This window comes from Scyliorhinus canicula, chromosome 18 (assembly GCF_902713615.1).
Source record: "Scyliorhinus canicula chromosome 18, sScyCan1.1, whole genome shotgun sequence".
NCBI classification, from domain to species: Eukaryota; Metazoa; Chordata; class Chondrichthyes; order Carcharhiniformes; family Scyliorhinidae; genus Scyliorhinus; species Scyliorhinus canicula.
In genome coordinates, this window is record NC_052163.1 from 24,072,330 (window position 1) to 24,135,835 (window position 63,506).

The 63,506-nt window shown below is 45.5% G+C and overlaps 1 protein-coding gene across 1 annotated transcript; it reads left to right on the forward strand.

Moving 5' to 3' along the window:
* Nucleotides 1–1,394: 1,394 nt before the first annotated feature.
* LOC119953690 (cAMP-dependent protein kinase type I-alpha regulatory subunit) lies at nucleotides 1,395–60,529 on the forward strand. The gene is made up of 10 exons (XM_038778233.1): nucleotides 1,395–1,844; nucleotides 28,606–28,779; nucleotides 31,824–31,915; nucleotides 37,049–37,110; nucleotides 39,629–39,675; nucleotides 40,752–40,910; nucleotides 44,193–44,253; nucleotides 44,948–45,069; nucleotides 55,775–55,856; nucleotides 56,239–60,529. The coding sequence occupies exons 1-10, from the start codon at nucleotides 1,671–1,673 to the stop codon at nucleotides 56,409–56,411; spliced, it is 1,146 nt and encodes a 381-aa protein (XP_038634161.1). The 5' UTR covers nucleotides 1,395–1,670; the 3' UTR covers nucleotides 56,412–60,529.
* The last annotated feature ends 2,977 nt before the right edge of the window (nucleotides 60,530–63,506 follow it).

The following is a 63,506-nucleotide window of genomic DNA, read 5'->3' on the forward strand; positions in this document are numbered from 1 at the left end:
GCCTCATGCACTCAGCCTGTGTGTGTGTGTAGTGCCCATGTGCTGCATGCACTCAGCCTGTTTGTGTGTAGCGCCCATGTGCTGCATGTACTCAGCCTGTTTGTGTGTGTAGTGCCCATGTGCTGCATGCACTCAGCCTGTGTCTGTGTGTGAGTGGAGTGTCCATGTGCTGCATGCACTCAGCCTGTGTGTAGTGCTCATGTGCTGCATGCACTCAGCCTGTGTCTGTGTGTGAGTGCAGTGCCCATGTGCTGCATGCACTCAGCCTGTGTGTGTGTAGTGCCCATGTGCTGCATGCACTCAGCCTGTTTGTGTGTGTGTAGTGTCCATGTGTTGCATGCACTCAGCCTGTGTGTGTGTAGTGTCCATGTGCTGCATGCACTAAGCCTGTGTGTGTGTGTAGTGCCCATGTGCTGCATGCACTCAGCCTGTGTATGTGTGTAGTGCCCATGTGCTGCATGCACTCAGCCTGTGTGTAGTGCCCATGTGCTGCATGCACTCAGCCTGTGTATGTGTGTAGTGCTCATGTGCTGCATGCACTCAACCTGTGTCTGTGTGTGAGTGCAGTGCCCATGTGCTGCATGCACTCAGCCTGTGTGTGTGTAGTGCCCATGTGCTGCATGCACTCAGCCTGTTTGTGTGTGTAGTGTCCATGTGTTGCATGCACTAAGCCTGTTTGTGCGTGTAGTGCCCATGTGCTGCATGCACTCAGCCTGTGTGTGTAGTGCCCATGTGCTGCATGCACTAAGCCTGTTTGTGCGTGTAGTGCCCATGTGCTGCATGCACTCAGCCTGTGTGTGTGTAGTGCCCATGTGCTGCATGCACTAAGCCTGTGTGTGTGTAGTGCCCATGTGCTGCATGCACTAAGCCTTTTTGTGCGTGTAGTGCCCATGTGCTGCATGCACTCAGCCTGTGTGTAGTGCCCATGTGCTGCATGCACTCAGCCTGCGTGTAGTGCCCATGTGCTGCATGCACTCAGCCTGTGTGTGTAGTGCTCATGTGCTGCATGCACTCAGCCTGTGTGTGTGTGTAGTGTCCATGTGCTGCATGCACTCAGCCTGTGTGTGTAGTGCTCATGTGCTGCATGCACTCAGCCTGTGTGTGTGTGTAGTGTCCATGTGCTGCATGCACTCAGTCTGTGTGTGTGTGTAAGTGAGTGAGTGTAGTGCCCATGTGCTGCCTGCACTCAGCCTGTTTGTGTGTGTAGTGCCCATGTGCTGCATGCACTCAGCCTGTGTGTGTGTGTGTAAGTGAGTGAGTGTAGTGCCCATGTGCTGCCTGCACTCAGCCTGTATGTGTGCTGCCAGCGGCTGAGGAGCCTTGTGGCTCGTGGCTCGTGGCTCCCGCCCCTCCCCCACCCGCCCGCTGCCCAGAGCGAGGCGGATTGACGTCAGCGGCGCGGCTGCCTTCCGGTGGAGGTGACAGTGACTGAGGGAAGCCGTCCTGTTGCTGCTGCTTCCAGCAGGCCCCTCGTTCCAGCCCACCCCGTCAGCTCGAAAAGCCTCGCCTCGCGGAGAGAGCCGCCCCGGCCGGGCCACCCCGTTGCGTTATTTATCTGTCGGGGGAGGTGGAGAGGGGCGGGGGGGAAGAGTAGAGGCGCCGAGTGAGCTTCGCTGCCGATTATTCCTCCGGCTGTTTTTTTTTTGTGAAGCGTTCGCTGGGCGGTTAAGATGGCGGCCGCGGGGAGCAGCGGGGAAGAAGAGCGCAGCCTGCGAGAGTGCGAGCAGTATGTCCACAAACACAACATCCAGCAGGTCCTCAAGGACTGCATCGTGCAGCTCTGCATCGCCAGGCCCGAGAAGCCCATCACTTACCTCAGGGAATACTTCGAGAGGCTGGAGAAAGTGAGTTGAGAGTGCGGTGGGCTCTCCCCCCCCCCCCCCCCAAAATCCACGGAGCGGCCTTGTTTGTGTTGGGGTAGAGGGTAAGACGCCAATTTAACCTCGGGTGTGTACAGGAGCATCGCAGTCAGGTCGTGGGGTGGTCGATGGAGAACGCGGCGAGCAATTTTAATGCAAACGTAAAAAAAAGTGTTGTTTACTTTGGTGCGTACATTGCTGGGCCAGTTTATGAAGTAGAGCCAACGGCAAACTAAAACAGGATGTAAGCAGTCGTTAAATCATTATCATTGTCTTAAATCATTGATTGTCACAACATTGTAGGCCCGCATCCTGAACGAAATTTGAGACGGTGAGCATCTTGCTCACTCGAAAAAGGTTAGTACTCCAGAGTCCTCGCCCCCCCCCCCCCCCCCCCCCCCCCAATTTTGGGGAGCCAAAATCGCCTGCAATCTACAGGAGCTAAGTGCAGAAGTATGCATTCAGTATAACCCATTCCCCTTTCCTGAATTGCTAGTTGATCTTTCATAGTGATCACGGCTTTGCTTCAAATATCAATGGAACATTTCATTTGAGGGTCATTGGTGAATGACACATTGAAGTCAGGACTATTTACATAACTCATGAACTGTAGAAGTATAGTTAAACCACTTTGTCGTCTTGTGATTTGATTGAAGTAATTGTAGTTATTAGTTTCTATCCAGTCATCAGAATTTTCGGCGGTGACCTCTTGTCCTGCCTTCCCGCAGCGGTGTACCTTTGGAATTCCCCAAGAATCTACTTATGACCCATCTTATTTCAGATTTACACATCTTTCCCTTGTTGACATCATCCATGACACAACTCTATCTTTTGACGCCTCTTTTGTCAGATGGCTTGTCTAGCATCCAGTTCTGGGTGAGATGAATTTTTTTCTGATCATGCATTGGGGAGACCATATTTATCAGCCATACAAGTCCTAGCCATCAATTCTACTCTCCTCCCAGACCATTGTCTAAAGCTGAACCAAATTGATTGTAATCATGGTGTCCTATTTGACCCTTTGGTTGAGCTAGTTGACTTCTTGAAGCTACATAAGTAGTGTGGCTACGAGAGCAGGTCATAGGGCTGGATATTATATGACGAGTGCACATGAATAGATCCGTGTGAAATCCAGAGGTACATTGTGAGGGAAGAAAAGGCATAGGAGGAAATTCTGTCTATGATTCAATAATGATTACATGAATAACTCCATTCATTACATTTTGTTCAAATCCTGTTAAATCACAAGACAATGATTTAATTATACTTCTACGATTTATGAGCTACGTAAACAGTCCTGAGATTCAATGCCTCTTTCAGAAAGGCCCTTGAGTGCAATATTTAATTATTCTCTGGAATCTTTTCACCATCTACAAGGCACAAATCATGAGTATTATGGAATACTCCCCACTTGACTAAATGAGTGCATCTTTAAAGAAACACAAAAAACTCAACATAATTTAGGACAAAACAGTCCATCAGCACTGTAAGCATTCACCCCACTGTCACAAGTGTAGTTGCCCCTACAAGATGCCATGGCTTCTTTCACAGCACCAACCAAACCTGTGACCTCTACCATCTGAAAGAAGGACAAAGACAGCAGCACGCACATGGGAACACCACCAACTGCGAGTTCTGCTCTAAGTCATGCACCATATTGACTTGAAAATATATCTCCGCTCTTTCAGTGTGGCTGGGGGAAATGCTTGGAACTTGGTGCTCAACAGCACTGGGAGTATTTTCATATGGACTGCAGTGGTATGCGTTTTCTTAAAGGCGGCTTACACCAGTTGTCAAGTATTTTAGTTAATTGAATGTCAGTAGTTCACAAAAAGATTTGTATACTTGGTAGAACAAAAGACATTTTTACTTACTAACAGTAAAACGGAAATATAAGTGAGGGTCCTTTGACTTTGCTTGTTCTGTACTGTCATGTTTCTGCAAGAATTAAACCATAGACAACAAACCTCTGAAGCTTTAGAAAAGTGACAGTAAAATATTGCTTGCAAATAAAATTTGACTGATCAACATTTAAGATATCGTTGTTTCCTTTCGTAGGTAAATATTTAGTATGGTAGCGCAGAATTGTTGCTTCACAGTGCCAGGGTCCCAGGTTCGATTCCCAGCTTGCGTCACTGTCTGTGTGGAGTCGGCACATTCTCCCTGTGTCTGCGTGGGCCTCCTCCGGGTGCTCCTCCTTCCACAAGTCCCGAAAGACATGCTTGTTAGGTGAATTGGACATTTTTAATTCTCATACTGTGTATCCGAACAGGTGCAGGAGTGTGGGGACTTGGGCCTTTTCACAATAATTTCATTGCAGTGTTAATGTGTTAACAATAAAGATTATTATTATACTTTTTGTTTTATAGTTTCTTTTGGTTTTAATCTAGACTGTCCCCATCAAAATTCAACGCTTGATGACAAAATTCATAAGTGATTTGTAATCTGTATGACCGTGTTATTAATTTATAGTGGTAGAAATTGCCTAATGAGCTGCTCTTGGAAGTTACATTTACAATTGTACCCGTCTTAAGTTTGTTGTGCCAGATGCCACTTGGTGGATTGACAGAGGTTGACTATATTGATGCCAATGATGTGTTTATTGATATGTTTAACAGAATTAGTGCCAATTTTAACTGGGCATTCTATATTTGCTGTTACGACATAGCATTTATTCTGCAAACAAGTTGACTATATACATATAAAATTTGCAAACAAATTGGACATCACCTCATAATCATAATCTTTATTGTCACAAGTAGGCTTACATTAACACTGCAATGAAGTTACCGTGAAAAGCCCCTAGTCGCCACATTCCGGTGCCTTTTCGGGTACACAGGGAGAATTCAGAATGTCCAAATTGCCTAACAGCACGTCTTTCGTGACTTGTGGGAGGAAACCGGAAGAAACCCATGCAGACACGGGGAGAACGTGCAGACTCTGCACAGACAGTTTCTCAAGTCGGGAATCGAACCGGAGACCCTGGCATTGTGAAACCACTGTGCTACCGTGCTGCCCTGGAATGATTTGTAGGAAGTTAGCATTAGAAAATAATTTTGAAACTATTTAAAATCAAGTATAATTTTAGGTCTTTCTCTAGGAATTAACAATTATTTAACAAAATCATTTGGTAATGTCCAGAAATTCCCATTTGAATATGTTCTTCGCAGTACGAAGAGAAAACAATGAAGTGGTATGGGCATATCACTGAAATTATATTGGAATACCTTAACCAATCGTGGTCATAGCTCCAAAAGGCATGTAACTATGAACAGCAATAAAGCCAATTTCTCAAAGTTTGAATGAGTCACGAGGGGAAGCTTTTCAGATTGTTTACTTGTACCAGCAAAGGAATATTGATTTTGGAATATTCTTTTTAAAAAAATAAACTTTTGCAACAAACCTAAGTTTTTTCAGGGACCGGGCAAACATGTCATGGGAGAATATTAAGAGACTGTTACTGCAGTATGTCTTTACACTGAGTTGGAAGCAGAATAAATTGTCACCGGGGAGTGCCTGCTGAACCCGAGGCCAAAGGCTATATACTGATTATATCCAGTCTCACAAATCTTCGTTGTGGATCATCTTCTGTTGTTAAGAGAACTTCTAAGTTTTAAACTTAGTTGGAGCAGATTGTAAATAAAGTGCTGTATAATTTATCCTGTTGTGCCTGTGTTGAATCTTAAATCTAAAAGTAATGCATATGTGTTGTTTACTGTCAGCTAGCAACCAAAGGTTTATGGTGATGTCCTGTGCTATTTCCTGCTGTTTGTTCTGGCAACAAAGGCTTTATTGTTCACCTAGAAGTCATATTGTCCTGGTTACTTTGAGCACATGGCCACGTTTTCATGCATGGGAAGACCATGCTTCCTTTTTGAGAGCTGACTTTTGACTTGTCCTGGATACTTTTGAGCACATGGTCAAGTTTTCATTCATAGGTGAGTTGTAACAAAAACACTAAATCTAAGTATAATTTGGCTGCAATATAATAGGACTTTATGCTAAATTCAAATTGATGTTAAAATTCTTGCACAATTCATGAATGAAAGATTTGGATGAGTGAACAATGTTGATTTAGAGCAGGGTGAGGCAGAGATGATGTGAGTTGGAAAACCAATCCCAGGTGTTCATTCAAACTGAACCACCCTTTTATTTGCTGTTTGCTAGTTCATGTTCTTTTAAATGTCCAAAGACTCCTGGGCATCTCCTGCAGAATGTTGACTAGAATCTTTGTCCCAGTTGTGTACTATTGCTTAAAAATGGATGGCCTTAAAAATAACTGAATATTGTAAATAATTTCTACTAATGTCATAAGTAGGCTTACGTTACACTGCAATGAAGTTACTGTGAAAAGCCCCTAGTTGCCACATTCTGGCGCCTGTTTGGGTACACTGAGGGAGAATTCAGAATGTCCAATTCACCTAACAAGCACGTCTTTTGAGACGTGTGGGAGGAAACCGGAGGAAACCCATGCAGACACGGGAAGAAAGTGCAGACTACGCACAGTGACCCAAGCTGGGAGGCAAACCTGGGTCCCTGCCTCTGTTACGCAACAGTGCTAACCACTTTGCTACCGTGAAGTGCTACCTGTGGCATGATTCTGGAAATTTTAAACCAAGCTCAGGTGAGATTACCCCAGTCTTACTGAGAAGCAAGGGAAGAAATAGCAGAAGCTAACCATCATTTTCCAATCCCTCCTGGCTATTGACGTAGTGTTGGAAAACTGCTAATGTTTCATTGTTTAAAAGGTAGAAAAGGAAAGACCTCGTAGCTACAGGCTATTCAACCAGATCTCTCTGATAAGAAAAGTATTGGAAAAGATTCTGAGGGGTAGCGTAAATCATCACTTAAGCAAACTTTAATCAAGGACAATCAACATGGATTTGCTGAAGGAAGCTTGTGTCCGACTACTTTTTGAGGAGGTAACAAGAAGGATCAGTGAGGGTTGTGCAATTGATGTAGTCTCTGTGGATTTTGGCAAAGCCGTGGCAAGCTGGTCAGAAAAATAAAAGTCATGGGATCCAAGGGGAAGTTGGATCCAAAATTGGTGTAGTGGCAGGACAGTGACTGGCCTGGGTTGCCATTTACATTGGGATTTAGCAGAGTTCAGTATTTTTTTGTGGGACGGATCAATAGTTTAGATTTGAATGATTAGGAAGTTTGCAGGTGATTTTAAAAATTGACTGTATCCAAGTCAATAAGTGTCCAATGACTGGGTGGGGTTGCGGGGGATTGAGCCCAGGCAGGATGCTCTTTCAAAGGGTTGGTGCAGACTCGATGGGCGGAAAAGTCTCCTGCAGTATAGGGATTCTATGATGGAACCATAATTGAGTAACAATATTCTTGGAAGATTTTGGTGAAACCCATTAACTTCAATCTTGCTCTACTTAATCCTTCCCAATTCTGTAGGCTGAAGCTTTTCCTGCGTGAAAATAAGAGATTCCAGCGTCACAATTGATGAGGTCCTGCCTCTTTTTTAATCATTCATGGGACGTGGGCTCAAGAGGTACTGTCAATATTTATTACCCATCCCTATTTGTCCTTGAGAAACCATCACCTAGAATTGCAGCAGTCTATGTGGTGATGATACTCCCATCATGTTGTTAGGGAGGGAGTTCCAGGATTTTGATCTAACTACAATGAAGGAACACACCCTGTAATTCCAAATCAAGTTGATCTTTGACTTGGTGTTCCTATCTGCCTACTGTCACTGCCCTTCAAGGTGGTAGAGGCGATGTCAGAGGTCTCTTGGCAAGTTTCTGTCTTGTCAATAGTGGAAGGGGAGTAAATGTTAAGTTGTTGTAGCTGAGGGTGAGAACAACTGCACTGCCCAATTGATGTCCAGTTTTTTGCCACGGGATCTGTTCTGTATCTATCCCAATTAGCATGGGTCGTAGTGCCACACAGCATGATGGAAGGTTACTTTATAGTGAGTGAATGACTTGACTCCACAAGTCTGCGTGATAGACACACCTATGAATACTGTAATGGAAGATCCATTGGTGACGAGCAGGTTGATGAGGGTGAGAACAAATCAATTTTTCCCTAAATGGTTTTCTTTCCACTTGTTGCAGAACCACCAGTCTGGCAGCTATATTCTTCAGATCTTGGCTAGTGGGTAGTGCTGCCAAGTAAATGTTGGTAATAGGCACCAAATCCTTTACCCAGAGTGTGTTTTGTGCCATTGTTATCCTCAGTGCTACGTTCAAATGGTGTTCTCCATGGAGGAGTATTGCTTCATCAGCAGGAGGTTTCCTTGCCCATGTTTGACCTGATGTTACACAACTTCAGAAGGTCTGGAGTCTATGGTTACTCCTGGACGACTTCCTTTTTTGACTGTGAAGCATTGTGTCACCTTTGGGTGAATTGAGCTGATGCATGAGGACATACCCAGGGATGGTGATGGAAACTACGATGTTGACTGAAAGATATAATTCTGAATATGATTGACAGACAGTTGTTTTGACAAGTCTGTGTGACGGGTCTCCCAATTTTGGCACAAGTACCCAGATGTTGGTGAGGAGAACTCCAGGGTTATTTTTTTCTGGACCTGTCCCCTGCTCCTCCACCTTCGACTGCAGCAACTTGCATAGATTCCCCAGGATCTTCACCTCCAAGCATACAATATGATCACTCTGGTCGGACACCACCTTTTCCACCTTCTGAATCCTTGCCCCATGTTCTTTGAGGTACTTTTCCACCCGATCCAGAGACCCACGAAGAGGTGCCTCTGCTCCCTCAATCGCTTTCGACCAGTCACTGTGCATCTCCTTCCTCTGCTGTTGAAATTCCTCCATGATGAAGCTCATCCAACTGTTCCATCTGAGGCTTTCCTGCTGCTGCCAATCCTTCCCCCTCCGCCATTTTCACAATTGCTGTGCCACAAATCGTCTCCAACTCCTTAGTCAGGTCTTTCGCTGGGTCTGATAGCCAGTAAACATGCTAATCTAGGGGAGAACTTCTCTTCAACTTTCCGCTCCACTTTTCTGCCGAATCTACCCAATACGTGGGTGAAAATAGCCAAAATCAACACCTTTGAGCTGGAGCTGCCTTGTGTGCGACCATTCACTCCATGGCTGCCATTGGAAGTCCCTTGCAGGATCATTTTGACAAATTCCAATATCTAGGTTTTGCTGGTTTACCTCTGGTTTTATTCTTATATTTTGTTGTCGTGTTTTAGTACTTTTGTGTAGCTTGCTAGCCCATTAGAAAGGGTAGTTAAGAATTAACCACATTGCTGTCAATCTGGAATCCCAGGCCAGATTGGGTAAGAATGGCCGATTTCTCCCCTAAAGGGCATTACTGAACTGGATAGGTTTTTATGATAGTCTGCAAGTTACTTGGTCACCATTACTGACACTAGCCTTTTATTCCAGTTTGATTTAATTACTAAATTTAAATTCCCTAGCTGCTGTGTTGGAATTTGAATATCTGTCTCTGAATCATTAGTTCCTGGATTGCATGTCTAGTAATATAACCATTATGCTACCCTACCTGTAATTCATACTGTCTGGTGTGAATTACAGAAAGCCTGCTTACAACCCACATATTGGGTTGCTGAAGTGATAGCCATCATGCTAACGTGATGCTGAATTTGGATGGCTATCAAAATAGAGGACCTGTCTTTATACATATGTAAAAGATCCCATGACACTATTTGAAGAAAGCAGAGTTCACCAAATTGAGTGTTGGTTCTTCTCTTGGGCTGTGAGCCAATACAGACACGAGCTCCATGTAATACTCATTGCCTTTAAAAGTTATTTATTTTTTACTGTGTGCTTTTCGTTTGTAAAATGCAAGATAAATGTACATATTGAATATGAATTCAACTGCAGCACTGTGTGGGGTCAGGAAGAATGCTAAAACTATCAGTTAGAGATGGTCAAAGATGATCTGTTGTGCACGTCACCAAAGTGATGGCTACAGGGAAGGATGATATGGCAGTCCCCCAACTGACTTCCTTCCTGTTAAAAATATTTCAAATTGCTGCTCCTGTGTGCAAAGGTTTTTATAGTTAAGAGACATATTTTACAATTGAAATTCGACCTTGTATTTATCTGTAGTTTGACTAAAGTGCGTTCCCCTCTAACATGCATGGATTGCTTTCCCTTTCCCCTATTTTAACATGCACTTTGTGTGAGTTATTCAATTTGCATGACAACTGAATACACATATAGTCCTCCGGAATTATTACTGTATTTTTAACATTAAATGTCTCATTTTAGAAGGTAAAGCTGAGCGTTGACTAAATTTCGAGGAGAGATTACACAAACTAGAATTGAATTGTATTCCTTGAAAGTTTGTGGGGTGATTTATTGAAGCCTGCAAGATATTAATGGGAACCGTTGGTGGATAGAGAAAAATTATTTCTTTTTTAAAAAAAAAATAATTTTTATTGAAATTTTTACAAACTATAAACATCTTAACTCTATTAACAAACAACCGCGGTAACACCCTAAGAACAATACCCCCCCCAACTTCAAGAGCAACTTCAAACAAAAGGGAAAAGAAAAAAAACAAAAGAGTACCCAAACAACAAAAGGGAAAGAGATAGCACCCGCCACATCCCACAGACCCATGTACACAGTTCTCCCTCCCCCCAATCCAAACCCCCCCGGGTTGCTGCTGCTGTCGGCCTATTTCCCTACCGTTCCGCCAGGAAGTCCAGGAAAGGCTGCCACCACCTGAAAAACCCTTGTACTGATCCTCTCAGGGCAAATTTCACCCTCTCCAATTTAATGAACCCCACCATATCATTGATCCAGGCCTCCACGCTTGGGGGCCTCGCATCCTTCCATTGGAGCAAGATCCTCCGCCGGGCTACTAGGGACGCAAAGGCCAGAACACCGGCCTCTATCGCCTCCTGCACTCCCGGCTCCACTGCAACCCCAAAAATTGCGAGTCCCCAGCCTGGCTCGACCCTGGATCCCACCACCCTCGACACCGTCCTTGCTACCCCCTTCCAAAACTCCCCCAACGCTGGGCACGCCCAAAACATATGGGCGTGGTTCGCTGGGCTCCCCGAACACCTAGCACACCTGTCCTCGCCCCCGAAAAACCTACTCATCCTCGACCCAGTCATGTGGGCCCTATGCAGCACCTTGAACTGTATGAGGCTGAGCCTCGCACAGGAAGAGGAGGAATTTACTCTCTCCATGGCATCCGCCCACGTCCCCCCCTCAATCTCCTCACCCAGCTCCTCTTCCCATTTACCCTTCAGTTCCTCCACCGAGTCCTCGTCTACCTCCTGCATTACCCGGTATATGTCTGAAATCCTCCCTCCTCCAACCCACACCCCCGAGAGCACCCTGTCCCGTACCCCACGTGGGGGCAACATGGGGAACCCCTCCATCTGCCGCCTGGCAAACGCCGTAACCTGCATGTACCGAAACATGTTCCCCGGGGGGGAGCCCAAACTTCCCCTCTAACTCCCCCAAGCTCGCGAACCTCCCCTCCACAAACAGGTCCCTCAACCTCCTAACCCCTGCCCTGTGCCAGCCCAGAAATCTGCCATCAATACTCCCTGGGACAAACCGATGGTTCCCAAGAAAAATTATTTATACTGGTTGTGCAGTCTAGGACTAGAGGGCATTGTCTAAAAATTAAAGTCAGACATTTCGGGGGTGAAGTTAGGAAACACTTCACCATGTAAGGGTGAGGAACCGTGTTCTACAAATGGCAATTGATGCTAGAACAATTCTAAATCTGTGACTGATAGATTTTCTTTACAGAAATCTAAGGGATAATCTTTATTATTGTCACAAGCAGACTTGCATTAACACTGCAATGAAGTTACTGTGAAAATCTCCTAGTCGCCACACTAGGGCACCTGTTCAAGTACACTGAGGGAGAATTCAGAATGTCGAATTTGCCAAACAAGCACGTCTTTCGGGACTTGTGGGAGGAAACCGGAGCACCCGGAGGAAACCCATGCAGACACTGGGAGAACGTGCAGACTCTGCACAGGCAGTGACCCAAGCTAGGATTCGAACCTGGGACCCTGGTGCTGTGAAGCAACAGTGCTAACCTCTGCGCTACTGTGCCGCCACGGGTAAGGGGCGAAGGCAAGCCACAGACCAGCCATGATCTCATTGAATGCATAACAGGCTCCAAGGGTTAAATGGACTATTGCTGTTCTACTGCTTATACTAAGCACCAGACATTCTGTTTATTTAGAATCAGAAAATTTATTTCACAGCATTCACTTTCTGAATATTTGGATATATAACTGGTTCTGAGCCTCAAATGTTGTTAGTGATAGTATTGGTGGTGGGAGAACAGCCTGAAAGATTAGATGCAATGAACAAAAACTTGGTTGGAAAGTTGGGTTTTTTCGAATAAGGAGGAAAAATTACTTTGCATTTGTGACAAGAGTTCTAACAGTTCAGTGTTACAAATTGGTGGTAGATTTTAACTGCTATGGGAATTGATGAGATTCTAAACGCCTGAAAGACCTTTACTTTGGCTTTGTGAAGTTTTTGAGACATTCCATCAGTTTTCTGGTATTTCTGATCGGGTACTAGATTTGCCAGTTACAAGCAGAATTGTTGTAAGTAGTATTGATTCCACAAAGCATGATGAAAGTTTATATCGCACTAACCCATGATGTTGAGCCTAATTGGGAAATCTGCCCTTTGCCTCATGGAGAAAACAAGTCATAGAATAACATGTAACCGTGGGTTCATGCAAAGATGGCTTGTGCAAAGATAGTATGTCATGTATATTTAACATTAAAGAAGCCTGCATCAAAGTTTGTCTGCTTTTTAGCTATTTTCCTATATGTGTTATGCAGGGTTTCCCAACAGTGTTGCAAGATGAAAACTTGGAGTTATGAGCTCCTTCAACCAAGCTGTGAGGGCCCTTTAAATCCTCGTATTATTTTAATGTTGAAGGTAGCCTTTCTAACTGGTCTTTTGAAGCACTGATTTCTGATCCAAAACACCAGTGAAAAGGCAGGTGCAGTTATTTAAAAATCCCACTATTCAAATAGCTCTGATCTTTGACAGCACCCCACTGCTTTTCACCCCCTTGCTCTCTTAGCTTCCCCTCCCATCTGCTCACACAACTATGCAAATATTACTTAAAACAATTGACATTTATTTTCACAGAAGTTACCTTTGTCGTGTGATAGGAAATTCCAACCATCACATCTTTATGTTTGTAATTTAAAGAAATATTGGCGTGGAATTGTCTGACAATTTGCACTGAAAACAATTTAAGGCCAGCTTTTAGAGTAAAAGATTGTTACTCCAGAATTCCCTTGATCTTTTAACCTGATTCTGCACAATATCTGATGAAACCATCTGTCACTCATTAACATAGCACCCAACCACATTCAAAAGTCCAGATCTCTAGAAGTTCCTGCATTTACACACCAGTTCTGAATAGACTGCGAATTTTATCCTAAAATCTTAGGTGCAGTGGGATCCAGTCATTTTTTAAGCAATTTAATTTGAAAAGGAGAATTTTGTGGAGGTATTGGCAAAGAGTTGGGAATTTGAACTAATGGATTTTTCAGCGCCAACACTGGCACAATAAGTCAGTTGGCTGCCTCTCATGCTCTTAGATTTCTGTGATTTTTATTTTTCTCCAAGAAAAATTCTGTACCCTTGAATCTTGTATAATAAAATAAAACCATCACTCACTAGAATGTTTACATTTGTTGACTGTGAGCAAGTACAAGTGATAACAGAAATCCTTTAATCAGGAAAGGTTTAATCTCTGTAGTTTCCTTAGCTAATAGTCTCAATTATTTCAAGTTATGAATGAGTCTTCTTTTCTCCCTTATTTTGGTATCGTTTTCTCGCATAATTGTTTCTCTCACAATGCCCATCTTGTGTTTTGATAAATTTTCGACATTAAATTTCTTGTATGAAGTATGTATTTACTCTGGCTTTTTAGCTGACTAGACCAACCTTCTTGGATATGGGATTGCTGCTGGAGGACATGTTTCATCACTGTTTTTTCTTGGAAATAAGGATAAGCCTGGTAACAACAACTGTCAGTCATGGGAAAGCTACTACTACATGATCAAGGAAATTATTAATTCTGACTTGGAGACATCTGGGTTGGTCACGGATCACCACTGTGTGTTTGCTAAATGCAATTTGAGTCTAACCAACCTGATTGAGTTTTTGACAAAGTGAGAATGTTGATGAAGATAGTGCAGTAAATGTGAACTTTCAAAAGGCATTCAATTAAGAGCTACGTAGTCTTTGGAAAACAAAAGTATATGGTATTAAAAGAACAGTGGTAATCTGGGTACTTAATTGGCAAAGGGATAGGAGCCAGAGCATAACAATGAATGCCATATTCTTCGGACTAAAGAGAAGGACAAAGTGGATTATCCCAGAGGTTGTTATTATAATTGTAGCTTTTCTTTATGTAAATGACCTAGGAGTGCAATTTCAAAGTTCATGAATGATACACAATTAGGCAACATTGTAAATAGTGAAGAACATTGTACAGACTTCAGGAGGACATGTACTGGGGAAAAGACACATACATGGCAGTTGCAATCTAATGCTGATGAGTGAAGTGATGCACCTTGGGAGGAACAACATGGAGGAGCAATATAATCTAAAATGCTTTTGTAATCTAAACAGTACTATTTTGAGGATGTATAAGAGTGAAGGGAACTGAGGGTGTATAATTACAAATCTTTGAAGGTGGTAAGATGGTAGGCTACTTGGCTTGGTAAATAAGGACATTGAATACAAAACCAAATAAGTCATGCTAAACCCTGAGCCTGATGTATTCTTACTGGGAGACGAATGTGGAGAAGGTGCGGAGTTGGGTCAGAGGGGTTGATTCCCAGTGGGTCAGAATGGAGGAGAGTTTGTGCAGGAGGTCGGGATTGAAGGCTCTAGCAACAGTGCTGCTCCCGATGGCCCGGGGAAATACTCAGGGAATCTGGTAATAATAGCTTCATTGAGAATTTAGAGGCAGTTTCGTCAACACTTTGGGTTGGGGGCAGGGTGAAGGGAATTGCTGATTCGAGAGAACCACAGATTTGAGCCAGGGAAGTAGGACGGATATTTTTGGAAATGGGAGAAGGAGATTAAGTGACTAAAACATTTGTTTCTTGGTGGTCAGTTTGCAGGATTGAAGGAACTGGAAGCAAAGTATGGACTGGAGCAGGGGGAAATGTTTAGATATATGCAGGTTCGAGATTTTGCCAGAAAGGAGATACAGAGCTTCCCGGTGGGAGGAGGTGCTGGAGAAGAGGATAGTGTCGGTGGTATACGGGGCTATTTTGGAAGAGAAGGCACCACTGGAAGGGATCAAAGCAAAGTGGGAGGAGGAGTTGGGAGGGGGTATGGAGGAGGGGTTCTGGTGTGAGGTACTCCAGAGAGTGAACGCTGCCACCTCGTGCTCGAAGTTGAGGCTGATACAGCTGAACGTGGTATATAGAGCGCACCTCACAAGGGCGAGGATGAGCTGATTCTTTGAAGGAGTAGAAGAGGTGTGTGAGCGGGGGGGGGGGGGGGCAAATCTCATATCTTTTGGTCCTGTCCAAAGCTGGAGGATTACCGGAAGGAGGTTTTTAGAGTGATCTCTAAAGAGGTGCACATGAAACTGGACCCGGGCCCTCAGGAGGCCACATTCGGCTTGTCAGACCGGCCGGGGTTGGAAACCGGTGTGGAGGCAGATGTTGTAGCCCTCGCCTCGTTGATTGCCCAAAGGCGGATCCTGATGGGATGGAGAGCAACCTCTCCACCCTGTGCCCTGGCTTGGTGGGAGGAACCTGTTGGAATTCTTTTTTTTAAAAATAATTTTTATTGAGAAATTTTGATTTTATACAACATTGACGCACCTTAGTAAAATACCGAAAATAACAATAATATTAACAATCATATACATTCGCCCCATCCCCATGAACAACCCAGCATTTTAACAACAACGCATTTTAACACACTATAAAGTTACAGACCCCCCCCCGGGTTGCTGCTGCTATTGACCCAGTTACCTATCTCTGAGCCAGGAAGTCCAAAAAAGGCTGCCATCGTTTATAGAACCCTTGTATTGATCCTCTCAGGGCAAATTTGACCTTTTCCAATTTTATAAATCCCGCCATGTCACTGATCCAGGTCTCCACACTTGGGGGCCTTGCATCTTGCATCCTTCCATTGTAACAGAATCCTTCGACGGGCTACTAGGGACGCAACGGCCAGGACACCGGCCTCTTTCGCCTCCTGCACTCCCGGCTCTACCGCAACTCCAAAAATCGCGAGTCCCCACCCTGGTTTGACCCTGGATCCAACCACCCTCGACACCGTCCCCGCCACCCCCTTCCAGAATTCTTCCAGTGCTGGGCATGCCCAGAACATATGGGCGTGGTTCGCAGGACTCCCCGAACATCTGGTGCACCTGTCCTCACCCCTGAAGAACCTACTCATCCTAGTCCCGGACATGTGGGCCCGGTGCAGCACCTTAAATTGGATGAGACTAAGCCTCGCACATGAGGAGGAAGAGTTGACTCTCTCCAAGGCATCCGCCCAAGTCCCGTCCTCTATCTGCTCCCAGAGTTCCTCCTCCCATTTAGCCGTCAGCTCCTCCACTGACGACTCCTCCACCTCCTGCATTACCTTATAGATGTCAGACACCTTCCCCTCTCCTACCCACACCCCCGAAAGCACTCTGTCCATCGCCCCCTGCGAGGGCAGCAAAGGGAATCCCTCTACCTGTCGCCTAGCAAACGACTTTACCTGCAGGTATCTGAACATGTTCCCCTGGGGAAGGCCAAATTTATCTTCCAGTTCCCCCAGGCCCGCAAACCTCCCGCCAATAAACAGGTCCCTCAATTTGCTGATGCCCGCCCTTTGCCACCCCCTGAATCCCCCATCCGTGTTCCCCGGGATGAACCGATGGTTGCCACCCAGTGGAGCCTCCATCGAGCCCCCTGTTTCCCCCCGATGCCGTCTCCATTGTTCCCAGATTCTTAGGGTCGCCGCCACCACCGGGCTCGTGGTAAACCTCTTAGGGGAGAGCGGCAACGGTGCCGTTACCATGGCACCCAGGCTCGTACCTCTACATGACGCCATCTCCATTTTCCACGCCGCCCCTCCCCCCTCCATCACCCATTTACGCACCATTGACACATTGGCTGCCCAATAGTACCCCAGAAGGTTGGGCAGTGCCAGCCCACCTCCATCCCTTCCTCGCTCCAGGAACACCCTCCTCACTCTCGGAGTCCCATGTGCCCACACAAAACTCAGAATACTGCTAGTCACTCTCCTAAAGAAGGCCCTGGGGATAAATATGGGCAGGCACTGAAAAAGGAACAAGAACCTCGGAAGCACTGTCATTTTGACGGACTGCACCCTCCCCGCCAACGACAATGGCTGCATGTCCCACCTCCTGAACTCCTCCTCCATCTGATCTACCAGCCTGGTAAAGTTATGCTTGTGGAGAGTCCCCCAGTCCCTGGCCACTTGCACCCCCAGGTACCTAAAGCTCTCCCCTGCCCGCCTAAGCGGGAGCCTACCAATTCCTTCCTCCTGGTCTCCAGGGTGCACCACAAACACCTCGCTCTTGCCTAAGTTTAATTATAACCTGAGAAGGTCCCAAACTCGGCTAGTAACTCCATCACTCCCGGCATCCCTCCCACCGGGTCCGCCACATACAGTAACAGGTCGTCGGCATACAACGACACCCTATGTTCCTCTCCACCTCGCACCAAGCCTCTCCACCTCTCTGAATCTCTCAATGCCATCGCCAGCGGCTCGATTGCCAGTGCAAACAACAAGGGGGACAAGGGGCAACCCTGCCTGGTCCCTCGGTAAAGCCGGAAGTACTCCGACCTCCTCCTATTCGTAGCCACGCACGCCATCGGGGCCTCATATAACAGCCTTACTCATCTAATGAACCCTTCACCAAATCCAAACCTCCCCAACACCTCCCATAGGTACCCCCACTCCACTCTATCGAAGGCCTTCTCCGCATCCAGTGCCACCACTATCTCTGCCTCCCCCTCAATCGCCGGCATCATAATGACATTCGTGTTCAGCTGCCTTCCCTTCACAAAACCTGTCTGGTCCTCGTGCACAACCCCTGGCACACAGTCCTCTATCCTGGTGGCCAGGATTTTTGCCAGCACCTTAGCGTCCACGTTGAGGAGAGATATGGGCCTGTATGAACCACACTGCTGGGGGTCCTTGTCCTTCTTTAAAATTAACGAGATCAGCGCCCGTGACATCGTCGGGGGCAAAGTCCCCCCCCTCCCACGCTTCATTGAGTGTTCGCACCAGCAAGGGGCCCACTAGATCCACAAACTTTTTATAAAATTCCACCGGGAACCCATCCGGCCCCGGTGCCTTCCCTGACTGCATCTGCCCGATCCCCTTAACTAGCTCCTCCAGCTCAATCGGCGCACCCAACCCCTCCACCTTCTCCTCCTGCACCTTCGGGAAAGAAAGCCCGTCAAGGAACCTCTCCATTCCCCTCCTCTCCCCCGTTGGCTCCGACCGGTACAGTTCCCCGTAAAAATCCTTTAAGACCTCATTCACCTCTACCCCCTTCCGCACCACATTCCCACTCTTATCTCTCACTCCAGCAATCTCCTTAGCCGCATCCCGCTTACGCAGCTGATGAGCCAGCATCCTACTCGCCTTTTCACCATGTTCGTACACTGCCCCTTGTGCCTTCCTCCACTGTGCCTTCGCCTTTCTAGTGGTCAACAAATCAAATTTAGCCTGCAGGCTGCGCCTCTCCCCCAACAGTCCCTCCTCTGGTGCCTCTGCATACCTCCTGTCCACCTCCAGCATCTTTCCCACCAGTCTATCCCTCTCGCTCCTCTCCCTGTGTGCCCGGATGGATATCAGCTCCCCACGAATTACTGCCTTCAGGGCTTCCCAGACCATCCCCACCTGAACCTCCCCCGTATCATTCACCTCAAGGTACCCCTCAATACTTGCCCGGACCCTCCTACACACCTCCTCCTCCGCCAACAACCCCACATCCAACCGCCACAACGGACGTTGGTCTCGCACCTCTCCCATCTCCAACTCTATCCAATGCGGAGCGTGGTCGGAGATTGCAATGGCCGAATACTCGGCCTCCTCCACTCTCGGAATCAGTCCCCTACTCACCACGAAGAAATCTATCCGAGAGTAGACCCTATGTACGTGGGAGAAGAAAGAGTACTCGCGTGCCCTCGGCCTTACAAACCTCCATGGATCCACCCCACCCATCTGGTCCATAAACCCTCTCAGTACCTTGGCCGCCGCCGGCCTCCTACCCGTCCTAGAGCTGGACCGATCCAGTGAAGGATCCAACACCGTATTAAAGTCCCCCCCCTATGATCAGACCTCCCGCCTCCAGATCCGGGATCCGTCCCAACATACGCCTCATAAAGCCCGCATCGTCCCAATTTGGGGCATACACACTAGCCAGTACCACCTTCTCTCCTTGTAGCCTGCCCCTAACCATCACATACCTACCCCCCTTATCCGCCACCACCTCCGATGCCTCAAACAACACATTTTTCCCCACCAGAATCGCCACTCCCCGGTTCCTCACATCCAACCCCGAGTGGAAAACCTGCCCCACCCATCCCTTCCTCAGGCGGACCTGGTCCGCCACCCTCAGGTGGGTCTCCTGAAGCATTGCCACATCCGCCTTTAGCCCCTTCAGGTAAGCCAGTACCCTCGACCGCTTCACCGGCCCATTCAACCCTCTCACATTCCAGGTGACCAACCGGATCAGAGGGCGTCCCGCCCCCCTCCTCCGTCGGCTAGCCATAGCCCGTTGACTGCCCGCCCCAGGCCAGCACCCCCTGCTCGACCCCGTCCCCATAGCGACAACCCCTCACCTCTGTCCCCCCAGCCCCCACCAGCTCCTTCTTGACCCTACCAGCAGTAACCCGGTATTCCCCTTTCCCCCCCTCCCTTCCCCCCCAGGCTAGGAACCCTCCCAGCCGCGAACCGTCCTCCATTGTACTTCCGTGGGTCAGCTAACTTCTGCTGACCCCGGAAACTCCCGCCAATAGCCCGACCCCTCCCGAAGTGGGATCATCCCCCAATCTATCCCTCCTCCTGGCACCGCTCCAGCGCGGGGAAGAACCAGTTAAGGCCCCGCCTCCCCCGTCACCATCTCCACCCCCCAGCCCCGCAGCACGGGAAACCAGAGGAAAGCCCGCCCTTTTGCACTGCCCCACCACACCCTTCTGACGCAGCTCCCAAATATCAGCCCCACTCCATACCCCCACTCCGGCATAGAATACAACATACCCCCCCGACCCTCCCCTCAAGATACACAGCCCAGACAATGTCCCACAGCACAAAAACAAAAACATAGCAGAACAACCCCTCCGTAAATAACCATATCAAAATTGCAAAAGTACTAAAACAAGAAGAAAACAACAGAAGAAAAAGAGAACACAGCAACAGCAGAATCCAGCACTAATATCTTACAGCCGACCTCGCAACCCCCAACCCCTAGTTCAAGTCCAGTTTCTCCGCCCGCACGAAGGCCCACGCCTCCTCCGGGGAATCGAAATAATAATGCCGGTCCGAATAAGTTACCCACAGGCGCGCGGGCGGCAACATTCCGAACTTTATCTTTTTTCTATAAAGCACGTCTTTCGTCCGATTAAATCCGGACCGCCGCTTAGCCACCTCCGCACTCCAGTCCTGGTAGATCCGCACTACCCCATTCTCCCAATTGCTGCTCTTCACCTTCTTGGCCCAGCGCAGCACGCACTCCCGATCACTGAACCGGTGGAACCTCACCAGCACTGCACGCAGGGGTTCATCTTCCTTGGGCCTCCTGGCCAGCACCCTGTGCGCTCCCTCCAGCTCCAAGGGCAGATGGAGAGATCCGGCCCCCACTAGTGAATTCAGCATTACAGCCACATAGGCTGTCAGGTCCGATCCCTCCAGCCCCTCTGCAAGGCCCAAGATCCGCAGGTTTTTCTGCCTCATGCGGTGATCCAGCTCCTCAAAGCGTTCCTGCCACTTCTTGTGGAGTGCTTCGTGCCCCTCCACCTTACTCACGAGGACCACGGCCTCCTCCTCTCTTTCAATGGCCTGCGTCTGCAACTTCTTGATGGCAGCACCCTGGGTGGACTGAATCTCTGACAGCCTTCTGTTCGTTTCCTGCAGAGAGCTCAGTACTTCATCCTTGAATTCTTTAAAGCAGCGCAGGAGATCAGTTTGTTGTTCCTGGGCCCAGAGTCTCCATTCCTCTGGAGCTCTGTCGGCGGCCATCTTGGATCCCTTCCCCCGTTTTTTCTGAGGAGCTGCTGCTGTTTTTTTCCCCCTTTCCACTCCGAGTTCGAGTCATGGACTGCAGGGAAAGTCGTTCAGCACACCTTCCCCCACCGGGAGACGTCGAAAAATTTCCGTTTTGGGCTCTCAAAAGAGCCGAAAAATCTCTTTAAAACGGGAGCTCCCAGATGTGTGGCTTACTGATCCATCACAGCCACCGGAAGTCCCCTGTTGGAATTCTTGACTCTTGAGAAAGTTAAGTTTGAACTGGGGGGGAAGGATGGAGGGGTTCTACAATTCATGGGCGTTATTCATTATGCACTTTCAAGAACTGGATGACATTGAACATTAGTTGGGGGGGGCGGTGGGGGGGTTGGGAGAGGGGGACTGTATGTGTTAATGGTGACTTTGGGGATTCCTGATTCCTTTTTGTCATTTGTTTATGTTAACTTGCAGGCAGTTGTTTGGGGGTTGGTGGGAGGATGGGGTCGTTGTTATTGATATGGAGATTGACATTATATTCGTTATTGTTGGTGGGTGCAACTTTGGGAGAAAATGTGAGAAAGGAGGAGAATAAAAATATTTTTAAAAAAAATCATGCTAAACCAATGAAAATCACCGGTTAGGCTTCAGTTGGCTTTTTGTGTCCAATTTAGGGCACTACACTTTAGGAAGAATGTTAAGGAGCTGAGGAGGGGAGAGAAAGATTTAAAAAAAATAAAGTATCCAATTATTTTTTTTTTACAATTTAGTGTGGCCAATCCAACTACCCTGCACATCTTTTTGGTTGTGGGGGCGAGACCCTGCAGACACGGGGAGAATGTGAAAGCTCCAGATGGCGCAGTGACCAGGGCTGAGATTGAACCCGAGACCTCGATGCTGTGAGGCAGCAGTGCTAACTACTGCACCACCGTGCCGCCCTAGAGAAAACGTTTACCAGGTTGATGCTTGGGCTGAGAGACTTCAGTTATGTGGAGAGATTGGAGAAGTTGTGATTGTTCCCCTTCAAGCAGAGGAGGTTAATTGGAGAACTAATTGAAGGATTTTGGTATAGAAAGGAGGGAGAAACTGTTTCTTCTGGCAAGTGGGTCTGTAACCAGGGATCACAATTAAACTAATTGGCAAAAGAACTAGAGGAAAAATAAGAATTTTTTCTCGGATGGTTAAGATCTGGAATACACTGCAAGCTATTACTGTTCGAAGCAGGTTCCATCGGATGCTTCAAAAGCAATTGGGCATGAACTTGAGCTTTAATTTGCAGGATTATGGGGGCAAAACTGTGGTGTGGGATTAAATTCGACAACTCTTTTCAAGAGCCAGTACACGTATTGGACGGAAAAGTCCAATAATTCCGAAGATCAGCTACTGGAGTTATCATGTTCAAGCTCATGGTTTCTAAAGAAGCTGATGCTTCAGGTAAAAAAAGTAGGTATTTAAATTCAAAAAAGACCATTCAGTGGGTGAATTTAAATTGTATTTACTTATTAAAAAGCTTATTTTGACTATAGGAGTATTCAGTTGAGTGGGGTGCGTGGGGAAGGCACGAGTGAACAAATTTTTTTGTCACATTTTCAATGATTTGGTTGGTTTCATCCATCTAATAGAGATAAAGACCCAGAATTTGCAGTGAAACTGGCAGGGCTCGCTTGCATTACTGTGTAAAACTGCCAGCAACTTCTGGTTTCCACTCATGTGCAAATCTGGAGTTGCTCTTCCACAGGGTCTACTGATGCAGTCATTGTGATAGAACCAGCACAGAGGCAGTTATGTTTGTAATTTAAGCTCCATTCTTAATTTTGAAAATATTAAAACCTTGTTGAATGAGGTGTAATTGATGTTTTAAGTGGTACTAAGTTAGAATTACCATGGAACAATTTCTTTAGCCCAGGAAAAAAATAATTTAATCATTTCTACCAGTGCATGAATAAAGTTTCCATGACTTTTGTTAAGATCCTGGACCAGACCCCAACATGTTATGATACCGGACAGAATCCCAAATATTTTTCTAAAATTTGTAAAACTGAGGAAAGGATACTTCGCTCTTGGAGTGATTCCACTGACAAATAGTGAAATATTATTTTAAAACAAACTTTATTATTAACACAGGATTGAAGTGCATTAACATTGCAGAAATAGCTTACAATTAACAGTTAAACCATTCTTAACAAAAAAAGGAAACTCTTTAACTTTTCTATCTCCAATCAAGCAAAGCTTATCACAGGCCAAAAGCCACTTTTAAATTCAGTTTGCAAATCCATGAATACTTACTGTATATTTAAATAGAGATTTCTTGGAAATACTGCTTGAGAGAGAGATACTGTCAGGAAACAGCTTGCAGATTCCTTGTGTCCATGTCAGACTACTGCGCAGCCTGACGGCCTTTGGCAAAAGCTGATACTCAGCTCAAAGCACCCTGGAAAACTAAAATCTAAACTACCTGCTACAGACCTGGCTCCTCCCATTAATTACATCATCTTTATCCCACTCGGATCCCCTTATTGCTTACCTAAGTCTAAACGCACTGTCTCAAATTATCTACTCCCAAGGGCATCGCCACCAACCATGACAAGGGAGGCAGCAACACATTGGAGGGCTCCCGTTTCGGGAACTGGATTTTCGGGGTTTACCGCCCGGTCCCAGGGGCAACGGAGGCGGCTGGGAGAAGCAGGGAGAATGCACAGTGAAGGGAAATGTCGAAAATAAGTTTTTATAAAAAAAAAAAAAAACGGCCGTGAAAAAAGCGGCTGAAAGTCAGTCGGGGAGTGGAAAAGTCACCACTGGGACGGCAAGGAAAGTGGAGGCTGGGGCACCAGGGGAGGCCGCAATGCCCATGGCTGAATAAATTGCTAAAGTGATGGCCGAGGAACTCCGAACGCAGTTCACAAAACACATGGAGGCGATGAAGGAGATGGGGTGGTATTGGAAGTGCTGGTGGAGGATGCGATTGCCCCGGTGAGGGCGGCGGTATTGAGTGCAGTGGCGGAGGTGCGGGAGCAAGATGAGGTGATGAAGGAAGTGGAAGAGATATTATTGCAGCACAGTGATCAACTTACCTCGATGGGGATGGAGATGCGGAATGTGATAGAGATCAACACGGGTCTGCGAGCCAAAATGGACGACTTGGAAAACAGATCCAGGCGACAGAATCTGAGGATTGTGGATCTGCCCGAAGGAGTGGAAGGCCCGAGGCCGACTGAGTATTTTGCCACGATGTTTCAGTAGCTATTGGGGGGAGGTGGATGATCCCTCCCGATATGAACTGGACTGGGCTGATCGGTTGTGGAGACCTGTACAAAAGGAGAGTGAGCCGCCAAGAGTAGTGACTCTGTGTTTCCGTAGGTACAGTGTGAAGGAGAAGGTCCTGTGCTAGGCAAGGCAGAAGCGGGTGGTGCAGTGGGCTGGAGCTGGTATACGCATATATCAGGACTTTACGGTGGAGCTGGCGAGGAGGCGGGCTGCCTTCAGCCGGGTGAAGAAGGCACTATACATCAGCAAGGCGCAGTGCGGCATTGTATATCCAGCGAAGTTGAGGGTGATCTACAAATCCAAGGACCTTTATTTTGGGACGGCGGAAGCAGTGGAGGAGTTTGCGAAGGCAGAACGACTGTGGCATAACTGAGAAATGGCCATGTACCGTAGCCTCATGTAACTGTATTTTTCACTGCGTGCTGGTGTATGTGCTAAATGAGCCAACGTTGTATATACTTGGACAAGGGAAGAGATGGGACTTTCACTTGCAATGATGGTTCTTTGGGGCTTGGGTGTGTGTGCGGAGTTTGTGTGCTAAAAGGGATTTTCCTGGGACCGGGCAAGGGGGAAAGATACCCGGGCAGGGGCCTCCACCCTGGCCGGTTTTAGCCAGCCAATGAACAGGAGTGAGGTGGGGGAGGGGCTGCGGCAATCGGAGCCTGGCAGAACAGGTTCCGATGAGTCTAGCCGGGGTGGAAAGTTGGGGGAAGGAAGAGGTTGGGGGGAGGAGTTTACAAGAGGAAATGGGGGGGGGGGGGGGGGGGGGGTGAGTTTACAATTCAGGGGTGTCATTTACGGTACTTTTTCGGGGATTGGATGACATTGAATGTTTGGGGGGGGGGGGGGGGGGGGGGGGGGGGGGGGAAATGGACTCTATAGGTCAATGGTGACCATAGGCGATTCCTGATTCCTTTTTCTTTTTTCCGTTTTTACCATCGTGGGAGGGTTTGTTTTATTGATGCTTATATTGTCAGTTGGGCCGTTGTTTGGGGTGGTGGGAGGATGGGATCGTTGTTGTTGACAAGGGGATTGACTTTGTATTTACTGCTTGTTGGTGGGGTGTAAATTCTGAAGAAAAATGTGAAAATGGAGAATAAAAATATTTTACAAAAAAAAGTATCTTTGGATGGTTGGGATGAATAATGATCTAATTTTTACATCCTTTTGGGGAGCACGGTAGCATGGTGGTTAGCATCAATGCTTCACAGCTCCAGAGTCCCAGGTTCGATTCCTGGCTGGGCCACTGTCTGTGTGGAGTCTGCACGTCCTCCCCGTGTGTGCGTGGGTTTCCTCCGGGTGCTCCGGTTTCCTCCCACAGTCCAAAGATGTGCAGGTTAGGTGGATTGGCCATGCTAAATTGCTCTTAGTGTCCTAAAAAAAATAATGTTATTGGGGGTTGTTGGGTTACTGGTATAGGGTGGATACGTGGGCTTGAGTAGGGTGATCATTGCTCGGCACAACATTGAGGGCCGAAGGGCCTGTTCTGTGCTGTACTGTTCTAATTCTAATTCTAATCTTAATTGTAAATCCTGCAGCCACAGTGCCTGGAAACTGTACCTATCTTATTTAATATTACTCCAATAGATAGATAGGGGCAGCACGGTAGCATTGTGGGTAGCGCAATCGCTTCACAGCTCCAGGGTCCCAGGTTCGATTCCGGCTTGGGTCACAGTCTGTGTGGAGTCTGCACATCCTCCCCGTGTCTGCGTGGGTTTCCTCCGGGTGCTCCGGTTTCCCCCCACAGTCCAAAGATGTGTGGGTTAGGTGGATTGGCTGTGCTAAATTGCCCCTTAGTGTCCAAAATTGCCCTTAGTGTTGGGTGGGGTTACTGGGTTATGGGGATAGGGTGGAGTTGTTGACCGTGGGTAGGGTGCTCTTTCCAAGAGCCGGTGCAGACTCGATGGGCTGAATGGCCTCCTTCTGCACTGTAAATTCTATGAAACTATGTATACCTGAACTCTGGCATTAAATATATATATATATATAATATATATACTTGCATTCATCACATTTTAAGAATATCTTTTGTCTTAAGTTTGAAAGTTTTGCTATCTCAATCCCATGTGTGTGTTCCAATCTTTATGTTCTGTAAAATGGTTAAATGAATTGTACAGGTCCAGTTAATCCCAAAAAGAAACATATCCAAACACCGCACTACTTTTGAACCTCGTTAACCTTTAGCATGAAAGTCTAGTTGTTTGTCTGCAATGTTTACCATATATTTTTGTGGGAATCCTGTTTAAAAAGAAACCTTTTCAGGTATCCTCTTTTTTTAAATTCAGTGATGCATCTTAATTTTTTTAACAATTTTATTTACTTTGGACTATAGTTGGCTGGACTTAGGCTGTTATATGTAAATTTATATGCGGTATCTGTAAATCAAAATGATCTCTAGCTCAAAATGCAATCGGGCTCATGGTTTTCGGATAAAGAATACTCAACCTATAATTTGTGATTTTTACTTACTCATTTGTGCTCTGAGAGAATTCTTCGATCTGATTGGCTGCTTGGCCTGTTGATGATGTGACAGTTGCTGGATGTTACAGATCCCATATTGATGCCACCAGATTTAAAGTTACATCAGAATAAAGCAGTGCTTCCTAAACTATTTCCCACTGTGACCCCATTTCATTGCTTTTAAATTGATGTAACCCCAAAGTGGGAGCGAAAGGCGATGGTGGTGAATTGAAGACTCTTAATATTGCAAGGATTGTTTCCAAGCAGCCAAGACCACTCCTCTGCCCTCTCGGTAATATCCAAGCCAGCCATTTCCCCCCTGCTTGCCAGATTTTCCAGTTGCCTCCCTGCCGCTCCTCGATCCTGCTGCTTACTGCATTCCTGTTGCTCATCAACCCTGTAACTCCTGCTCCTTGTCCCTGTTGGTTGCTGCTCACCCTTTTTCACCAAGTACCCTCCCAGTTTGCTGCTGCCCTGTCCCAAATCTTTGCTGTGTACAAGAACACTGGATAGGGGTCTGAGATGAGAGGAAGTAAGCAAGGGCAAGAGAGAAGTGGTGAGCGGGCCGCAGGAAATACAACACTTGTGGCTCAACTTATTAAATACTGTTGGGTCAACCCAAAGCAGCAAAATGGGGACTGGCTTTAGCAGATTTGACAATTAGCCCAGAGCATTCTGTGGAGTAAGCCTTCCATCAAAGTGGCTCCATTGCAAGAGTTCTGTTAGAACCTCGGCTCGGCTCCATAGTGACCATTGCTGCCTTGGAGGAGGGGGAAATCATGCAACACCAATTGCTTGTCCAGTAGGGCCATAATCCATGGCTTGGGAACCTGTGGAATGGGGGAAAAAGGTGCTCTAAAACCCATTAAACCTTCATGGGTAATTTTCTTTGACGTGTGTAGTAAGCACCCTTTGCTACTATTGTCAAAACAAGAGTAATTATTTTAGAAGTTGTATGAATGCATAATTTTGAATGATGAATTAACGAAAACAGATGGTGACCTATAATGCCTGAATGTAAAATTTTGATTTACGGGACAAGATTAACCGTCAGGAGTTTTATGCCATTTGCAGGAAATACTCATGATATTAAATCAGATTAAGAGGTTCTGTAATTGCGTAATGGATTAGGTACGTAATGTATCAGTTTTAGTATTTCATGTCATTAAAACAGGTACTAGGTGTCACTATTCATTGATTGGTATGGTGCATTGTATCTTTGTTCTGATTTTAATTGATAGTTCTGTATTCCGGAATTGCCTAAACTTGGGCAGAAATGCTTGCCAATGCTTCAGTCGTGTGATTTAACAGTATTGAATTCCACATTACTACTTCCTGAACCTAATTTATAGTCTTTAACTCAAGTTGTATTGTTTCAGTGTGTTGTTTACTATCAGTTTAGAAAAATCGAGGTGTGTTCAGGGTGATCTTTGCGTATAGTGTCCAGTCTTAATTTGCAGGAAGCATTGGTTTGCCTATCTGCCTTGTACAGAAGTCAAAATATTGGGAAGAACACTTTATTGCACATTTTGAAATCTTTGTAATGCTTTCATACACAATACTGCCATAGTTTGCAGTTCCTTCAAATAATTGAGGATGTGCACATTTTTCTCATTCATATTTGGCCGTCTTATCTTGCAAGTAAATGTTTTCATTGAGTTTATGGTTGTCATGCTAAATTAGAAAAAGAACTGGGCAAGGATTATACAAGCCATGGTTTTGTTCATAAAGCTTTTGCTTATGGAGTCATGTATGGATTCAGAGGCTATTCACCCATTATGTTTGTGCTGAAACTGAGAGTAACGTTTCTTCCTTTCATTTTTTCAAAAAAGGAGGAGGCCAAACAGATGCACAATCAGCAGAAATCAGGTTCTCGATCTGACTCTCGTGAGGATGAAATCTCTCCCCCTCCACCCATGAACCCGGTAGTGAAGGGGCGACGACGACGTGGGGCAATCAGTGCTGAGGTTTACACTGAGGAGGATGCTGCATCATATGTGAGAAAGGTAGAAACAAGACTATATATAATGTTCAGAGTAATTTTTTGACAGATATTTCACTGGTATTGTGTGTGAACACCTCTTCAGTACATGGTTACTTCAGGTTGTGTACAAACTAATTATCACTTCAACACAAGTTTTGCTGGTCATGCAGTGAAGTTACTTCTGAACTGTGACATTTGATTGTAAGACGAAGGGTAGAGTTTCAGCTGGTAATATCGATGTAATCCAGACAGATACTGCCAATCCAGTGTAAAAGTTTGGATGAAGTTAACCACAAGTGAAAAGTGCCTAAAAACACTTGTCTGTTTTCTGGAAATTGTTATGCTGGTTTAAAATTTAATTTTCCCAATCAGGATACAGACAAAACTGCCCATGCACTCTGTCAAAATTGCGAGATTTCTTCCACTGATTGGAGAAGACTCTCCAAATTAATAATTTTTTTGGGGGCGCATAGGCACTAGAATGTATATTTTTAAAACTTTCATTGTTTCAAAGAGTGTTTAGTTTGCTGTACAATGACACGATTAAATGGTTCAGTTTGGTTGCTGATGTCGTTTTCAGTGGTTTCTAAATCGGATCACTCAAATAGGATGACTGGATGCTTTTAGAAAATGTTTAGCACCCTTAAATACATCAAGTACTTTTTAATGGAAAGAGAATAGCAAACTAGTTTTCTCTTGTGTTGTCCAATTGCATGGGTTGGTTGCAGAATTTACATTTGTGATTATGCCAATGCATGTGTTTTTAAAAAATATTTTATTTGGGCATTTTCATAAAAACAAACCAAAGCAGAAACAAAATCGTACAACACTATAATTAACTACCCCCCCCCCCCCCCCATCTCCCTTCTCATCCTGCCTTCCCCAATTGACCCCTCAATCAGTTGGTTTTGCACAGGGCTAAATAGCTGGCTTGTAATGCAGACCAAGGCAGGCCAGCAGCACAGTTCATTTCCTGTACCAGCCTCCCCAACAGGCGCCGGACTGTGGCGACGAGGGGCTTTTCACAGTAACTTCATTTGAAGCCTACTTGTGACGATAAGCGATTTTTCATTTCATTTCATTTCAATCCTCCTTAACAAAGTCAATGAACGGCTTCCACCTCTGAGCAAATACATCAACCGACCCCCTCAGGACGGACTTGACCGTCTCCTGCCTCGGGAATTCTGCCAGGTCACTCACCCACACCCCTGCTTTCGGCGGCTGTGGGCCCCTCCATCTAAGCAAAATCTGTCTCCGGGCTATCAGGGAGGCAAAGGCCAAGACATCAGCCTCTCTCCGAAAGTACCTTATCCTGCAACCCCAAGGTGGTTACCCAGGAAAAGACAGCACCTCTCTCCTCACAGAATCCAGATCTGCAGTTACCTAAAACCGGCTGTCACAAATGGGTGCCCATACCGGGGCACCCTCCACTCCCAAATGTTGTCTCCACTGTCTCCACACCCTCAAGGCCGACGCCACCACCAGGCTCACAAAGTGCCTGGACGAGAACAGCAGAAGCGGCGTCAACAATACCCTTAAGCTCGTTCTCTTACAAGAAGCTGCCTACATCCGCCCACACGTCGACCCCTCCCCCACAACCTAATTCCTGACCATGGCAATGTTCGCCACCCAGTTGTAGTTCATTATATTCGGCAACGCCAGACACCCCCCCCGCTCCAAACAAAGCCCTCCTAACCCACAGGGTCTTCCTTTCCCACACAAAAGAGATCAGTGCGTTGACCGTTTAAAGATTGACTTTGGGATAAAGATAGAGAGATTCTGAAAAATGAACATGAATCTTGGCAGCACCCGTCATTTTTACTGTCTGCACCAGTCCTGCCAGTGACAATGGCAGCACATCGCACCTCTTAATGTCCGTCCATCAACCGCAACTTGTGCAACTGCGCCTAACCCTGCGTCACCTGAACGCCCAGGTATCTGAAGCTCGCCCCACTACCTTAAACGGCGACTCCTATAATCTCCTCTCCTGCTCTCTGGCTTCAATCGGGAACACCTTGCTCATTCCCATGTTTAACCTGTACCCGGAGAACTGCCAAAATCTCCATCATGCCACCCAATGGGTTTAAAATGTATAACCGCAAGTCGTCGGCATACAGCGAAACCCTGTGCCAATCCCTCGTCCACCCTGGGAAATTACAACCCATCTAAGAATTGCCGCATTCCCTCCCCCACCCCAGACAAGGGCTCAGACTCATAATCTCCTATAGAATGCCTCGAACAAACCATTCACCCCCTCCAGATCCAACCTTGGATGTTCTCCGTCATCGATCCTTTTCCAACTATGCCACATCAACCACACCCTTGTCAGCACCCTCCCCTTTCCCAAACAAAGCAACAACCCATCCACCGTGTCTACCTCCTGACCCCCCCCCCTCCCTTTCCAGATCCTCCACCTTTAGCCTCTTCTGGATCTCCCGCATCATGGCCACCCAGGAGACCAGTTGCTCCCCCACCGCTTCCTTCACTTTCTGGATCTCCTGGCCCTCGGACTCCAGCTTCTGCTCCACACTCTTGATCCCTGCTTTGATCGGCTCCAGCACTTTGGCCAGATCTTCCAGGGCTTCCTTCCTCTGCTGGCTGGACTTAGTGTTCAAAAACTCCACTAGCTTCTCTGTTGACCACTGGGTAGGCAGGACAACCCCCTTGTCCGCTGCCATCTTATCCTATGGTGCACCACGAAGACTCTTCTGTTCCAGCAGGTCTTTTCTACTCGCCCCATTCCTAGTTCGTGGATCCACACAACCACACAAAAGGAGCTACACCTTCTCCAGGTACTCCTACACCTCTTTCCATCAAAACTTTGCCCTTTGGACGGGGAAAAGACCAGAAAATACCACCTTGAGGAGCCACCAAATGCGTGACCACTCACTCCATGGCTGCCACTGGAAGTCTATGCCAATGCACGTTATTGGAAACCTGAACTGTCCCCTAACCAGCACAATTTCCTCAAATTGTCCAAAGCAGAAACTGTACTGAATAATGCTTTAATCTTTTGTTGTCAGTTATCTATTAAAAGCCGAATGTGTTTATTTCATGACTGCACAGGTAATTCCTAAAGATTACAAGACTATGGCTGCCTTGGCTAAGGCCATTGAAAAGAACGTGCTGTTCTCACACTTGGATGACAATGAAAGAAGGTGAGGCATTTTTGATTTGAGGTTCTGACTGATAGCAAAGATGATTTAACGTTGTTTGTTGTAGAACTCATTTGTCCATGTCAGCTTCACTTGATTGATGGAACTCTCTACTGAATCAGAAATTTGAGGGCTCTAGTTCTATATTTGGATTTCAGCGTGTAACTATCCCTTCAGTATGGTACAGAATGTTGTAATGTTTGAGGAGTTAAACTGCACAGGTCTTCTGTTCAGGTGGATAAACAAGACCGTACAACCCTGTTTGTAGAGGGGTGGGCTAATGTTCTGCTTTCAACCAAATTGCGCAACACAGATTAGCTGGCCATTCATATAATTTATCTTTTGTAAGACTTTCCATGCCCACCTACATAATAGTTCAGAAGTAATTTTTCAATTATAAAATGTTTTGAGATGTACTTGGGGTGATGACTCAAGATTCTATACAAATGCTAAGTAGTCTTTGGGTGATGGGAGGTTTTGAATTTAACAATGAGAAGCAGTTTGAGACATGTTCAGTCTTTTGATCTCCTAGCCTATATCAGACATCAAGGCAAGTTAATTACTGACTCGACACTACCCCCAGAAATTTGTGTTTAACTTGACCTTTAAAGAGCCACGATATTGAGACATTTTGCACTCGAGTATTTGGGGAGGTTTCTCATTTTCTACATTTTTTTTGACAGCTGTTGAATTGCAGTTTTGATCTTCACATATTCTCTTCTCTCTCCATTCCACTAATTAGTCTCTAGGACAGAAATTGTGTGAAGGTACTGATGCATTGTTTCCGTGGATACTTCTAAACCATGTTCCATTTTTTTGTTCTGCGCAGATTACAATTTAAATGCTTGCTACCTCAAAATATTTTTCCTTGGGCAGCACGGTGGCCTAGTGGTTAGCACAACCGCTTCACGGCGCTGAGGTCCCAGGTTCGATCCCGGCTCTGGGTCACTGTCCGTGTGGAGTTTGCACATTCTCCCCGTGTCTGCGTGGGTTTCACCCCCACAACCCAAAAATGTGCAGAGTAGGTGGATTGGCGACGCTAAATTGCCCCTTAATTGGAAAAAATAATTGGGTAATCTAAATTTATAAAAAAAAAAAAAAAAAAAATATTTTTCCTTGGCTGCACAAACTCCATCTTTTACAGGGGATGGCTGGTGAGAGGTCTGCACATTCATTTTCGAGTTGCTGGCAGCCATAAAGCTGTGCAGCTTAGAGTGAACATTGCTTCTAAGCTTAAATGCTGCATTGTTCTGACAGGAATGGACACCAATGGGATGAAAGTGGTAAATTTTATTTTGACAGAACTTAACCTTCAGTTCATACAAGAACCGGTGCCTACTATCTTATTCATTCATGGGACATGGATGTCACTGGCTCGGCCGGCATTTTTGCCCAACCCTAATTGCCCTTGAAGGTGGTGGTGAGCTGCCTTCTTGAACTGCTGCAATCCATGTGATGTAGGTACATGCTCAGTGTTAGGGATGGAGTTTCAGGATTTTTACGTAGTGACAGTGAACAAGCAATGATGTATTTCCAAGTAGGATGGTGTGTGGCTTGGAGGGAAGCTTCCAGGCAGTAGAATTCCTATGCAACTGCTGCTCTTGTCCTTCTAGATGGTAGTGGTTGTGGGTTTGGAAGGCGCTGTCTGAGGAAGTTTGGAGAGTTTCTGCAGTGCATCCTGTACACATTACCGCCACAGTGCATCGGTGGTGGAGGGACTGAATGTTTGTGGATGGAGTGCCAATCAAGCGGAATGCTTTGTCCTGAATAGTGTTCAGCATCCTGTGTTGCTGGAGCTGCACTCAATCAGGTAATTGGAGAGTATTCCGTGGTAGATGGTGGACAGGGGTCAAGAGGTGAGTTACTCACCACAGTGCATCGGTACATTCCTAGCCTTTGATTTGAAATGAAATGAAAATCGCTTATTGTCACGAGTAGGCTTCAATGAAGTTACTGAAAAGCCCCTAGTTGCTACATTCCGGCGCCTGTTCGGGGAGGCTGGTACGGGAATTGAACCGTGCTGCTGGCCTGCTTGGTCTGCTTTAAAAGCCAGCGATTTAGCTCAGTGAGCTAAACCAGCCCCTACGAGATTTGTTCTCGTAGCCAGTGTATTTCTATGGCAAGTCCAGTTTGGTTTCTGGTCAATGGTAATCCCCAGAATGTTGACCGTGGGGGATTCGATTATGTTAATGCCATTGAATGTCATGGGGCAATGGTTGGATTTTCTCTTGCTAAAGATGGTCATTGCCTGGCACTTCTGTGTGAATGTTACTTGTCAGCCCAAGCTTGGATATTGTACAGGTCTTACCGCATTTGGAAATGGACTGCTTCAGTATTTGAGTCGCAAATAGTGCTGAACATTGTGCCGTCATCGGCCAATACCCCACTTCTGACCTTATGATGGAAGGAAGATCATTAATAATGAGGCAGCAAGGGCAGCACGGTGGCCTAGTGGTTAGCACAACCGCCTCACGGCGCTGAGGTCCCAGGTTCGATCCCGGCTCTGGGTCACTGTCCTTGTGGAGTTTGCACGTTCTCCCCGTGTCTGCGTGGGTTTCGCCCCCACAACCCAAAAATGTGCAGAGTAGGTGGATTGGACACGCTAAAATTGCCCCTTAATTAGAAAAAATAATTGGCTAATCTAAATTTAAAAAAAAAAAAAAAATAATGAGGCAGCTGAAGATTGGGCTGAGAATACTATCCTGAGGAACTCCTGCAGTGATGTCCTGGAACTGAGATGATTGACCTCCCAAAAAGCACAACCATCTTCCTTTGTGCTAGGTATGACTCCAACCAGTGGAAAATCTTCCTGATTCCAGTTTTTCTAGGGGCTCCTCAATGCCACACTTGGTTGAATGCTCCCTTGATTCCCAGGGCAATCACTCTTCCCTCGCCTCTGGAATTCAGTGACTTTGGCGGAACCCAACTGAGCGTCAGTAACCAGATTATTGCAAAGCAAGAGCCGCTTCAGAGCTTTGTTTTTAAAAAAAATTTAGAGTACTCAACTTTTTTTCAAATTAGGGGAAATTTAGCATGGCCAATTCACCTACCCTGCACATCTTATGGTTGTGGGAGCGAAACCCACGCAAACGCTGTGAGATTGGGTTGTGGGGGGAAACCCACGCAAACACGGGGAGAATGTGCAATCTCCACATGGACAGTGACAGGGCTGGGATCGAACCTGGGACCTTGGTGCCATGAGGCAGCAGTGCTAACCACTGAGCTACCGTGCTGCCTCTTCATAGTGTTGTTGATAACCTCTTCCATCATTTTATTGATGATCGCGAGTAAAAGGATGGGGTGGTAACTGACTGGGTTGGATTTGTTCTGCTTTTTGTGTCTCAGACATACCAGGACTACTTTCCACCCTGCCGAGTAGATGCCAGTGTTGTAGCTGTATTGGAACAATTTGGCTAGGTCTCCAGGTTCTGGGGCACAAGTCTTGAGTACTCTTGTTGGAATATTGTCAGGGCCTGTAGCCTTTTCAGTATCTAGTGCCTCCAACTGTTTCTTGACGTGGAGTGAATGGAATTTGCTGTAGTCTGGCATCTGTGATGTTGGGAACCTCTGGAGCAGACAAAGATGGATCGTTCACTTGGCATTTCTGGCTGAAGGTTATTGTAAATGCTTCAGTCTTGTCTTTAATATTGATGTGCTGGACTCTCCTATCATTGAAGATGGGGATATTTATGGAGCCGCCTCCTCCAGTGAGTTGTTAAATTGTTCACCACCATTCAGGCCCGGATGTGGTAGGACTGCAGAGCTTAGATTGCTGCTTATGCTGTTTGGCATGCCAGTAGTCCTGTAGTGTTCACCAGATTGACACCTCATTTCTAGGTATGCCTGGTGTTACTCTGGGCATGCTCCCCTGTACTCTTCATTGAACTAGGGTTGATGGTAATGGTAGAGTGGGGGATATGCCATGATACATATTGCGGTTGTGTGCAATTCTGCAGGTGTTAGCCCATAGTGCCTCAATGTTGCCCAGTCTTGAGTTGCTAGATTATTCAAAATCGATCCCATTTAGCACAGTGGTAGCGACATACAACATGATGAAAGGTATCCTCAATGTATCTCCTCAATGTGAAGATGGGACTTTGTCTCCACAAGGACTGTGTGACGTTTACTCCTAACCATACTGTCGTGGACAGATGTGTCTGCGCCACAAAGGTTGGCGAAGATGAGGTCAAGTATGTTTCCCCTCTTGTACCCTCATCAACTGCCGCAGACAGTCTCGCAGCCATGTCCTTTTGGACGTGGCCAGTTCGCTTTGTATTGGTTCTACCAAATCATTCTTTGTGATGGGGTTTGAAGTCCCCCACCCAGAGTACACTCTGCACCCTTCACTCTCGGTGCTTCCCCCAAGTGGTGTTCAACATAAATAAGTACTGGTTCGTCAGTTGAGAGGGGGTGGTACATGATAATCAGCAGGAGGTTTCCTTGCCCATGTTGACTTGATGCCATGAGAGTCATGGGGTCAGAGATCAGTGTTGAGGATTCCCACGGTAACTCTCTTCTGACTGTATGCCACCTCTGCTGGGTCTTTGGCTAATGGAGCAGGACATACCCAGGTGAGGTGATGGTGTTGTCTGGCACGTTAAGGTATGATTCTGTGTCAGGCTGTTGCTCAACTAGTCTGTGAGATAGTTCTCCCAATTTAGACATAGATGTTAGTAAAGAGGTCTTTACAGGTTTTAAGGGCTGGGTTTGCTGTTATTGTTTCTGGCGCCTCGGTCAATGCAGGGTGGTCCTTCTGACTTTCTAGCGGTCTGATGTGACTGAATGGCTTGCTAGGCCATCTCTGAGAGCATTTTCGAGTCAGTCACATTGTGGTGAGTCTGGAATCACATGTAAGCCAGGCCGGGTAAGGATGGTCGATTTTGTTCCCTGAAGGACATTAGTGAACCAGGTGGATTTTTATTGACAATATTTCATGCTCATCATTTGACTTTTAATTCCAGATTTTTATTGATTTAATTCAAATTCCACCATTTGCTGTGGGGGGGGATTTGAACCAGGGCCCCCAAAGCATTACTGGCCCAGTGTCAATACCATTAAGCCTATCTCTTGCTGTCATGTTTATTAAAATAATTCTGTTGAGAAGCAATTTTTGACGCTATTTAATTTTTCTTTTAGTGATATTTTTGATGCTATGTTTCCAGTCACTTACATTGCTGGCGAAACAGTCATTCAGCAAGGTAAAAAAACACTCTCTTTACAACTTAAAAGTAGACTGTCCGGATTTAAGATTAGTTGTTAACAGTAGGAATTTTTAAATATACGAAGAATCAAAATGAAGAGAGTTCTGATTTTTGGATTTCTCTCCAATCCTCCTATTGTGTTCAAGAGGATTCTTCTCATCAGCTGTTATCCACCCCCAAGGTGTTGTCTCTGTCCCAAGTTATGTAGAATGATACAATAGCTCAGTTATGCTCCCAGTTCTGTGCCTAACTGGATACCGTCAAAATTGTGTAGCACCATTTATCTTGGAATGTTTGCTCAAAATAACATTCAGATATAAGTAGGAAAAGCAAAATAGAAATAGTATTAAACCAGGAAGAAGGAAAGAAACAGGGATACATTTAAAGGAGGATAATATTGATACACTTGAAAGCTATAACTAGGCAGGGTGAACTAGATTATAATCATTGGATTTTAGAGAATATAAGGAGGGCATTTGGCCCTCTCTAGGTGCTGACTGACAAGTTGCCATTCTGCTTAATCCCATTTTCAAGCTTTTGGTCGGTAGCCTTCAATAGTATTATTATTTTTTGTTAAAACGTATTTTATTACAAACTTGTATCAAAGCAGGTTACAGCAAATACACACCCCGGGAAACATACTTCCCAACAATCAACTATACAGTCTGTACAGATTTTTCCCCTTTTTCACCCCCCTGTGACAAATAGCTCCTCAAACACGGTCACAAACATCCCCCACCTTTTCTCAAACTCCCCTGCTGATCGCTTAACTCATACTTTTATCTTCTTTAACTGCAGGAAATCATACAGGTCACCTAACCATGCTGCTACTCCTGGGTGGCGATGGCGACCGCCACTCCAGCAAAATTTGCTGCCGTGCAGTCACAGAGGTGAAGGCCACAACATCGGCCTTCATCCTCGCCATGAGCTCCGGCTTCTCTGAAACCCCAAATATTGCCACCAAAGTATTGAGGCCACCTCCTCCTCCACTATCTTGGCTAAGACCATAAACACTCCCGCTTAGAATCTTCCCAATTTTTTGCAACGCCAAAACATGTGCATGTGATTTACTGGCCCCTGCCCACACCTCTTAAACTTATCTGCTACCCCCTGAAACAACCCACTCATTCTCGCCCGAGTCAAATGCACCCTGTGCACCACCTTAAACTGCAGTAGGCTCATCCTTGCACAATAGCAGGTCCCGTTTGCCCTTCGCAGTGCTTCACTCCATACTCTCCAATTGATCTCCATTCCCAACTCCGCTTCCCATTTCTCCTTGATCTTCACCACCCGCTCTCCCAGCCAATATATATGTATATATATATATATCCTAATTTTCCCCTCCCCTTCCACATCCAGAACCAGCAGTCACTCCAGCAGGGTGTATCCCGGCAATCTAGGGAACCCCCTCCAGACCTTTCGTGCAAAGTCCCTAACCTGCAGATACCTAAACTCACTACCTCTCGGCAGCTCTGCCCTCTCCCTTAGTTCCTCCAAACTGGCGAACCCTTCCTCCAAATACAAATCCCTCACCTTGAGCCTTGAATATTATGGCACTTCGAGTGCTTAACCAACTACTATGGGCAGCACGGTAGCATAGTGGTGTGCACAGTTGCTTCACAGCTCCAGGGTCCCAGGTTTGATTCCTGGCAGGGTCACTATCTGTGCGGAGTTTGCGCATTCTCCCAGTGTCTGCGTGGGTTTCCTCCGCGTGCTCCGGTTTCCTCCCACAGTCCAAAGATTTGCAAACTCAGCAGGTCTGGCAGGATCTGTGGAGCGAAAGTTAGTGTTTTGAGTCCATATCACCCTTCTACAAAACTGTTTTATTAAAATGGCACCTAGGGTGAAAAACATCAATTAAGTGGAGAGACCGGAGAAACTGGGATTGTATTGGAGAGACCGGAGAAACTGGGGGGGGGGGGGGGGGGGGGCCCGAAGGGCATGTTCCTGTGCTATAATTTTCTTCTTTGAAAGGTAAAATGCATGTGTGGAGTGGAGAAAGGAGAAATTTAATTTCATGTTCAGTGGATGAAGTGGATTGAGAGCTAGAAATCTACTTTGAGCATTTGCAGCCCAAACTTTAATTTCATTTAAAAAAATAAATTTAGAGTACCCAATTATTTTTTTCTAATTAAGAGGCAATTTACGTGGCCAATCCACCTACCCTGCACATCTTTTGGGTTGTGAGGGCGAAACCCACGCAAACACGGGGTGGATGTGAAAACGCCACACTGACAGTGACCCAGAGCCAGGATCGAACCTGGGATCTTGGCGCCGTGAGGCAGCAATGCTAACCACTGCGCCACAGTGCTGCCGCAATTTCATGAGGGCATTGTTAAGAGTATTTCAAACTTGATTAGTTGTTGTGGGGAGTGGGATGGTGCCGTGGTGAGGGTAGACAACCTGATCTGGGGCAAGGAAGTAAATTTTTTAAAAAATACTTAAGTGGCTCTGAATTGTCATTTGGGGTGTTGTAATGTGCAGTGGTTTTGATGGCGTATTTTTGTTCCTATAGGTGATGAAGGGGACAACTTCTATGTCATTGATCAAGGAGAAATGGATGTAAGTTTGCACGTTGCCCAATGACTCGGCATAATACAGTAGAGATTTAAAAAGAAAATCCGAGACTCCTGTTTCAAAATGGGCATACAGAAGTGCAACCATTGCATTGCTTTAGTCGGCCATCTTGCTTTCTGCTTGGTGCAAGATAGATTTCTTCATTTTGGAGATGAACTTGATAATAATATACAAGAAAAATAAAAGCTCTTGTAGTAATAAATCTGGTGTCAAATTAATCCGCTGTAAATTCATATCAAATTAGTGATGTACAAGTGCAGAAATCTGTAAGCTGTTTGCTTGCAGTGTCAAAACACCCACTGCATTTGTGACCTTATCCTGTAGTCATATACAAATCCCGTACCGTTCCAGCTCAAGAAAGCATCGACTGCTGTGCTGTTCTGTCAGTTAAACATGAAAGATTGAACACTTATTTTCCCTTTCCTAAAAACCGATGCATAAATTCCAGTTGGTAAATAGACTGTTTCTGGCTGAATGAAATGTGCGAGATGTATGAAGCATTATATGCGCACAGTGACTCCTCCGTTTATAGAAAAAGTCAGGACTATATTTTCAGGGAAGTTGGTTTAAGTTACTAATGTCAGTTGATCACTAGTGTGATGTAAGTGGTAAGGCTGTAGCCATTATGGAGATATTTTAATGCAGGCAGCATCTTCAGTAACTATTATGCTACTGGATTAAGCTTTAGTCATGGAATTGGTATCACACTGATGTCTAAGAAAATCCAGTTCCAGCTTTAATAGAAATTACTATTGCTTGCCACTCCAGCTTTATATAAACTCAGGCTCAGTGTAACACTTACCAGCAAGCTAGTTGGATGTTCAGATTTTTAACAATGTCATTTATCTTCCAAGCAGTAGAATTTATGAAATGGCAAATTACTAATAATGGTGGTATTGCCCAGGTAGCGCTTCTAAAATATTTCCATATGCCCAATAGAATTTAACAAGTTAAATTTCAATGCCTCAATTGTGGTTTTTGTGAAGTTGAACTTCAGTGTTGACAGTTGGAACTAGTTTTGATTCTGATTGTTTTGTTTTTGCTGTACCCCTTTGTTTTAGGTTTACGTCAACAATGAATGGGTGACCAGCATTGGGGAGGGTGGCAGTTTTGGAGAACTTGCACTGATTTATGGAACCCCAAGAGCAGCAACTGTCAGAGCAAAGACCAATGTGAAATTGTGGGGTATTGACCGAGACAGCTATAGGAGAATCTTGATGGTAAGATTGATTAGTACATAAAGTTATACTACTTGGCAAACAGTTTTTGAATTTAATTACTTTTGGTTCTTTGTTGTCTTTTTTTAGTCAACACATGTTTGTCACTCGAGTTTGATAGTTGTCACAAATCTGAAAACAAATAGTATTTGTAACTATTTCTGCCGTCCGTATATATTCTGCATACATCCCAAATTAAAAATCATTGTTTTTTACAGCAGATATCCAGCATGGTGTCTTTGTTGGCTCTTGGCTAGAGGAATCTAAAATGATCATATAATTATGCTGTCTCTCCATGGTCCTGTATTTTCCTTGGCTTCAAATGCTAATCTACTTTCCCCTTTAAACACCACTGCGTTTGTGACCTTATGCTGTAGTCATATACAAATCCCGTACCGTTCCAGCTCAAGAAAGCATCGACTGCTGTGCTGTTCTGTCAGTTAAACATGAAAGATTGAACACTTACTTTCCCTTTCCTAAAAACCGATGCATAAATTCCAGTTGGTAAATAGACTGTGTTTCTGGCTGAATGAAATGTGCGAGATGTATGAAGCATGATTTGCACAGTGACTCCTCCCCTTTAAAAGATGCAATGGTTTTTGATTAACCAGTCCCATGGCAAACATTGTAAGTAAATGTCTTCGAGCCCTTCAGACTCTTTACTTTCGTAGCACTGTAATATTTTCACATTCACATTATCAAAAACCTTTATTGTTCTTGAACTCTGAAAAATTATAAAATAGTTAATTTTCAGGTCTCAGTGATTGCTTCTGTCAAACTGGTAATCTCTGCCATCTGTCTCTCATGCTTTCTCACTTCTCTTGACACCCCACTCCCTTTTGCTCACCACGCAATTCTTCACAAATTATTTCTTGTATAGATCTTCCCATTCAAAGATTTTACGTTCACACCAAATTTCAGGTGACCATTCATCTATGATTTAGCTGATATCAAATCACTGTTGATTTAGCCCTGATCCCTGATGTGTTAGTTCAAACTGAGAAATATGCTATTCTATTGACTGTTCCTCCTCAGATGGGTGCTATTTATTATCCATTAGATTTTGTGCAAGACAAGGGAGAGATATTCTGACCGTCACAAAATGGGGCAGGCAGACCTTTATTAAACTAGATTAACCAATAAGAACAGAAAGGCTGAGTTGGAGGGGAAATCAAACCACTGGGATCTGGAATGACACTCGCTTCAAGATTTAAAAGATACCTTTCTACTATGCCAAAGGTGGATGGAGAGGATTACTAATAGCTCATTATTTTGCAAAATAATTGGACGATGGGGAGGTTTTAAACTCTGTCGGAAAGTTGGTGAGGCAGAAGTGCTGATAACATTTAATAAGTACCTGGATAAATGCTATAACCTACAAGGCTATGGACTAAGAACTAGAAAGTAGGGCTAGGCTGGATAGTGTTCTTTCAGCTGGCACAAACATGAAGGGCTGAAAGGACTTCCATAAATTCCTATGATTGTGCAATTGTTTGTATTTATTTCAGATCTAAAAGATTTTAAATGGCTATCCCAAACATCCAAATTAAGCTCAGTTCTAGAAATCATTGCTTTCATTTCAGGGAAATTAAGAATCTATAAAGTATAATCCAAATAGTCAATTGAAGTTGGCAAGATAGTGCATTTTGGTAAAAAGAATAAGACCACTACATAGTGCTTTGATATTTAAAGCATGGGACAGGGGAACAAAATAATTTATTGATTCAGATGCAGAAGTCATTAAAAGTAGAGATGAGTTAATATGGCCTTTAAAAACAGAAAAAAACCCAGCTCTGCGATATATTTGTCGGGGGATAGAATTATAAAGCATTGAAGTTTTGTTGAACCTGGCTAAATCACACTTGGAGAAGTGCGCACAGTTCTACTCTCCAAAAAATAAAATCTATGATATATAAAGGAAAAAGATATTGGTGCAAAAACGATGCACCGGGAATAATCTGTGATTGAGAGGATATGCTCATCAGGGAAGACTAAATATACTGTGGCTCTTTTTACAAGTAAAGAGAAGGCTGAGGGCTGACCTGATAGTGGTCTTTAAGGTAATGAAAGATTTTGATGGTGTGGATGTAGAGAAAATGTTTCACTTGTGGGACATTCCAAAACAACAGGTTATAGATATAAGATGGTCAATAACCTATTCAGCAAAATGGTAAGATTATGGAATGTCTACCACGTGGGAGTAGTTGAGGCAAATAGCAATGAGACATTTAATGTGAATTAATCCAGGAGGCCGGATAAATCCTGCACCAGCCTCCCCGGACAGGCGCCGGAATGTGGCGACTAGGGGCTTTTCACAGTAACTTCATTGGAGCCTACTCGTGACAATAAGCGATTTTCATTTCATAAATGCATGAGGGAGAAAAGAATAAAATGATACCCTGGTAGGCTTGGAGGAGGCTTTTGTGGAGCATTAATGCTAACCTAGGCCAGTTGGGTCAGATAGCTTGTTTCTATGCGGTACAATTGATCTTGGCTGTAGTGGAGAGTCGTTGTTCATAAATGTAATTTCTACTTGTCACATCCTGCTTTGCAGGGAGTACATGTGAGCATCTTCATAACAACTGTGGCCATGAGCCCCCCCCCCCCCCCCCCCCCCCCCCCCCCCCCTCCCCCACCACCGCCACACAACTGGCATACATATTTTACATTCTTATTAGGACTGAGACACAATATTCTACAGAACAAAGGTAGGCTTGAACACACCTCAAACACTTTGGTGGGGGGGGGGGGGTTGTGTCCCGCTTCCAGCACCCCAAATGGGATCAACTGTACTCGCCTTTTGGATGCGCCCTTGCACTCCGAGTTCCCCTTTGTCCAAGGGCCATCCAAGATGGACGTTCCTGCCAGTCACTCCATGTGGCTGGGCCCTTACAATCCTGGGTTTTTGTTGTAGTCAGCATTTTTTCCTCTCTCCTTCCCCCCCCCCTATGCCCTTTCTGTCAGGCACTCCCTTTCTGTCTGAAGCTGTGTCGCGCTCTCCTTCGCCCATACTTCCCTTCACTGGCTTGCTGCTTGAGTGTGAAATACTATAAAACTGTTGTGAAATTATCACCTTCCCGCCACCAACCCGGTCTTGTCTTGTATGTGCAATATCACAGGTAATTGCCCTGTACATTCAAAGCAGACATGTGTTTGTCTTTTAAAATACAGATATTCTTTACGTACCTTTCCTGTATGCTAGTTCTGTTAATGAATTGCAATTTACAATATTTTACCTGAGCAAAATTGCTGGAAACCAACTGTTTAAAATGTTTACTTTTATAGGGAAGTACATTGCGAAAGAGGAAGATGTATGAAGAGTTTCTCAGTAAGGTCTCCATTTTAGGTAAGCAGAAAATGTAATCCTTGGTCTTCCTTCTCTATTTTTCTGTGCAAAAATTTGACCAAAACACAGTGGCTTTTACAGGGTGGCTTTGAAATAGTCAAGAAATCTCAAAGTGGTTCAAAACTAAAATTACCATTGAAGTGTAGCCACCTTCGCATTCTGGGCAAATGTGGCAACCAACTTGTACACAGCAGTGTCATACAGATAGGACTGAGATATATGATTAGTTAATTTGTTTTGATTCAATTCTTGGTTTGCACATGCACGAGTTTATTTTTAAAAAGTGCCATGAGATATTTTCCACCTACCTTAACAGACTACCAGGGATTCGGTTTAACATCTCATTTTGCTAGATTACTTGCCCTGCTACTTCTGTCATGGAACTGAACTGAATTTTAATTTATCCCCATTTTGGATCGTTCTGCCTCTAAAATGAGGGTTGCTACCTAGAACTCTGACACGAAAACCAGTAACATTTGCCAGGGTGTATAGCCACATTCTAATAATTGGGCAAAGCCGCAACTTGAGCAAGACTGGGATTAATACTGTATTGCGGAGATAAAGAGATCAGCATTTTGCACAAAAGTTCTGTATGCAAATGCTATTTTAAAATGCCTGTCTGTATGATTTGTGATGATGTAAAAAGCTTTTAAATTCATTTTGCTGAAAATGTAAAGGAAGGTCTTCCTTTTAGAATCTCTGGATAAGTGGGAACGTTTGACTGTGGCTGATGCACTGGAGCCAGTGCAGTTTGAAGATGGGCAGAAGATTGTGGTGCAAGGAGAACCAGGCGATGAATTTTTCATTATTTTAGAGGTATGCATAGTTAAAATATAGGAAATCAATTTAAGGATGGAATATTGCATTAACTAGCTGTTAATCGTGCCAGAATGTATTTGTGCATCATACATGTCTAGAAGATTATACATATTATAGTCATCAATGGAATGTGACCAATGGCAAGGCCAGCATTTATTGCACATCCCTCGTTGCCTAGCTCAATGGTGAGCTGCATCTTGAATTTCTGCAGTCCATGTGGTGTAGGTACACCAACAGCGCAGTAAGGTAAGAAATTCCAGGATTTTGACTTTGCGATGACGAAGGAACAATGATATATTTCCAAGTCAGGATTATGTGAGACTTGGCATAGAGTGGCTGCATAACAACCACAGGGTGTTATTTATTATAGCTGTTTTGCATGTTCAACAAGGCAGGAAATAATTCTTTGGTAAAATAATTGATTAAAAATCTGGATGAGATCTATCTCTTTAAGAATTCAGCATGCAGACATGTTTTCCCAGAGTGTTTTTCTCTTGATCATCTATGACCTTTAGTTTTTTCCAATCATTGTTGCTCATCCCAATTTTTGCTTCCTTTTACAAAGATCAATTGATTTTTTAAAAAAGTAGTTTTCCTCTGCTACTGGTTTTGTTTTTGGTGCAGATTGTCTAAAGTTTGTCAGTAAACCTAAAGGAAGTTGAAATAATTAAAATTCCAATGATTCCAAATCTCAAAAGAATTGGAGAAACACAGACATCTGAGGGTTACAGCACTGGAGGAGGTTACAGAGCTGGGAAATGTTGTGGCCATTGAAGGATTTGAAGACACTGATGAGAATTTTATAAAGGAACTGGTTCAGCCTGCGTGGGTGATGGGTGAACACTTAGTGCAAGCTAGGACATGGGCAAATTTTGGATGACCTCCAGTTTACATTGGATAGAACATGGGAGCCAGACCAGGAGTGCATTGAAATAGTCATAAATTAGAATTTCAGCAATTGAACTGGGGGTGGAAGCGGAAGCAGAGTTGTTCGTGATGGTTTAGATATATGCCTAGCTCACTTCAGGATCAAATATGCCACCAAAGTTGATTCAGTTTAATACAGCTGCAGGGAAGGGGAATTGAATAACTGGCTAGAAATGGGAGTTTCTGGTGTTCACTGTAGACCAGGGGTTTATTCTTTCTAGTGTTTAGTTAGAGGAAATGTCTCCCTATCCTCTGGATGTTGGGACGTGTAATCTGGCAATTTAAAGATGGGTTTGTGGAGAGAGATGTTGGTGAAGAAGAGCTTGACGTTCTAGGTCAAGGTAAAAAATTATGAGGAATAGCTTAACTTTGTCATTATCACGCCTGATGTCGTTTTTCACTTGATAAGAGGCCTTTCAGTCCTGTGGCAAGGCAAACACCTGATTCTCGGGATTTAAACATGGATTTCCAGAAAAAGAAATGAGTACAAATTTGGGAGATGACAACACTGTGCAAGGCCTTTGCGGAGGTGGTGGTTTGCAAAGATTGCAGTTTCAATGGTTGGTTTTTTGAATAGAGCACTGATGATTGCAAATATGGCAGAGGGAGAACAATGCCAAAGGCATCATCTGAACTTTTACATTTCTAGTGACCAAATTCATCCTTCCAGTGTTTTCTTTAGTTATGAAAGAGATAATATCGCAGAGATCTTTCCTACTATTAGTATTGTTTTTTTAACAAACAATTTTAATGAGGTATTTTTATGGCATTACAAGCAACAACAGTATAAAAAGTGTACAAAGAACAATAAACATAGTGCAATTACCGACACCCGTCCCTCCAAGACCCGCCTATTTAACCCCCTATTCTACGCCACCCCAGCGCCCCCCCCACTGCCGATTAATTCTCCGCAAAGAAGTTGATGAATGGTTGCCACCTCCGGGTGCACCCTAATACTGGCTCTCTCAAGGTGAACGTGATCTTCAGGCCGAGAAAGCTCGCCATGTCGGTTAACCAGGCCTCCGACTTCAGGGGCTTCGAGTCCCTCCAAGCTAATAATATCCGTGTCTGGGCTACCAGGGAGGCAAAAGCCAGAACATCTGCCTCTTTCTTCTGCCTCTCCCGGATCTTCCACACCCCAAAAATCACCACCTCTGGACTCATTGCCACCCTTGTATTCAATACTCTGGACATGGCGATCTTCCGGTGGTGGCGATGACGTAGGAAGCCGCACATTTGGGAGCTCCCATTTCAAACTGACTTTTCGGCTCTTTTTAGAGCCCAAAACGGAATTTTTTCGACGTCTCCCGGTGGGAGAAGGTGTGCTGATCGACTTTCTCCGCATTTCATGACTCTAACTCGGAGTGGAAAGAGGGAAAAAAAACGGCAGCAGCTCCCCAGAAAAAACAGGGGAAGGAATCCAAGATGGCGGCTGGCGGAGCACCAGAGGAGTGGAAGCAGTGGGCCCAGGAGCAGCAAGCTGCTCTCCTGCGCTGGTTTGCAGATTTCAAGGCGGAGGTACTGAGCTCTCTGCAGGAAATGAACAAAAGGCTCTCGGAGATTCAGACGACCCAGGGTGCTGCCATCAAGGCGTTGCAGACGCAGGCCACTGAACGAGAGGAGGAGGCCGTGGTCCTCGTGAGTAAGGTGGAGGGGCACAAGGCACTCCACAAGAAGTGGCAGGACCACTTCGAAGAGCTTGATCACCGCATGAGGCGGAAAGATCTGCGGATCTTGGGCCTTGCGGAGGGGCTGGAGGGGTCGGATCTGACAACCTACGTGGCTACGATGCTGAACTCGCTAGTGGGGGCCGGATCTTTCCATCTGCCCCTGGAGCTGGAGGGAGCTCACAGGGTACTGGCCAGGAGGCCCAAGGAGAATGAAACCCCGCGTGCAGTGCTGGTGAGGTTCCACTGGTTCAGTGATCGGGAGAAGGTGAAGAGCAGCAACTGGGAGAATGGGGTAGTACAGATCTACCAGGATTGGAGTGCGGAGGTGGCTAAGCGGCGGTCCGGGTTTAATCGGACGAAAGAGGTGCTCTACAAGAAGAAGATAAAGTTCGGAATGTTGCAGCCTGCGCGCCTGTGGGTAACTTATTTGGACTGGCATTATTATTTTGATTCCCTGGAGGAGGCGTGGGCCTTTGTGCGGACGGAGAAACTGGACTCTAACTGGGGGTTGCGGGGTCGGTTGTAATACTTTATTGCTGGCTTCTGCTGTTGCTGCGTTCTCTTTTTCTGTACTTTTGTAATTTTGATATGGTTATTTATTGGGGTGTTCTGTTTTTTTGTTGTGGAACATTGTTTGAGTTTTGTATCTTGCGGGGAGGGTTGGGGGGGGTTTGTTGTATTCTATATCGGGTTGGGGGTATGGAGTGGGGCTGGTATTTGCGAGCTGCGTCAGAAGGGTGTGGTGGGGCAGTGCGAAAGCGCGGGCTTTCCTCTGGTTTGCGGGGCTGGGGGGCGGAGACGATGACGGGACGGGACGGGGGGGGCCTTAACTGGTTCTTCCCCGTGCTGGAGCGGTGCCTGGAGGAGGGATAGGATGGGGGATGATCCCACTTTGGGAGGGGTCGGGTTTTTGGCGGGAGTTTCTGGGGTCAGCAGAAGTTAGCTGACCCACGGAAGTACAATGGAGGACGGTTCGCGGCTAGGAGGGTTCCTAGCTGGGGGGGGAGAAAGGGGAGTACCGTGTTGCTGCTGGCAGGGTCAGGAAGGAGCTGGTGGGGGCCGGGGGGGACAGAGGTGAGGTGTTGTCGCTGTGGGGACTGGGTCGGGCGGGGGGTGCTAGCCTGAGGCGGGCAGTCGACGGGCTATGGCTAGTCGACGGGGGAGGGGGCGGGACGCCCTCTGATCCGATTGGTCACCTGGAATGTGAGAGGATTGAATGGGCCGGTGAAGCGGTCGAGGGTACTTGCTCATCTGAGGGGGCTAAAGGCAGATGTGGCAATGCTTCAGGAGACCCACCTGAAGGTGGCGAACCAGGTCTGTCTGAGGAAGGGGTGGGTGGGGCAGGTTTTCCACTCTGCGTTGGACGTGAAGAACCGGGGAATGGCGATTCTGGTGGGGAAAAATGTGTCGTTTGAGGCATCTGAGGTGGTGGCGGATAAGAGGGGTAGGTTTATTATGATTAGGGGCAGGCTACAAGGAGAGAAGGTGGTACTTGCTAGTGTGTATGCTCCAAATTGGGACGATGCGGACTTTATGAGGCGTATGCTGGGACGGGTCCAGGATCTAGAGGCGGGAGGTCTGATAATGGGGGGGGACTTCAATATGGTGTTGGATCCTTCATTGGATCGGTCCAGCTCTAGGACGGGTAGGAGGCCGGCGGTGGCCAAGGTACTGAGAGGGTTTATGGACCAGATGGGAGGGGTGGATCCATGGAGGTTTGTGAGGCCGAGGGCACGGGAGTACTCTTTTTGTTTTTTCTCCCACGTACATAGGGTCTATTCTCGGATAGACTTCTTCGTGGTGAGTAGGGGACTGATTCCGAGAGTGGAGGACGCCGAATATTCGGCCATTGCAATCTCCGACCACGCTCCGCATTGGATAGAGTTGGAGGTGCGGGACCAGCGCCCGTTGTGGCGGTTGGATGTGGGGTTGTTGGCGGCGGCGGAGGAGGTGTGCAGGAGGGTCCGGGCAAGTATTGAGGGGTATATGATACGGGGGAGGTCCAGGTGGGGATGGTCTGGGAAGCCCTGAAGGCAGTGATTCGTGGGGAGCTGATATCCATCCGGGCACACAGGGAGAGGAGCGAGAGGGATAGACTGGTGGGAAAGATGCTGGAGGTGGACAGGAGGTATGCAGAGGCACCAGAGGAGGGACTGTTGGGGGAGAGGCGCAGCCTGCAGGCTAAATTTGATTTGCTAACCACTAGAAAGGCGGAGGCACAGTGGAGGAAGGCACAAGGGGCAGTGTACGAACATGGTGAAAAGGCGAGTAGGATGCTGGCTCATCAGCTGCGTAAGCGGGATGCGGCTAAGGAGATTGCTGGAGTGAGAGATAAGAGTGGGAATGTGGTGCGGACGGGGGTAGAGGTGAATTAGGTCTTCAAGGACTTTTACGGGGAACTGTACCGGTCGGAGCCAACGGGGGAGAGGAGGGGAATGGAGAGGTTCCTTGACGGGCTTTCTTTCCCGAAGGTGCAGGAGGAGCAGGTGGAGGGGTTGGGGGGCGCCGATTGAGCTGGAGGAGCTAGTTAAGGGGATCGGGCAGATGCAGTCAGGGAAGGCGCCGGGGCCGGATGGGTTCCCGGTGGAATTTTATAAAAAGTTTGTGGACCTAGTGGGCCCCTTGCTGGTGTGGACACTTAATGAAGCGTGGGAAGGGGGGACTTCGCCTCCGACGATGTCGCGGGCACTGATTTCGTTAATCTTAAAGAGGGACAAGGACCCCCAGCAGTGTGGTTCATACAGGCCCATATATCTCCTCAATGTGGATGCCAAGGTGCTGGCAAAAATCATGGCCACCAGGATAGAGGACTGTGTGCCAGGGGTTGTACACGAGGACCAGACAGGGTTTGTGAAGGGAAAGCAGCTGAACACGAATGTGCGGAGACTGTTGAATGTCGTCATGATGCCGGCGATTGAGGGGGAGGCTGAGATAGTGGTGGCACTGGATGCAGAGAAGGCCTTCGATAGAGTGGAGTGGGGGTACTTATGGGAGGTTTTGGGGAGGTTTGGAGTTGGTGAAGGGTTTATTAGATGGGTGAGGCTGCTATATGAGGCCCCGATGGCGTGTGTGGCCACGAATGGGAGGAGGTCGGAGTACTTCCGGCTTTACCGAGGGACCAGGCAGCGTTGTCCCCCTTGTTTGCATTGGCAATCGAGCCGTTGGCGATGGCGTTGAGGGATTCGGGGAGGTGGAGAGGTTTGGTGTGAGGTGGGGAGGAACATAGGGTGTCGTTGTATGCCGATGACCTGTTACTGTATGTGGCGGACCCGGTGGGAGGGATGTCCGGGGTGATGGAGCTGCTAGCTGAGTTTGGGACCTTTTCAGGCTATAAACTAAATTTAGGCAAGAGTGAGGTGTTTGTGGTGCACCCTGGAGGCCAGGAGGAAGGAATTGGTAGGCTCCCGCTTAGGAGGGCAGGGGAGAGTTTTAGGTACCTGGGGGTGCAGGTGGCCAGGGACTGGGGGACTCTTCATAATCATAATTTCACCAGGCTTGTGGATCAGATGGAGGAGGAGTTCAAGAGGTGGGACATGCTGCCATTGTCGTTGGCGGGGATGGTGCAGTCCGTCAAAATGACGGTGCTTCCGAGGTTCTTGTTCCTCTTTCAGTGCCTGCCCATCTTCATTCCCAGGGCCTTCTTTAGGAGAGTGACTAGCAGTATTTTGAGCTTTGTGTGGGCACGTGGGACTCCGAGAGTGAAGAGGGTTTTCCTGGAGCGAGGGAGGGATAGAGGCGGGCTGGCGCTGCCCAACCTTTTGGGGTACTATTGGGCGGCCTATGTGTCAATGGTGCGTAAATGGGTGATGGGGAGAGGAGGGGGGGGGGGGGGGGGGGGGGGGAAGAATGGAGATGGCGTCATGTAGAGGTACGAGCCTGGGTGCCTTGGCAACGGCGCCGTTGCCGCTCTCTCCTAAGAGGTATACCGCGAGCCCGGTGGTGGCGGCGACCCTAAGAATCTGGGGACAGTGGAGACGGCATAGGGGGAAACAGGGGGCTCGATGGAGGCTCCATTGGGTGGAAATCATCGGTTCATCCCAGGGAAATGTGAGAAATATGAGAATGACTAGAGCGAGGGTAGGTCCGATCAAGGACAGTAGTGGGAGATTGTGTATTGAGTCTGAAGAGATAGGAGAGGTCTTGAACAAGTATTTTTCTTCAGTAGTTACAAACGAGAGGGGCCATATTGTTGGAGAGGACAGTGTGAAACAGACTGATAAGCTCGAGGAGATACTTGTCAGGAAGGAAGATGTGTTGCGCGTCTTGAAAAACTTGAGGATAGACAAGTCCCCCGGGCCTGTCAGGATATATCCAAGGATTCTATGGGAAGCAAGAAATGAAATTGCAGAGCCGTTGGCAGTGATCTTTTCGTCCTCGCTGTCAACAGGGGATTGGAGAGTGGCGAATGTCGTGCCCTTGTTCAAAAAAGGGAATAGGGATAACCCTGGGAATTACAGGCCAGTTAGTCTTACTTCGGTGGTAGGCAAAGTAATGGAAAGGATACTGAGGGATAGGATTTCTGAGCATCTGGAAAGGCACTGCTTGATTAGGGATAGTCAGCACGGATTTGTGAGGGGTAGGTCTTGCCTTACAAGTCTTATTGACTTCTTTGAGGAGGTGACCAAGCATGTGGATGAAGGTAAAGCAGTGGTTGTAGTGTACATGGGTTTTAGTAAGGCATTTGATAAGGTTCCCCATTGTAGGCTTGTGCAGAAAGTAAGGAGGCATAGGATAGTGGGAAATTTGGCCAGTTGGATAACAATCTGGCTAACCGATAGAAGACAGAGGGTGGTGGTGGATGGCAAATATTCAGCCTGGAGCCCAGTTATCAGTGGCGTACCGCAGGGATCAGTTCTGGGTCCTCTGCTGTTTATGATTTTCATTAACGACTTGGATGAGGGAGTTGAAGGGTGGGTCAATAAATTTGCAGATGATACGAAGATTGGTGGAGTTGTGGATAGTGAGGAGGGCTGTTGTCGGCTTCAAAGAGACATAGATAGAATGCAGAGCTGGGCTGAGAAGTGGCAGATGGAGTTTAACCCTGACAAGTGTGAGGTTGTCCATTTTGGAAGGACAAATATGAATGCGGAATACAGGGTTAACGGTAGGGTTCTTGGCAATGTGGAGGAGCAGAGAGATCTTGGGGTCTATGTTCATAGATCTTTGAAAGTTGCCACTCAAGTGGATAGAGCTGTGAAGAAGGCCTATGGTGTGCTAGCGTTCATTAGCAGAGGGATTGAATTTAAGAGCCGTGAGGTGATGATGCAGCTGTACAAAACCTTGGTCAGGCCACATTTGGAGTACTGTGTGCAGTTCTGATCGCCTCATTTTAGGAAGGATGTGGAAGCTTTGGAAAAGGTGCAAAGGAGATTTACCAGGATGTTGCCTGGAATGGAGAGTAGGTCATACGAGGAAAGGTTGAGGGTGCTAGGCCTTTTCTCATTAGAACGGAGAAGGATGAGGGGCGACTTGATAGAGGTTTATAAGATTATTAGGGGAATAGATAGAGTAGACAGTCGGAGCCTTTTTCCCCGGGTGGAACACACCATTATGAGGGGACATAAATTTAAGATAAATGGTGGAAGATATAGGGGGGATGTCAGAGGTAGGTTCTTTATCCAGAGAGTAGTGGGGGCATGGAATGCACTGCCTGTGGAAGTAGTTGAGTCGGAAACGTTAGGGACCTTCAAGCGGCTATTGGATAGGTACATGGATTAGGGTAGAATAATGGAGTGTAGGTTAACTTCCTAAGGGCAGCACGGTAGCATTGTGGATAGCACAATTGCTTCACAGCTCCAGGGTCCCAAGTTAGATTTCGACTTGGGTCACTGTCTGTGTGGAGTCTGCACATCCTCCACATGTGTGCGTGGGTTTCCTCCGGTTTCTTCCCACAGTCCAAAGATGTGCAGGTTGGGTGGATTGGCCATGAAAAATTGTCCAAAATTCTATGATTAACCTAGGACAAAAGTTTGGTGCAACATCGTGGGCCGAAGGGCCTGTTCTGTGCTGTATTTCTCTATCTATCTAACAGCGATGGGGGATTTAGGGGGTGGCAAAGGGTGGGCATCAGTAAATTGAGGGACCTGTTTATTGGCGGGAGGTTTGCGGGCCTGGGGGAACTGGAAGATAAATTTGGGCTCCCCAAGGGAACATGTTCAGATACTTGCAGGTAAAGGCGTTTGCTAGGCGACGGGTAGAGGAGTTCCCTTTGCTGCCCTCGCGGGGGGCGATGGACAGAGTGCTTTCGGGGGTGTGGGTCGGCGAGGGGAAGGTGTCTGACATTTATAAGGTAATGCAGGAGGTGGAGGAGTCGTCAGTGGAGGAGCTGAAGGCTAAATGGGAGGGGGAACTTGGGGAGCAGATAGAGGACGGGACTTGGGCGGATGCCTTGGAGAGAGTCAACTCTTCCTCTTCATGTGCGAGGCTTAGTCTCATCCAATTTAAGGTGCTGCACCGGGCCCACATGTCCGGGACTAGGATGAGTAGGTTCTTTGGGGTGAGGGCAGGTGCACCAGATGTTCGGGGAGTCCAGCGAATCATGCCCATATGTTCTGGGCATGCCCGGCACTGGAAGAATTCTGGAAGGGGGTGGCGGGGACGGTGTCGAGGGTGGTTGGATCCAGGGTCAAACCAGGGTGGGGACTCGCGATTTTTGGAGTTGCGGTGGAGCCGGGCGTGCAGGAGGCGAAAGAGGCCAGTGTCCTGGCCTTTGTGTCCCTAGTAGCCCGGCGGAGGATCTTGCTGCAGTGGAATGATGCGAGGCCCCCAAGTGTGGAGGCCTGGATCAGTGACATGGCGGGATTTATAAAATTGGAGAGGGTCAAATTTGCCCTGAGGCTCAATACAAGGGTTCTATAAATGGTGGCAGCCTTTTTTGGACTTCCTGGCTCAAAGATTGGCATCTTGGTCAATAGCCGCAGCAACCCGGGGGAGAGAGAGAGAGAGAGAGAGAGGGGGGGGGGGGGTGTTCCTTATTATAGTTTATATATTTTTTCTACGGTTATGTATCTTAACATTGTGTTAATTTAAGTTGTTAATATGTTGTGTTGTTCATTTGAGGAGGGGCGAATGTTTATGATTGCTATCATTATTGTTATTGGTATTTTATAACGGTTCGATGTTGTTGTACAAATTTAACATTTGTCAATAAAAATTATTTAAAAAAAAAACTCTGGACATGACGTCTGCAAACCCCTACCAATATCCTCTAAGTTTTAGACACACCCAGAACATGTGGACATGGTTCGCTGGTCCGCCCGCACATTTTGCACACCTGTCTTCCACCCCAAAGAATCTACTGATCCGGGCCACTATCATATGGGACCTGTGTACCACCTTGAATTGGATCAAGCTGAGCATTGCGCATGTGGCGGTCACGCTGACTCTGCTCAATGTGTCTGCCCATAAGCCGTCCTCCATCTCTTCTTCAAGCTCCTCCCACTTACGCTTCAGCTCCACGGTCTGCGTCACCTCCTTTGTAGATGTCTTGAGACATTCCCCTCCCCCACCCATCACCGAGACACTACCCGATCCGGGATTCCCCTTAGTGGTAGGAGTGGGAAGGATGATACCTGCCTGCGCAGAAAGTCCCGCACCTGTAAATATCTGAAGTCGTTCCCTCTTGCCAACCCAAATTTCTCCTCCAGCACCCTCAACCTAGGGAAGCTCCCTTCCAGGAACAGGCCCCCATACTCTCAATTCCCACCCATCGCCATACTCCAAACCCCCATCCAGGCTCCTGGGCAAAACGGTGGTTGTCACATATTGGGGACCAGACCGATGCTCCCGCTGCTCCAGCGTACCTCCTCCACTGACCCCAGATCCTCAAGGCCGCCGCCACCACCACCACGGGACTGGTAGAATATCTCGCCGGCTGGAACTGTACTATTAGTATGGTTAAGAACAATAAATGTCTGATTATTTTCACTTGTCAGAAGTAACTCTCATTATCAAAAAGTATATTGTGAGAAATATTTTGCACAATATTTCTCGTGGTTATTGATCTTCCAGTTTACAAAATCAAAGTTTCGAATATTTAGGAATATGCAGGACCATTAGTAACATTAATGTTTCAAATGTACGTTGTATTTAAATTTGTATTGTAGGGTACAGCAGCTGTGTTACAGCGCAGGTCAGAAAACGAAGAGTTTGTGGAAGTTGGAAGACTGGGGCCATCGGATTATTTTGGTGAGTTTGCCATACCGTGGAAATCTTGAGGTTTAATACTGTAACTGTTTTAATTAATGAAGTTGAAAAAATATATACCTGGGAAGTTAAATGATGGATTATTTAAAGCCAAAATTATGTCTCAGTTGTACTGACCTTGGGAGAGAAAATATTGGCTGCTAAGAATGGATAACTGAAGTGATGTAGTTTCACAAGATTGGCAGGTGAATTACATTAGAATTGAAATTGGAATCAGACTTGATAATTTATCTCTAAAGCTTGCTGTTCCCATTAAAACCCGGTAAATTCATCTACTTGGTCATGAAGAGTGCAAAGACTTGGTCCTGTATTTCAGGACTAGAGCTGGATTTTAAACCTTAATTCTTTTAATGTTTCCTCTCAGGTGAAATTGCTCTTCTGATGAACCGTCCTCGCGCTGCTACTGTGGTAGCACGTGGCCCGTTGAAGTGTGTGAAACTGGACAGACCTCGGTTTGAACGTGTCTTGGGTCCCTGTTCCGACATACTCAAACGAAACATCCAGCAGTACAACAGCTTTGTATCACTGTCTGTCTGAAATCTCCATTGTTGCAACATCTGCCAGAGCGAACTGCCTCATTTCTGTCTAAAATGCCGCTTCCTGTGGCAAGACCACCACCAGTCCCACAGCTTCCTATCCATCCGAGAAAGCATTCCCTTTGTAGAATTCAGTGCCACATTTGCTTCGCGTCTTTCTCACACTGCACCAGCTTTCTACACAGTCAATACCGCTTTGGTTAAGATTTTGTTTTTTGCTTTGATGCTTGTATGTAGAACCTTTCCCATTGGTTCTTGTTTATAACCTTTGCTGTTTTAAATAAACAGTATGATTGACACCCAGATAATTAAGCTTTAATTTGGTTATCTGAGTAGAGGAGTTTTGAACCTTTTAGCTTGCTCTGTTTCAAGCGATGTTGTAGTGCATTCATGAGTCTTTTATCCCGTGAATGTGTACTCGTGGAAACTCTTGGGTTCGAGGCTGAACAACTTCAAGATTATTTTTGGGACTGCTCAAACCCACATGTGGATTACTGGAGAATATGTTTATTTTAACGTGGCTAGAATTGAAAACGCTTAAATACAAACATAATCTGAAAATATAGTTTCTATGTAGATTTGAGGGGAAAGCATCCAAATTGAGTTGTTCGACTTTTCAGCGCATACATTTTAGTTTTGAGTTAAATGTTACATTTTAACTTTTTTGGAAACCATTTGAAAAGTATTTAAAACTGAATTTTCTTTTATGTAGTTTTAGGTCTTGCTTAGTGAGGACCCTATCGGCCTGTGTGGTTTTGCCAAATTTATTCATATGACTCCATTTGCACATGAAGTTACATTCAGACCTTTTTACAAATAATCCGTAAAGTAAAAGCCCATTTTAATCTTTTTGTCAGGAATTTCTGACTTGTATTTGGTAGTCTCCCAATTAATTATCAAAGCTTATCTGCTTATCTTTGTGTAGTGGTTGTGGCAGCCGAATCTTGGCTTGAGAAAAGGTTAGTGTATACTTATATTGATTTATGTACAGTACCAATTGGTTTGTTTGTATATGAATAAAATAACAAAATTGCAGCACCACTAGGTCTCATGCAGTTACGCATTGGTTAATGGAGTTTAGTTAAAGGGCCAACTTGTTATTTTGGCAACCAGAAATCCTTTTGTTGAACAAGCCATATTTTGATGAGCACAGGCTTCTGTAATAGTAGAGGTTTTGTACAGATGCCCATTCTTGCATGATTTCTGCAATGTCAGGTTCTGAGCCTGAATCAAAGCATGCTTTTATGAACGGCGAATTAGTGGAGCCCTTTTTCATTAGCTTCTCTTCCTGACATAACAGCACCTGAATTCCAGTAGCCTTGGGTGTATTTGACTTGCAGCCAGAAGTTACTGATGTTAACTCTGAACTGTGTTGCTTAAGTTTGGCTTTCTTGGGTGTGTTTTGTTGATTGTGGTGGAGCACTGCATGGAGGTGTAGTGTGCTATTCCATCTCCAGCAACAGGGAAATTAAAATAGCCTTGCTACATCTGAACTATGCTTCCTGCTCTACAGTGGTTGGAATAAGCTGTAGAAACTTCTGGAGCCTGAATTGAGATAGATATACAGTGTTGAATTCTGTAGGGACGGACTAACAGAGCTAGATATATTGGTCTGCTCTGTGCAGGGAAGAAATATAACACATTCATTTGAAAGGCTTATTTTATCTTTACTGACGCAAAGTAAAAGTTAATTTGGATTTCACAGATCAGATTTAATTTGTGATATGACAGTTGTCCTTTCTTGGAGTAGGACAGCAAACACTGTCCATGTCAATTGTTGCTATATTCTAGACAAACGTAATTTGAAATATCAACCTCAGCCAGTTCCAATCACATAATGAAAAGGTTAGAAATATGATTACTCTTTTTTAGGTGTGGGTATTATATTGCCCCACTATCTGATTTTAACAAATGCGTGCAGCCATTGTGGTAAAGTAACCCTGCTCGTGACCATGAGAACCAGTTCATGCAGACTCGATAATCTGTGGATTCACTCCCTAATTTTACATACAATTGGCTTTCAGTTTGTTGCTGAAACAGAGCCAGTGAAAGGGTTGCAAAATGAAACTTTACGTATTAACCAGATATAACTTCATTCCAAGGGCAAAAAAAGCTAACATTCCTTTTAGTAACAAACCAGTACCACCATCACAGGTACTGGTACAGGTACTGTGCACCTGTACTTGACCAACACTGGCAGCACAATGTTGGGCAATGGCATCCTAATTCCTTTGCAGTCCTGACCCAGTTTATAAATTATCCATTGCTTCCTGGTTCTTACTAATAGCACTGGACATGTTTAAGTATTAAGTTACTGCCCTGTGCTAAACTTGGGTGGTGCAACGTGGTATCTATTTAAATGAAGATTAATGGCTGACTTTAAGTTGGTGCAGTGCTTAGTACCCATGTTATTTTGTGTTTAATCATAGTTGCACTTCCTTGCAGCTCGCAGTAGCTGGCGCTGTTGTTCCATTATTGGCATACAACTGAGCTCAGCTGATATTGCACAAATGTACACCCAGACACACTAGTAAAAGGCAGAAACCAAAAACTGGATGTTTGATCCTGAACTAGCCGATGCATTAGCATTCTGAAATGTACCACAACAGCTTTTTAGTGAGGCATGACCTGCATTTTTTTTTTGAGGCTTTCAAGAAAGCGAGAAACTCATTTGCTGAGTCTTAATGATATTTCAGTATTTCACAGCTTTGTATTACATGTGCACTTATTTCACATACATTTTACAAATTCCACACAACTGTAATTAGATCAAATTATATCCATTATTCTATATAGAATGACTTAGACTAGAATAATTGCTTGGATTGTACAGCAAGCTAAAACTAAAGCTTGGCGATTTGGGTTCGACATAGGCTGTTTGTAGATTTTGCTCTGCAAGTATTGCATTTCCATTGATAATTCAGCCAGGTTTATTATGGCAAATATTGCTATAAGTGAGTTAACTGAAAAGTTACAAAACCACTTTGACTATCTCTGTATGATGTGCACAGTGTGAATGATTAGATGTAACTTGCATGTTACCATCAGTTTGTTAGTGCACTTCCCTTAAGATGCTGTTCAGGGTGAAGAAAATACTTTCAGAAACATCTGTGGAGAAAGACTAGATATGTGTTGAGGGCATGCTGACTTTCATTTGAGTAGGAGTTGGCATTTGCCAATATTACGTTTTATTGAGTAGTAGAGGCATTACTAAAGATTTGATTTTTGTTTGAGATCCAAGTAATGTCTCCAGTAATCATAGTATGGCAATCATGGAATTGCATCTATTGAGCTTTTTTAAAAAAGTCTAATCTACAGAATTCTATTAAGAGTAGCCTTTATTGCCTGACGTTGAATTGGAATTTACTTCCAAATGAGAGGTTTCATCAATTCAAACTCCCTTGGAAATCAAGGGGCGAGAGCAAGGTTGAGATGTGTTGGCTTAATTTATTTAAATACGCCTGGTATGGACAAAATTAAGTCAGCTGCTGCTTATGGGAGGTGTCCTCGCTAGTTAGACCAGTATTTTACACAGGTGAAATCTGGTGCTTTATATTAAATTTTTCTGTTATCGTGATAATTGGACAAATTAGGTGAATGTCATTCCAGAATAGAGTTTACCAGTACCGTGGATTAGCAGTAAGAGTGAGATTAATGCACTATTCCAGTAATTTTGAAACCATTCTTTAATAATAATCTCCACCTGTGACAACCCTGGCACCTAGCACATTAGCTTTTGGCTTGCTGCACATTCTTAAGGTTTTTATTTACTTAAATGATTTTATTATAAAGCAGCTGAGTTTATTGAATAATCTGATGCAGTTGAAGCTTTAACTATTGTGTGCAATCAGAACTGTACGTACAAACGACCACGGTTTGATGTAGTTTGCCGTAGCTATCTTATATGGGGATTAGACATCCTCGGCTAGCTTACCAACAAAACAAATTTGCAAAGTGAAAATACGGCGTGATAATATGTAGGTTATCCAAGGACCATTTTTTGTATTGTTCCCAATGACTGTATAAGATCAGATTTACTGTATGTGCTAAAATAATCCTTTTGTTATAGAGTGTCCTAATGACAGGTCAAGCAATAAAAGTTAATTCGTAAAAAGAAAACTTGTTTTCTTTATTTATTAATTTTGAACTGATGAAGCAGGTGCACAGCTAAATTTCTGATGCTGCTGGTTACAAAAATGTTGCAGTAAGATCTCTTTATATTTTACTTGGATAAACTAATGTTAAAAAGTCAAAAGGTTGAGGATTGTAAGAACTTAATATAATGGAACAAAAAAAGCTATCAAGTTTTGCCAATTATAAAGTTCCCTGCCTGGATGGCACTGCTGCTTTTTCCTGTTAGCTAACTTGACTTTAACTTGTGTTTTTTAAATTTTTGTTTGTAACTATATTGTGACTTGGTTTCAGCCATTTATTTAACTTGGCTTGAAAAATATATGCCTAGAATTCTATATTTTGTCAAAATCTGATATGTAGCCATGCCCCATCGATTGTATTTTTTTTCTTGTGTACTGCATACCTACCTGGCCACATGTTTAACTCCAGAAAATCACCAAGTTTGGAGTAATCATTAGTTTTTAAAAAAATTTAGAGGACCCAATTATTTTTTTCCAATTAAGGGCAATTTAGAGTGGCCGATCCACCTATCCTGCACATCTTTGGGTTGTGGGGGTGAAACCCATGCAGACACGGGGAGAATGTGCAAACTCCACATGGACAGTGACCCAGGGCCGGGATTCAAACCCGGGTCCTCAGCGCCGTAGGCAGCAATGCTAACCACTGTGCCATCGTGCTGCCCGAGTAATCATTAGTTCTGTGTCACAAAGCAAACATAGGATTATTTGGATTTGATGTACTGAAAGTTGAAACTAATGGGAGGAGTTAATTTGGCTGCTGATTCGGTGAACATTATTGCCTGCACAAGGACAATCCAGGTTTTCACATTTCTGGACTCCAATAGGTAATATCCAGTCTTCCTCATCTGCGCATTTCTGTTGACATCACACTTTCCAGATCAATCTACACTCCCCATTCTTGGCACTGCACTATCTAGCTAGAAGTTTTTTTGTATCATTCCGGTGAGCTTCCTGGATAGCTATACAACCTTGATAGTGGCAGCGCTACAAAGGCATTCTGTGGTGCTGAGAATAAAATACGGGGTGATTTGTTTCCATAGACAGTTATGCCGCTTCTGGTCACACTATTCTTGGGTTTAATATCAACATTGGCAAGTGAACAGCAATCGTGCTCTAAAGGCAGTCATAGCTGACATTTTTCACAGCAACGGACAGCCAATAAAAGAGCAGTTCCTCCCGGGCAGTACCCCAATACATTCACAGTGTGCACTCATCAAAATGATCCATTCTGGATTTTACCAGGTTCTTCCAGGTTGGGTAGATGTAGAAAATGGAGCACAGTCAAAAACACCTACAATGTATTTAAATTGATCAGTCTACATTCGATAATAAGTACGTCTGTTTTTCTTGCCCCACTTTTGTCTCTGTTTCCATTATATTCTTTATCCACATTATTAATAACTTGTGAAACCCTTTCCACTATAATTGTAATCGCAACCCTCCGACCAATGCTGGTGCTGTAAATCTTTTAATTAACTGTACTGTGAAGTAATTTCGCTCCAACCAACTATTGTCATAATTTCTTTTCAATTAGAATATAAATTCAAAGGGTGATCTAGAACTGCACTGTTTTGTTATCTCCTGTCCTGTAACACCACTTCACCTGAAGTTTACAAATGGCTTGAACATTGAGTGAGATAGCATGGAACATTGATTATATTCCATAAAATTGATAAGGGGCACGATTTAACCACCTCGTTCTGCCTGGCGTGGATCTGGGTGTGCTGGTTAAATAGCAGGAAAGGCAAAAGTCGGCTGTTGCAAATCAGTTTGCTATCTATCCGGCCCCTTCCTGATGGTGAGTTCCGGATCATGCCCATATATGGCAAGCATATCATTAACTCTCATTTGCATTAATGTCTAACTAATTAGAGAGATTGAAGTACAATATAACAACGTCCCGGGAATTAACTGGTTCTCTAGCAAGAAATCACGCGGACGTCATTTGGTACTGCTTTTTAAAAATGTGAAGTTGGCGCAATGTCTTCTGAGGAGATGAGTATCCATTTTCTGGCAGGCAGCTCAAGGGTACTGGAGCTGCTTCCTACAGCTGCTGCATATCTGTCATACCAAAAACCTCCAGGACAGCCCTGCTCTTGGTTCTGTGCTGTAGGTCACTTTAACTCCCTTTGACTGTGAGCCGCCTCTAGCTTCATTGCTGAAAACTATTGCTAATGAGGAATTAACCTTCTTAGTTGTGAGAGTATTTCACAGCTGCAGGTTGTTTGCTACTTGCTCCTGCTGCAGATGCCTAGAGGCTGCTGTTGTTGTTTTCTTCCTTTCCTGTAGCCGGAAAGAAGGTAAGGTGCCTGGGTCCTGGAACACTGGGTTCAAGGGGACCTATGGATCCATAAGGCCATCCACTTTGAGGCAAGATGCTGTGGGACCGAGTGCACAACATTGATCCAAATGGGCCACCTGATGATGCTGTTGAAGAAATGCTTTCACAGATTGCTGATGCTTTTATTGCTGGTGTGGTGAGTGCTGCATGTAACTGGCACGTCACCGCGGGTTAAACCCGCTGGGAGTCGAGGATGTTCAACTGCACCTTGGGATACGTGGATGCCAGGATTTGGTTCCAGTGAGATTGGGCCATGTGGAAGGGTGTGCACAGCTGCGGTTCCTGGGTTGAGAATGGCCTGATATGTGGAGCAAGTAACACACTGGGCAGGTTATTTCCACAACAATGTTCTGGACAGGATAACACATTCTCAGGTTTATCCTCTGTTTCTGTGTTTGGATATTTTTGTGAAAATTAGCTGATTTTTGCATTGGAACCAATTTGGAACTGTGATATTTCCTGTTGTTTAATGGTTAGTTTGATATGTGGAATGTTATAGTTAATTTTCAAATCTTTGTTAACGTTGACTTTAATAAACAAAATATTCTCGTGCTGCAGGTTGTGTTTGCTGCTGGCTGCTGTTTGCAGCTGCAAATGCCTG

Excerpts from the sequence above, each read along its gene's own strand:
- LOC119953690 (XM_038778233.1), top strand. The coding sequence starts at position 1,671 with ATGGCGGCCGCGGGGAGCAGCGGGGAAGAAGAGCGCAGCCTGCGAGAG. Across the intron at positions 37,111-39,628 it reads CGAAACAGTCATTCAGCAAG|GTGATGAAGGGGACAACTTC; the intron begins GTAAAAAAACAC and ends TTGTTCCTATAG. Across the intron at positions 44,254-44,947 it reads CAGTAAGGTCTCCATTTTAG|AATCTCTGGATAAGTGGGAA; the intron begins GTAAGCAGAAAA and ends TCTTCCTTTTAG.